Source organism: Nuphar pumila, chromosome 5 (assembly GCF_984573655.1).
Source record: "Nuphar pumila chromosome 5, dmNupPumi1.hap1.1, whole genome shotgun sequence".
Lineage (NCBI taxonomy): Eukaryota > Viridiplantae > Streptophyta > Magnoliopsida > Nymphaeales > Nymphaeaceae > Nuphar > Nuphar pumila.
In genome coordinates, this window is record NC_143253.1 from 12364608 (window position 1) to 12436696 (window position 72089).

At 37.7% G+C, this 72089-nt stretch overlaps 3 protein-coding genes and 1 pseudogene across 4 annotated transcripts in view; 3 read left to right on the forward strand and 1 right to left on the reverse strand.

Moving 5' to 3' along the window:
- The first annotated feature begins 3904 nt into the window (after positions 1 to 3904).
- Positions 3905 to 4731, forward strand: LOC149836810 (protein DMP4 pseudogene; annotated as a pseudogene). Its single transcript, XR_016432227.1, has one exon. The product of XR_016432227.1 is annotated as a protein DMP4 pseudogene (transcript).
- A 4133-nt stretch (positions 4732 to 8864) lies between these two features.
- Positions 8865 to 18240, forward strand: LOC149836811 (triose phosphate/phosphate translocator TPT, chloroplastic-like). Its single transcript, XM_090005591.1, has 12 exons — positions 8865 to 9350; positions 9459 to 9533; positions 14176 to 14241; positions 14334 to 14412; positions 14513 to 14633; positions 14731 to 14826; positions 15164 to 15276; positions 15435 to 15512; positions 15622 to 15738; positions 17504 to 17603; positions 17706 to 17806; positions 18029 to 18240. Exons 1-12 carry the CDS (start codon positions 9079 to 9081, stop codon positions 18044 to 18046), a joined length of 1236 nt encoding a protein of 411 aa, XP_089861717.1. The 5' UTR covers positions 8865 to 9078; the 3' UTR covers positions 18047 to 18240.
- A 3108-nt stretch (positions 18241 to 21348) lies between these two features.
- Positions 21349 to 43507, reverse strand: LOC149836812 (protein VTE6, chloroplastic-like). The gene is made up of 5 exons (XM_090005588.1): positions 42983 to 43507; positions 39837 to 40090; positions 39478 to 39601; positions 37872 to 37976; positions 21349 to 21578 (listed from the first exon to the last, which is right to left on the reverse strand). The coding sequence occupies exons 1-5, from the start codon at positions 43457 to 43459 to the stop codon at positions 21498 to 21500; spliced, it is 1041 nt and encodes a 346-aa protein (XP_089861714.1). The 5' UTR covers positions 43460 to 43507; the 3' UTR covers positions 21349 to 21497.
- Positions 43508 to 64703: 21196 nt separating this feature from the next.
- The window catches only part of LOC149836813 (protein PLASTID TRANSCRIPTIONALLY ACTIVE 7-like), a 13436-nt gene continuing 6050 nt past the window's right edge, over positions 64704 to 72089 (forward strand). Inside the window, exons 1-3 of the mRNA XM_090007130.1 lie at positions 64704 to 64932; positions 65042 to 65116; positions 65233 to 65307. Coding sequence (XP_089863256.1) covers positions 64879 to 64932; positions 65042 to 65116; positions 65233 to 65307 — 204 coding nt within the window. The 5' untranslated portion in view covers positions 64704 to 64878. The remainder of the gene's footprint in view (positions 64933 to 65041; positions 65117 to 65232; positions 65308 to 72089) is intronic.

The following is a 72089-nucleotide window of genomic DNA, read 5'->3' on the forward strand; positions in this document are numbered from 1 at the left end:
CAACCACACCTAAAAAAACTTATAATATATCTACTTCATTGACTAAAAGATTTTCTTTGAAAACTAGTAGCACTTCACTATATTTTTGTTAGTCTTCTTCGGTCTCAGCCACCACAATTATGTCAGGTGATTGGTCATTGACTTATTTGCTTGCACCATATTTAGAAATTGCAACCTACCTATAGTTTAAAAATAAAAAGATCATAGAATCACATTCAACCTTTACATGTAGATTTGTAAATTAAAGACTTCCATGTTCTAATGGCTAGAAGACTCCCATGTTCTTTAGAAATGATGCATCGGTTGAAAAAAAGATCACAGAACCATGCAACAATCAAACAGAAAGAAGAATCCATGAACATTATAAAGAAAAATAAAAAATAACTAAATAATAGATATTACATGCAAAAATCTCTAAAGATCGTAAACCCTAAATGGTAAATCCGGTGACAAATATTACATGTTTACATAGGGGTAACATCCATAACATCGAAATATACATAATAAGTCTACAAAAACAATCAAACAAAAAAAAAGAGAAAACTATATTGTAAAGAAAAAAACAACAACAATATATTGTATGGAACTCACCTTCTAACTAAAGAAGTTGAGGAGGAGGATACTGTAATCTTGCACGAGGTGGAGCGAACAACTTTCACGTAAATGGCCAAAAAAGTTAGGGTTTTAGAGGCAGAAGTATTGGGGTTACCACACTTTTCATATACAGACGAGAAAAAAAAACAAAACTCGTCATTTATATGGGTTGAAATTTCATAAGAAAAAAGTAATTTCCCAATACAGGTGCGATTCAAATAAGAGATTTCGGAATATGAGACTTTTGCAAATATTTTAAAATTTCACAATACTCCATGTGAAACTTGTCAACAATTTTGCAAGTATCAGACTTTCATAAATTTTATGTTTTTTTTAGGCCTTTGCATGAAACTCATGATGAGCTTCACAAATTTTTTGGATTTTTGCATTTTTTTAGAATTCCGCAACCTCGTATGAGATTTTGTTGACGAGTTCTATGGGTGTTATTTTAGCATCATGACGTGTGAAAATAAAAAATTCACACCTACGAGGGGTAAAAGCGATAAGAAAAAATTAAGAACTCGTTATATTGTCCATTCGACAGATTTGGTAAATTGTGGGACATTTTAGGAAATGCATCATTTTGGTTGTACAGTTCAATCATCTTCGGAAAGTTATTTATCTTATATTGGGAGGCATTTTTTAATGCAATCAGTCCTCTTCAGCATTTTTATGTGTCTGATCCTTACCTTCAAACTACTTAAATTCACCACTGCACCTTGGAAAAGTCCATCTATGACTATTTGGTAATAAACACAAAAAGACTGATCACTTGATATTTGTCAAGTGGGAAACTATTTGTATGTTTAAAATAGTAGAAAGAATGTGTTTAAGAAGATTAACTCTTGCCGTTAATTGTTTGAGTGAGATTTAAGGCAAACTACGCAAGATGCTCTTAATAATGATGGCAAGATGCATCCATCTTTCAATTAGGTTTGCCATAGATTGTATACATTCCGTTTTGGAGAAAAGCCTTATGTTGAGTTCCTTCTGCAAATATAGAGCCTTAAAGGGCTCTTGGTTCCATTTAGTGGTCGTTTGGAACAAGAACATATTTGGGTAAAGGCCAAAGTGGTTGGGAATTGGGATTCAGGGAGCACCTAAGTGCCAAGCTATGTGACACTAGCCAATCACATGACAGCATTGCATGGGGCACACAACAACACATTGCACCCATATGGAATGCTGTCATGTGATTGGCTATGTCAGGCGCTCCTTTGGATTCCCCTCTTGGGATGATCATGCTATCTATCTAATTATTTACATTTTACATGGTTTATAAAATACACATCTTCTTTCTTTATGGATAGGACAACATGAGATCTTCACGCACCTCAATTCATCATGAAAAAATAACCTTTCTTATGTTCTCTTTGTTTTTTTGAAAGAAAGTTTACTTTTATTCAGATCAAGCAGTCCTATGTTCTCGACCAATAAACAATGAAGGTAAGAAAGATCTCAAATCATTATTTCATCCTCTACCCTAAGGGAAAGATTCATTGGAAAGCCTATCAATGTGAATAATATAAAGGCTAATAAGTAATTCCAAATTTTTTATCCAACTCCTAAAGAAAAGGTTTCACTAGTGAATTCACAATGGAGAAGATGAACATGGATCTCTTGCTGAGATCATGGTGACAACATGAATGTTCAATATTCACTCCGATGATCTTTACTTGGGAGAAAGAGCTTAATTAGTTGTTTTATCAATGTAGGGAAGAACAACCAGCTGATACGAGAGGATAAAAAAAACACCTTAATAAATGGATGTCAAGGCAACTAAGGAAGGTGCCATCTGCTACCCAGATCTCTTCTGCATTTGATGTCAATTCCAATATCAAAGCGTGTTCCCCTCACCCATTGCCCACCTCTCGCTAAGTTTGCTTTATCGTCATACGCTGTTGGTAGCACTTACCAACTTATTGCCTTCAAAGTAACTGCTGCTCTGCTGAACTGCGACCTCTAAAAGTACAGTCGAACATTGATTTGCATTTGTTCAGCTTGGCTGGAAGGTTTGTCTTGATCAAACAAATTCACTGGGTCAGAAGAGGAAAATAAAACAAGCCCAAACATAGCAGAAAGGAAGGGCCATTATCCCAATCTCTTGTTTTATGTCAAGCTTAAGGGCAACTCTCTTAGATGATCCTCAACCTTTAGACCATTTCATGGGTGATGCTAATACTTCACCCATGTGCCAAACTTTCCCTACAGCTTCCTGGGTAGGCCAACTTAGGTGGGATTGGGTTCCACCTATTCATTGCTATAGATTTTGAAAACTGTAGACAATTTTATGCAGGCTTTGAGTAGAAGCCTGATTTTCGCCAATCGGCACCACCTATTAAGACTTATACAACATGAAGAGTACTAAACGTAGTGTTAAAGCTCTTTCCAAATACACCACTTTCTTGCAATTGATTCCAATTTCCAAACTCTACGTTAGCCTTTTTTTTTGGTTTATAACCCCAAGAAACCGCACCCGGCACACCAAGAATTAGTCGCGCTGGCTCAGCCTGTCATACCTACGGTCATCACTCACTCCTAAAACTTAAAACTTTGAGGCTAGGACTACATCTCGTTAGTCTAAAACCATGTTTTAGATGCAGGTTTTTCTCATTAAAAGTCTTTTATTAAATAGCATTGGACCATAACATTGGTCTTTGACTAAAACGTGCGTGCCTGACGTTTAGGTTTACTGCTCTCTCTCCTCAACTTTGTGATCCAGTGATCTCTTAACTGATACCTTACGTGTTCAGCCAATCACATGACAGCATCTCACGTGGGGCCTGTATTCTGTTACTGTAGGGCCTACGAGATGCTGTCATGTGATTGGCTGGAGCTACATAAGGTGGTCAGTTAAGAGAAAAGATCCCTAGATTTTCTCCTTTTTCTCCTCCAACCCTCTTGCCGATTTGGGCAGGAAGCAGCAAGGAATCCTCCTTTTGGCTAATCTAACGCATTGCATTGCCGTAGTTTTAGCCCCCCATGCCAAAATGTTCGTTGCTTGGCCGCTAACGCCTACCACCAAACATCTCTCTCTCTCTCTGAGGCACCGGAATAGAGAAACAGATACTTTAAGGGCTGGTGTAACCGTAAGCAAAGCAACGCCCCCCCCCCCCCCAATGCAAAGGAAGGTACATGAGAAAGCGTTAAGGCTTCCCTCCTAACTACCTTTCCTCTTAACAAAAAAACTCTCTATAAATCTCTAGCTGTAAACGTTATCACACACATCTGCGTCTGTGCAGGCAAAACCTCTCTCTCTCTCTCTCTCTCTCTCTCTCTCTCTCTCTCTCTCTCTCCTTTGATGGCGAAGATGATGAGCAGGAATGCAGACGAAGAGTCGCAGCAGCAGATGCTTCCGTTAGTGGGCAAGGACAAGGGCAACGAGCAGCTCGACAGTCCCGTACAGAAGGCCATCGGCCAGACGTTCAAGAGCACGGCCCACCTGGCGAACCTGCTGCCCACGGGGACCGTTCTGGCCTTCCAGCTCCTCTCCCCCGTCTTCAGCAACCAGGGCAACTGCGATCCCGCCAGCCGCTTCATGACCGCCTGTCTCGTCTTTCTCTCCAGCGTCTCCTGCTTCGTCCTCTGCTTCACCGACAGCTTCAAGGGTCCAGACGGCGTCGTCCGCCACGGGATCGCGACGTTCCGGGGGCTGTGGGTCTTGGACGGGGACAACATGAGCTGCCTGGAACCCGAGAGGGCCGCCGAGTACAGGATCAGGTTCATCGACTTCGTGCATGCACTCACTTCTATAATGGTGTTCGCCGCTGTGGCACTTCTTGATCGGAACGTCGTCAATTGCTTCTACCCGGTCCCGTCGGAACAGATGCGGCAGGTGCTGTCGTCTTTGCCTATTGGCATCGGGTTCTTGTCCAGCATGCTGTTCGTGGCGTTCCCGACCAAGCGCCACGGAATCGGATTCCCACTAACAGCTTAGTAAATGCATATCTATATTTTGATTCCCATCAATTAGAGCTCAATCCTGATGGGCTCTTCGACATTCTCTCTCTTAATTAGTTTTGAAGCAAATGTTGTACTTCTCTTGTACAAACTCAAATGAGATCAAATTATTGCAATGAGGCACGAGAAATGCCTTTCTCGATGGTAAGGTTTTTTGCTTGATTGCACTTTTGATTATAGTCAAAATGACTCCAATGTTACTCCATCCAAAGTGCTTTGGATGCGGCTCATCCTAACTTAAGCATCAAGCTTTCTCATTGGAACCCATTTACATTTTGTTTTTATCTTTTTCTTTCACATGCACCCTTCTCCATTAAGCAATGTTGTCAAAATCAGTCTGATTCGGCCTTTAAGGGATGGCAGTGGACCGGTGCGAGGGACAAGGTCTGGTCTCCACCCCAGCCCCGTCTCAAAATCCCCACCTCCATCACCGCATGGGTCTGGATTTTAACCTCCATCCCCATTTCAAGTCCTCCATCCCCGGTCTAAATGGGGTGCGGAATTTAAATGCGCATGTTGGAGCTCTTCTTCGACGATTGGGCATTCGATGATATATATATATATATATATATATGTGCGCGCACATGCGTGTGTAAAAATATTTGATACTAATGAAGGTAAGAAATTAATGAGTCAGAATCATATGAGCAAGTTATATCAACTCAATATAACCACATAGATGTGTTTTGCATAGAGTGTTTGATAAGGATGGAGACATGAATCTTGCATTTATGATGTAAAAACATGATCTTTTGAAATGTGAAATTTTGGCACATTGTGGGCTGCAGATTTTTAAACTCCTTTAAAATCCTAATTATGTATCGTAATCATATGATCCAAAACAAGTTTTCTACTAAACAAACCATGTAGAACACATATGTAACATTTCAACTAGAAAAAATTGAAATTTTTTAAATAAAAAGTAATTTATATTCATTAATTTCTTAAATTTTTTTTAAAGGCAATCTAAGGTTAGGCAGACTCTTACGAGTTATACAACTATACCACTGGGTTTTGAACCTGCAACGTCCCAATACAAAGTGACTTGCACTAGCTGCTCCTATCAGAGAAGCCTAGCCCCCATTGGTACTCTTCATTAGTTTCTCTCTCTCTCTCTCTCTCTCTCTCTATATATATATATATATATATATATATAGAGAGAGAGAGAGAGAGAGAAAAGTAGTTTCAGGTTTCATGAGGTTTTGCTAAGTTCTTTGGAGAAAGTTGTCCAAAAAGTTACTTTTCTCAAACCTAAAGCAGCTTTTGAAAAGTGCGGGCACAACTTTGTTAGTGTTGACCAATGCTATCAAAATTGATATGAATCGGCCAATTCAATCTGATTGGCCTCTTAGGCGGTGTTTGATGCACCGGACAAACGACGCTTGGGCAGAACAAGCGGCGTTTGTCTGGTACTCACCAGGGGGTGCGACTGGTGCTTTCCATGCCGACCAGTTGTAATTAGGGGTGTCAACGGGTCGGGTTTGGTTTGGACCTAGGTGAAACCTGACTTGGACTAGATTTTCAGGTATGGTATCGGGTACGAACTCAGGTTTAATCAGGTCTACTATGAGAAAAATCATACCGTGACCCAATAAGAACTACATGAACCAGACCCAAACCATACCTGATAAAATAATATTTTTTATCATTTTTACATTGAAAATTTGTGGGTCTTAATCAGAACTCGGGTCAGGCCCGGGTCTGGCAAAACACGAAATTACAACTATTTTTTAAAAAAATGGGTTGATTTTTTTTGTTTAACCACCCAAATGGGGCCGATTCTGCTCTGAATTGATACCTTTACATGTTACATATAATTAAATAAGGATAACTTTTGAAATGGCTTGATTAAAAAGTGATATGATCCGATTTTGGACCGGTTTTATCATCTTGAAAAAAAAAATATCACTTGTTAATGAACTGGCTTTAACAACATTGGTTTCGACTATTTTTCATGACAATCAATGGCTCCCTTAGCAGAGGCGAAGCTGGGGGGGGGGGGGGGTGGCAGGACTGGGCTGCCTCCCGGAACAGTTAATTTTTTTTTTTTTAAAGCCTAGTCCTAGCCCAGCCCTGATTCCATATGAAATAGATTTTTATCCATTTTTGTAGCCCAGTCCTAACCCAGCCCTGACTGCAGCAAATTTGTTTGATTTGTCCATATGAAATAGATTTTTATTAATAATTGTAGCCATTTTTATTTTATCTCAAAAAAAAAAATCTTTTTTTCCTACACACCTGTTTGCCCCCCCCCCCCCGGCTCACATGAATCCTAGCTACGCCACTGTCCCTTAGTGAAATTGTCCAATGCTTTTGGTGAAAATGATGATACAAAGATGTTGCTCTTTCGTAGATTACACCCTATTCCTTAGTGACAAAAGTTAAAAACGGCAAAATATAGTTTTTCAAAAAACTCACGAGAATTTGAAAAATTTTCATAAATCTTGCATTTTTGCAGCAAAATCTCGGCAATAAAAAAATAAATTTAAAAATATATAAAAATCATTTTTATAAAAAAATTATTAATAAATTTTATTTTTTTAAAAATACATGGGTTTTTCATGATAAATAGCCATTTAAAACTCAAATATTGTGTTTAAATCATGATATTTATGTTTTTCATAAATCTCACGATATTTTGAAAATCTCGCAAGAAATTGCCCTTTTAAACTTTCAGGCAATGTCTCGTGATATTATCATGAGATTTTTCATAAATCTCATGATATTTGTCACTATGCCTTATTCAACACACTAAACACAAATTGCACGAAGTGAAATATAATGAATGAACATTTTGTTTTTTTGGAAGGCAAGCTGGGGTTAGGCAGACCCCTAACAGTTATATGACTATACCATTGGATTTTGAACATGCAACATCCCAACACAAGGTGACGTACACTATTTGCTCCTACCAGACAAGCGGAGCCCGGTTGGTTAGACTGAAGAAACATGCTTAATGGGGTTTTCTAGCTTTTTCTGTTTTTTTTATCATACAGATGACCCAAGCGCCTAGCTTGTGGTGGCACATGTAGAACTAAGCTCTAAATCTAGCACATGTGCTTGATACAATATATATATATATATATATATATATATATAGGCGGATCTGGGAGGGGGACCCGAAACAGTCAAAAAAAATTTTTTTTTTTTAAAGCTGAGTCCTAGCCCAGCCCTGATTCCATATGAAATAGATTTTTATCCATTTTTGTAGCCCAGCCCTGACTGCAGCAAATTGTTTGATTTGTCCATATGAAATAGATTTTTATTAATAATTGTAGCCATTTTTTATTATATCTCAAAAAAAAATTTTCCGGGGCGCTGCCCCACAAGCCCCGACTATCAAACCAGTTTTTTTTTCAACATCCCTGTTTGCCCCAAACCCCCCCCCCCCCCTCAACTGTGTGTATATATATATATATATAATGTCGTGCTAAATGAAACGTACTAAATGAGTTTTTTAGGTTTTTTTGTTTTATTTTTAAATTCTAACAGTACAGATGTGATTTATGTATTTGATTTTATAGTGAGCAGCTCTTGAAGTGTTCTATTCCTATACTTTGAAAATTCAATCGTCTAACATCTTTGTAAATTTTTAAGTTTCAAATATTATTTTTTTATCTAAAATACATGATTCAGGTATAGATTCTTCGTAAATCGATCATGTGGGATTAGAGCCATATATATATATATATATATATATATATATATGTGTGTGTGTGTGTGTTTGCGCGCTCTGTCAGTGGTGAGATTTTTGGGCTTTGAGTAGATGTATAAAGCATGGGAAACCTACCATCCACTCCCGCCACCGTTTATTTGCAGGTTTAACGCTACGTGTATTTTAGCAGGGCGACTCCGCCCTCTTGACGTTTATGGGTGGCCTACGTCGGTCCTGAGATGACAGCAGCACTGAATCTTGGAGCAGCTCGATCACCCCAACTCGATGTGCCCAGCTTGACTGTGAAGACAATCAATATTGTCAGTATCGATACTGAATCGTTGGACCACCGATTCAGTTGTATCGGCGTACACGGATACTCAACTGAATAGTTTTGTACGGTCCAAAAATAATAAAAAATTATTATGTGTGTTAAAATCATTAAAATATTTTTTTTAAAAAGTTTTTTTTTGGTATTTTTTATATTTATTAAAAATTAACCGATTCAGGACGATACTGATAACATTGCCATGGAGTCCACCTTACACGCCCAACTTAGCCCACCAATCTGATCGAACCTTCTTTCCCTGTTAGTAGCGGGCATACTGTTCGGAGCCCAACCCAATTATTCAGGAAAAGCGAGTGAGATGACGATATGATTTGGACGAGTGGACAACACGGTGCCACATCGCCCATTCATCCATTGGGTTATGGATAAGGGTCTGTCCATCCCTCCACCAATAATGCTTTAGTGCCCACCCACCTAAAGAGAGGGAGAGAGCGACTCTCCACTTCATGTCCCTCTGACAAGGGAAACTGCACCAACAGATTACTAACAACCCAAAACCAATTTGCCAAACTGCTCACCAATGGCGAGCACCACAGCATCTGCAGCAGGGAGCATTGCCAATCTTTGCCAGAGCAAGAAGGTTGGTAGGGATGGTGATTGTGGAAGAGAGAGCGGATGGGTGAGGTGCAGCAGCAAGCCCGTAGGTGGAGGTGGGAACCTCGTCTCCGGTCGCCAGCTGAGGCCAGCATTGCTTCTGGATGGGACAGCCTGGCCATCACTAAGGAAGAGGCAGCACCACCTTCGCCTTCAGCCCGTCCGCGCCGCGGCAGCTGAAGGTGGAGAAACCTCCGGGTGAGGTCTGTTTTCCTTTTATTTTTTTCCTTTCGGAATCGCGTCGCCGCAGGATCGGAGCGAAGCGCTTAATTCGCATTCTCCGGTGGGTGTGCTTGTGTCTTGCAGGGAAGGGGAGATCTCTCCCGTTGGGTTTGCTCAGAAATATCCTGCTTTGGTCACTGGATTCTTCTTCTTCATGTGGTAACGTCTCCTCATTCTTCAATTATTATATCATATCACTCGTGTTGAATTCTCTTCCTATTTACTTGTTGGTAAGTTTACTCTCATCACAGTCTCCAAATAAGTAACTAATGGCCCTCCTGCAACAGAAGTAAATAAGTTTCAAAATTAGAGTTTTTTTTAGTTTTGAATTTTTTATCAAATATCTAAATTACTAATACCGGGTCTTGTATGGACCGGGTCCGGATCTAGATGAGTTGTGGTCCAGATCTGACCCGAGTCCTGTTTGAACCGGGTTTGGGTCTGTGTCGGGTTTCTGGATCCGACCTGGGTCCTGTATGGCCCGGGTCCGGATCGAGATCGAGTTGAGGTCTGGATCCGACCCGGGTCCTGTTTGGATTGAGTTCGAATTTAGATGGGTTAATTTGAGTATCCGAATTCGACCCGAACTCATTTATGGTTCTGTATCTGATCTGGACAGACCAGACCCAAGATCCGGATCTGACTCAGATTATTTACTGGATCTGGATCCGGATTGAATCGGATCAAATCCGAAATAGGGTTCATGCATTATTTATAGGGGTGGCAATCGGGTCGGCGGGTTGGTAGGTCGGGTTAACGGGTTGGCGGGTCAGAATACCTCAACACGAACACAACCCGTTTATTAAATGGGTCGGATGTGGCAAACACGAACACGACCCATTTATTAAATGGGTAACCCAACACGACACGGTTAACCCATTTAATAAATGGGTCGGGTCGACACAACACGATTACACAACACGGCAACCCGTTTATTAAACGGGTCAACCCGATAATATAGACACGATAACCGACCCGAAAAACCTATCCAATCCGAGTAACACAATTAGAAACACACGAAAAAAATACATATTATACTTTTTTTCTGCAAATCTCAATATGGAATTATACTACCAACATCAACATAAAACTTCAATATATATATATATATATATATATATATATATATATATATATATATATATATATATATATATATATATATATATATATATATATATAAACGGGTTGCGGGTTGACGGGTTCGTGTAAACGGGTTGACCCGCCCACCTAACCCGTTTATTAAACGGGTCAAACGGGTTGACGGGTTGGCATACCCCTAACATGACCCGTTTAATAAACGGGTTAGGCGGGTCGACCCGTTTATGACACGAACCCATTTAAGCCAAACCCTAACCCGGCTAAGAAGCGGGTTGGCGGGTCGGGTCAGATTTTGCCACCCCTAATTATTTACACCTGAACCGGTTTTATGACTAATATGGGGTGTTCCAGTAACGATTCATAACATTTTTTAACCAGTTCTTATCAGTTTTTCACTAGTTCTTATCAATTTTTCACTAGTTCTTGAATATAGAGACCTTGTTTTCATGAATCAGTGAAGGAACAGGGACTTTTTCATTTGGTTTTAAGGGTTTATAGACTTTTGTACATGTTTTGGACGGGTTCAACAGTTCTAGGACCGGTTCAAACCCTTAGTTGACCAGTTCGGGGCCATTTCAGACCGGTTCAGAGCATCTTTAGACCAGTTTCAGCATGAGGACCCTGGGTTTTACCCAAAAGAGCATGTTTTTGTTATTTTTCATGCTTTATAAGTATTTATTATCATGAAAGTATGGCATTTTCTATGCATTTGATGATTATTTAAAATTATGCATAATATTTAAGCATGAATTATGACTAAATTTATTAAATTTGTGATGTGTTTTTATCAAAATTTATTTATGCATATAAGGTAAAGCATGAACTTGTATTTTTTATGATATAATACATATTTCATTATTAATATACATGCATTATCATGTGTGTAAGGGCATGCTCCATAATACGAATATGTTTGCGGTAAAAGATCTCGATTAACTGACTCATGCAATTACCAAAGTAATCTGAGTTATGTTGATTGAAGATTCTTTGGACCGTGTTAAGATTCGGTATTATGATTGTGTGTGACTTTATGAAACAATGATTCTACTCAAAGATAGGTCATTGTGTTCCAAATTTACATAGAGTATAATAGTAGATGTATATATCAACCCATAAAGCATGTTCGTACCCAAAAGTACAGTGTTGCATTGCCTCTAGTTACATGATTTGCTAGTTTCACCAATTGAAGTCAATTCTTTGTGAATTGACAAGATGAGGCAACTATAAGTATTATCGTTTCCATCAAAGTGGAACGATAATGGTCCAATTATGCTTGTCTAAAAAAAGGTAAATAATAAAGAGTCCTGCATTTACATTTTCAATACGAAACTCGTATAGAGCGATTAATCTCTCACTCATATGGAGAATAGAACAACTTCTCTGAAGGTTGTCTATGAGAAGTGGGAGCGCTTAAAAGGATGTCTATGAGAAGTGGGAGTGCTTGAATAATCTTATCATGTTGCTTTTGCAATCGCAAGTGACTAAGAATATTTAAGGTATCATCTCTCACTGCAGGACAATGAAGCAATTTCTTAAAGCCATTGGGGCAGAAATTATTTATTTTATACGAGATTTTATCTCAGGCCATATGGATTAGAAACTTCATTATGGATCTTGGCATAATGGATTCTATTAGAAGAACACTAAAAATCTTATGTAATAATGAAGTTGTCGTGTCTTTATTAAATAACAATAAGAGTTCAACCTTACATCGATACATAGAGTTAAAGTACTTTATTCTTAAAAAAATAACTAAAAATCATCTAGTATGTATTAATACAATCAGTATGAAGGAAATGACTGTGGTTTCCCTTACTAAAAGGCTAGCACCAGGATTATATTCTCAACATGTAAAGGAGATGGGTCTGTTTGATTCCTTCTGATATATGACAATATATTATGGTTATATGTGATCATATTTATGAAGCTAAATTGATGGTCTATAGTTTTGTGTATTGTTAATTCTAGATAAAGATCTCTCATTTTGGTAGAGAAAATAGTAGAATAACAATGTTAAAAGACCAATAGAATGGGTTAGAGACCAATTTGTTCATAAAATTAATTTTAATATGCTAAAATACTGAAAATGAATTATATTGTAGTGCATGAAAATATGACATTTCATAAAGAGGTGTTCTTCTTTATGATTCATTTTTATGATATAGGATAGCATGTGAACCCACATTGAAAATTCAATCAAGATAACAGTAAAACCTTGATGAAGTATTTTTTCATGTCAATGGGTCAAGTGGGAGAATGTTGGAATATGGATCCGATCCAACCTGATGTGATCCAGTTTGACATGAGTACATCATGGAATGGCATAACTCATGGGAGTTACAAGGTAGTTATTGCAACTGCCCATGCAGGGTAACCACTGATTGTGGTAACCACCCACTCTCCTCCCACTATAAATTGAGGCATGGTTGCTTGATGAGTGCAACCAAGGGGTGTCATCTTTCTCTCATTTGGGTTTAGGGTCCTGCTCACCATCGACTTGATGGTCTGGGCTCATCGTGGGCATCGATAAGTTGAGGAGAACGCCGAGCATCCGTGTACGCTAGTTTCATCCATGGGGTCTACCAGTATGTATTTCTGCTTTTACATTCCAGTTCTGTTTTGATGAATGCCAACATAGGACTCTAAAATCACAACCAGGTTGTTGGGATATCACATGTGAGGTTTAAAAATTGATGGTGGTGGTGGTGGTGGTGAATTATTGAATGCTGATTTATTCTCATGGTGATTCATAACAAAGATGAGATCATGACTAGGTAGTTATCATTTAATAAAGTCCAAGGTACAACTTGTAGTTAGTTGTGTAAGAATTCATTCTATAATTTGAGTTTATACATTGTTGTGTTTGATAACTTGCCTCGATTTAATGTAGGGCCTACAGAACTTACTGCCACCACATCATTCATGAGCATGAATCTTTTGTAATCTAATCTTGTTGGATGGATTGAATGGGATAATTAAACCTATCATAACCAAGGTATCTCGAATTGAATCTCACTGGGGGAAATCTTCCAGCTTATAATGGGCGGATTCATTATATGCTTAAATTAAGATAGAGTGGTGCCTCTATTTTTTACAAGGAATGCTGGGCGATTATGGCCCCCTCAATGCTACATCATGAGCATAATACAGTATTACAAGTGATCCTCCAATCCAAGGCTTTATCTTTCCATGGAACACGATCACCTACCCTTCTCACTATATTAAAAAGTCTGCATCAATTTGGCTAGGCATCCGTGAAAAGAATCTTGCATGATTGGATGCTGTTGACTAGTTTTGATATGCGCTGAACAAGAGTTCTCTTCCCATCTTGTGCATACGCCTATAGTCGTTTGAGGGGACCATAAGTTAACATCACCACTTGAGTCGAAACCTGAGAGACAGGTTTATTAACATCATCTTTTCTGTTGGCATCTCCATCTGCAGCACTATCTTCATCTTCATCATCATCCTTAAGGGCATGGTCTCCTTTGGATTTGTTAGTACCCCACCCTCCATTACCATTAAGATAGAGTGGTGCCTCTTTACTTTATGAAAATGATGTTTGCTAAAATAATGAAGCACTTTAATTTTGACTTTTGTATGTAGTTGAGGATAGTGTAGAAAATGGAGAAAATATGTTTGTTGCTAGGACTTGATGAACGGTGGAAAGAGTTTGTCTGAAGAACAATTTCATTTGCAGGTACTTTCTCAATGTTATATTCAACATTCTGAACAAAAAGATATACAATTATTTCCCGTATCCCTAGTAAGTGCTGGCTATCTTTGTTGTCTCTTGGTTTGTGAAACCTTGATAATATCGGTTCTCGAATTACTAAAATTGTTTGGCGAGCATTCCAGTTTTGTCTCAGTGGTGCATTTGCTGGTTGGTGTGCTGTACTGTCTAGTAAGCTGGGTTGTTGGCCTCCCCAAACGTGCTGTGAGTTGTCTTAAGTTTGCTTTCTTCATATGCCATGAGGCTTACTGTCTAGTGCATGCTAACTGGGTCATGTGTTCTGAGCTCGTGCAATTCTGTGCAGCCTCTAGACTCCAACCTCTTCAAACTACTGGTTCCTGTTGCTGTCTGCCATGCCATTGGTCATGTTACTAGTAATGTATCCTTTGCAACAGTAGCAGTTTCTTTCACCCATACCATCAAAGGTATATCTTGGTCATCTCTAAGTGAATGGCTTGAAACTGAACATTTATGTATATAGATTATTTAAAATGTATGACTAAAAGAATGACAGCTGAGCAGCTCTGGAGCCCTTCTTCAATGCTGCTGCTTCCCAATTCATTCTTGGGCAACAGATCCCACTGACTTTATGGCTATCTCTTGCACCAGTCGTTATTGGTAAGCATCTTCCTGCATCCCTTAACGTTATCTCAATCTAAATACTAAATTATGGTATTTCTGTTAAATGTTGTCTATATCAAAACAGGCAGTGGCCAGTGTGCTGCCAGGTTATATCTGCATTACATAAAACCATTCATATAGCAGATCACATCATCGAACTCATAGTTGGCTGCTGCTTTCTTTGCATTTCCCACAGAGGACTTTATCATGAAATCATTGCCTTCACTGTTTTTTGACACATATTGATGCCCTTTCTCAACTAATCACTATCAGTTGCCTCCTTGCATCTCCCTATGACAGCTGAATTGGACTTATCCAACTTTGAATGTTTCAGGTGTGTCCATTGCATCATTAACTGAGCTATCATTCAACTGGACTGGATTTATCAGTGCAATGATTTCTAACATCTCATTTACATATAGAAGTATCTATTCAAAGAAAGCCATGGTCTCTCTCTCTCTCTCTCTCTCTCTCTCTCTCTCTCTCTCTCTCTCTCTCTGTGTGTGTGTGTGTGTGTGTGTGTGTGTGTGTGTGTGTGTGTGTGTGTGTGTGTGTGTGTGCCCCCATAGGCACATATTTACTGTTTCATCCTGTGGGCATTGCAGACAGGCATGGACAGTACCAATGTCTACGCATATATTTCAATCATTGCGCTGTTCGTCTGCATTCCTCCAGCTATCATCGTAAGTATTGCTTCCAGTTCGTGTGTACGATAACAGAGAATGATGTGGCACATCACCTTTTTCTTTTTAGTATTCGCTTTTGGAATTGGAATGTCATGCCTTTTTGCAGGTTGAGGGTCCTCAGCTGCTACAGTTTGGTTTTAAAGATGCCATTGCCAAAGTTGGTATGACCAAGTTTTTTTCTGATCTCTTTTGGGTCGGCATGTTTTACCATCTTTACAATCAGGTACACCATCCACTCCAAACTGTTTTAAATGCAACACTCGTTTTATGCAGTTCATGAAAAATTGCTCTTTAGATGCTTGCACCTATGCCTTAACCAAAGATTTTCAGTATCCACTGTAAATCTAAACATTTCTAAAAAATAAAAAAAAGAAACAAAAACAGGAATACACACATACAAACAAGTAAACTTTAATATCTCAACTATAAGCACAAATGCATATGCACACTCACAATGGAAACCCTTCGCTACACCAAAGGATGATTGGACAGTGATTGATTTCAGTGAACCTTTCTTGATTCTACATGTAATATTTTTTATATAAAATGCACTACCACGTGTTAAGATTATATGATAATAGATTAAGGGGAACTTGCAAATTAAACTTTGGATTTGGGGTTTACTTAATAAATAACGTAGCAAAATCATAACATCATTATGCTTCCTTGTTGTTCACCCTTTCTCCTATCAATCCTACAACTCTTGTTCAAGATGCACTCCAAAAATAAAAAGCAAATTGAGTTCATCGTGACTTTCGATAATAAGTGTCGTATTCCAGAATGTTGCCAGCCTTGCTACATGTTAAGGTATACTGTTGAGTTTATTCTTCAAACGTTTAATTGTTGATTGGAACAGGAAAAGTGGGAAAACAGAATTTGTATTTGCAATTTTTTTCCAATAGCACTTTTTCTCGCCATAAGGTTTTTTCTATGACTTGAGATTTGACGTGTTAGATTCATAAGAAATGGCTTTAGTGTCCTTTTGGACTTCTTTAATATTTTTAGCTCAGGTTGTTAAGGGACTAGCTTATTCATATGCACTTGGTATTCAGGCAGAGGATACCTGATAGTGACTGATTTGGTGCTTGTTAAGTTCACTTGTTGCATGTTGCTGTAACTTGGCACTTGTTAGTTGTTGTTTGTTGACTGGCAGTTGACGCTTGTAGTCAATTAGTGGGTATAGACGAGAACTACTTCTAATACTCTAATTCATCCAATTCCTTTTTATAGTAATTTTCTGTTATTTTTGGACTTTGTGCTATTTATGTTGAGGCCTATGCCTCACCTCATTGGGAGCTAATGGTTATTTCCATGAGGGTGCTCCAGATGCTGTTCATATTTAGAAGAGAATGAACAGCATCCAAGACCCTGAAATTGAAATGCCCAAAACTTTCCTCAAGACTACTGTAAGTTTCAATGCCATTGCATTGCTTGAGTGTTCAACAGCTCACCTGACATGAGCTTTGGATGCCATTCATCATTCAGACAAATGGGATCCAAGGTCAGGGAGTGTGCCTCTGACCGTATCCACTCTCCACCTCATTTAGCTGGATGGGCCACTGTCTGCTTAAAGCCTTCTAAAAAACCATGAGAATATACAGGTGAAAAGATGCAGTAAACAGATCTTAACCAAGAATTTACTGAACGTGCACTATCTTTTATCAGCATTGGTGCAGATATGAACATCTGAAGATTGTATTCATATAATTGCACTGGTAGAACAGAGAATATGCTGATTGTTGAATGCACAATATGTGATGAATCACATGATACTGCAGACTCGTGCTCATTAAACACGCAATCTCTTGAATTTGCACACACCTTTTTATAAGGGCAGGTTGTCTCCTTTTCCCAAAGCAAGAAATAAAAAGTTAGTGTATACCCAACTGTCATAAGAGAAGTTAAACACCAGAAAGTTTAAAACCCATCCCCAACTGGAAAAATAATTCAACTGAATTTGATCATTGCCTCGATTGACTTTTTCTCAGCTGGCAACAAATACGCTAGAACGGGTAGCTCCCCTTACACATGCAGTTGGGAACGTGTTGAAGCGTGTATTCGTCATTGGATTCTCAATCATAGTTTTCGGTACTTACTGACATACCTCTTGTTTATCAACTGTATTTTGCTTCTCCTTTCCCACCTTGCCAACAAGGCTGGATTATGAACATCATCATTATGTAACTGCAGGAAACAAGATCTCTACCCAAACAGGAATTGGAACAGTTATTGCTATTGCTGGAGTAGCACTCTATTCGCTCATCAAAGCCAAAATGGAAGAAGAGAAAAGGGTAAGATCTAAGAACTCAAATTTCATAGACCTGAAAATAAGCACCCAACAATGCCTTGACGAACAAGTGGCCAACCGATAAAATATTAAGTTTCAGTTGTGGCAACTTTGGCTACTCAGGTTAACTAGATTGTGCATTTTTCATCTTCTCTGCGCTAAGCTGCGCTTAAGTTGCAATCATTTTTGTTAAAACATTGCCTAAGTTTTGAATATGTGAATGCAGAAGCAGAAACTTGCGTAAGATGGGAGACTGGTCTCATAAGAAACTTTGGAGAGAAACTTGTGGGTGGCTTGGTTCTCTCTCAATTTATGTTCTCTTGTTTGGAGCACATGATTTCCAAGAACCATTGTGTTGGTGTGTGTAATCGTATTTCTTCTTTCTTTACAGCATGCCGCAAAATAAATAAACAGGCCGAAGTAGCATTTTCTTTCTCACTTATTTACTGTCTTAACTGTACATTCTGTGATTGATAGCTCCATTCATTTCCAGTTGAGCCAAACTCAATCAGGCTACCCTCAGAGATGGCCCTGGCCTGGCCCTGATCCTAACAGGGTTATAGCTATTAAGCTCGCCCCTAAACTTAAAGAGAATGATGGTGTGTCGAGAGAATTCCTATAATGTCAAAGGAAATGATGGTTATGGTGTTCCCATCATGATGATAATGGTGTGAAACCTGATATCAGTGTTGATCATCATGGATAATGATCTTGATACAGGTTCTTATACATGAAACATAGTCATGTATGGTGATACTGATATTGGTGATTAAGTGGGGAACATCTGCCACAGTTACTGAAAGGATAGAGAGTCTCTTCATGCCTACCATGTCTCAGCATGACACCAAGCCTAGTTGGTTGTTGAACCGGACTGGTCTGATCTAGGCCCTACTAGGTCTTACCTTTGAATCTGCCACCATTAGCGCTCCAAATGGGTGAAGGCCATTAGATGATACTTTGCATAAGTGGGCTGGTAAGAACAGCAATCTTTATTGCTTCTTTGGGCCTTATTTGGTAGCAAAGTGAGGAACACGGATTTAGACGCAATATTTCACTCATGAATTCTGGTCCCGGATTTATCACTAGGACTAGAGAACAGCCCGTTCTTACGAACAGGTCACATACATGCACATAACACACACTCACATGCAGTCATACACACATCCTATAACTTGAAAATTATCTCTAATTATCTGATTTTTTAATAATTAGTATATTGGTTCTCTCTCTCTCTCTCTCTCTCTCTCTCTCTCTCTCTCTCTCTCTCTCTCTCTCGTGTGTGTGACGGGGACATTTTTTCCCACTATGAAATTCTAAAACAAAATTGTAAATAACATATATACGAGAACGCATCCCATGTCATAAAAAAAAAAGGTATAACTGTCTCAATATTTTCCACAATGCTGCCCATGGCCCGTCTTTAAGTAGTAAGAATAAGATAAGCACATGTTGCCCATATGGATGGCCATAAATTTTTTAGCATAAAATCATTTATCATCATCATCATAATGATAAAAACACAATACCATGGTCCCATCTACCATCATGTTAATGGGTCCAGCAATCGCTAGGTTGCACGTGCAAAGGATTTGCTGGCACAACCTTGACCATTACTCTGAGTTGATTGTAGCTGAAAAAGGCTAAGCTTGTCAAGTAGCTTTGGTTACTAAAAGTGTTACATCCTTTCAAACCTGGGAATTTTACCAAGACCAGCACATTTTTTAATGGCTTTAAATATCCTAAAGCATATTTAACGGAACCACATTGGAAGTCATGTTTTGACAGTGTTGCTCTTTATTTCGTAAGAACAATACATAAGCCCCCCTCACCCCCCAACCCAAAAAAAAAAAAATTGGGCATTTGGTAGCTTCTCGCATAGTTGATATTTGAATCAACTGAATAATCACACCGACACCTTTCAAGTTACGGTGAGTACCCCGGTTCTCAGAACAGGTGTATATTTTGATATCAAGGATCAGATCCTTTATCTCTGGCCTAACACCATAATCATCAAATCCCACTTCAATTATGACTGTCACGGCCTAGTTTGCCCCAAGATGGCATTCATCAAATAGAGGTATGAGCCCCCTCCAACTCTGGATTACTGTCATCTTATTTCTTGGCATTGGATTATTTTTCTTTCCACATAGTCTCCCGTTGAATGAAGCGAGGTGAGGTGCATGGATATTCTCTTATCATCCTTTGTTTTCCTTTATCCATGAATCTGATGCCTTCACCTTGAGTACCCTTGGCAGCTTTCAGGAAAAGTGGATTTCCGTCATTGTATTTTCCCAGACCTTCAAATGATTGGTAGCCTAACTTCAATAGCATTGACCACCCGAGATCCCCTGTTTGCTGAGAGGTCAGATCTGGGTTCAGGCAACATGCCAGATCCAACACCTTGAACGTGTTGCTGGAGGTTTTCAAACACTCCCATTTTAGTGCTATTCACAATGGAGACCCCAGATTTTATCAATAATTCCTATCCCCACATGAAAAGTCTTATAATTCAGCCCTACTTTGCTGTGCACGCATGTGTGTTTCTAAACCTTTGATTGGATCAGTGCCTTGGAAGGTGTCATTCAGAAGCAGACACGGTGCAATCCAGACAGGGCCTAGCCAAATATAGAGAATGGCCTGGCTAAAGCCCAATGGCTCTCTAACAATCCCAGAGACACTTCTGTCCAAGCATGGGAGTCTACTTGGAGGTAAATAAACTACTGGCCCATTCACCTGAAATTTCTACAGAACTCAAAGCTGAGGGAACCTAACAAATTTAAAAAACTGATGGAAGATGTGTGTTCGAAAATAAGGTTTCACCATAACATTGTTTTTGCAATACAGATCCATCACACCCAAGCATTGTCAAAAGAAGTTTGCAGGTCCCCGTGCCATAAATGAGGCATGCACAGATCAAGAGCTCTTTCTAAGAAGACAGGAACTTATATGAGAAATTTCTCAACTAATTTAGTTAAATGTTTTCTAATAAAAAATTTAATTCTACTGTCTTTTAACATAAATTCCCAACCATAGGATACAGCCCCTTCAAAATTTCCTGATACTCTGCATTTAGGGATGGCAGTGGGGCGGGGCGGGGAACAAGGTTTCCACCCCCGCCCCGCCTCAAAATTTTATCCTCCACCCCCGCCCCGCCTCCGCGGCGGGGATGGATTTTATCCTCCAGCCCCGCCTCCATCCCCGTTTCATACCCTTCATCCCCGGTCCAAACGGGGATGAGGCGGGGCGGGGATATTGCGGGGAAAAGTGGTCAGGGCGGGGATTAGGCGGGGATCGTGGCGGGGACGGGGCGGGGCGGGGAAAAGTGCACATCCACCCCCGCCCCGCCTCCGCGGCGGGGATGGATTTTATCCTCCACCCCCGCCTCCATCCCCGTTTCATACCCTTCATCCCCGGTCCAAACGGGGCGAGGCGGGGCGGGGCCCCGCTTTCCCCCGGTCCACTGCCATCCCTATCTGCATTCAAAACTGATTAATCACTTGTGTGAAAAATCTAACATTCATCAAAACAAAATCACCCACAGCCATCTTTCAAAGAAACTACAAAATTGGCATTAATTAATAATGTCAACCACTTCAGTCAGGCGTATGTACAGGATAAATAGGAATGTAGAGAATGAAAATAACATGCATACAAGGATGAATTACAGAAGATGGGCCACATTACTCAAAGACTCACTAGAGCAAGATTTGCTTCATCAGAATGGCAAGAGCACTGCCTATTGAAATGTTTATGATGTTAACAACATCATTGTTAAGCTGCAAAACATAAAAAAGAAAGATATTTTGAGCATAGTTGTTGACAGTAAAAGAAGCTTGAGAACAACTCTAGCATTAAGTCCCATTCTCCAAATAGGTTTGAGATGTCAACCACAGTGCCAAGTTGCATCCAAGATAGGATTGACATCAACCCAGCAGAAAGTACGATCTGAGATGGGTAGATGATTTAAACTTTTAAATAACATGGAACATACAAGTAAAATTATTTGTGATCACTACTATATTTTCTTTGATCGATGATATACAAGTAAATCTGAAAAAGCAAGTTAATAATGAACAGTAGTGATCAACCTGTGTAACATCATGTATTTTCATACTTAGTTGAATTCATAACTGTTGAAATTTTGGCAAAGTGTTGTAGAAATATCGGTAGAACACTCGATGTTAGGTTATGATATTTGAGTCTAGGCTTGGCCTAGGTGTCATTGACAAGACCTAAATGAGCCAAACAAGACATGATAAAAACTTTTATTTTTAATCTTTAAATTCAAGTAAAAATCAAGCAAAAATCGGGTTAAATTCAGGTCAATTTCGGAGGCGCAATTCAAATTATATATCGTTAGATGCGCCTCAAAATTTTGAGTTCAATGGTATTTGATTTGTCTGAATTCGGGTTACGATTGGCCCGAAAATCGCATTTTTTCAAAAAAGGCCCGCTTCAATGGGACCAAGTCTGAATTGGATCAGACCGGATCATATCCATATGATCCAAGTTAATATAGATCTGGACTTAGTCCAAGACCCATATTAATTAAGATCTGATCCAGCTTAGGATCCATATGGATTTTGGATATGAATTTAAATCTTAAATCCAAATCCAAATTCAACGAAATTAAAATTTTTAAAATCAGAATAAAGGTTTAATTTGAAGATATTTAATGTTAAAAAGACTCCCAGAGGGATAAGGCACCCTCTGAAAAATTTTGGGTAATTATTAAATAATAAATAATTAATTGTTAATTATTTAATATTAAAATTTAAATAAATTTCAAGATTTTTAGTTAATAGAGATTAGGGTTTCTAGAGGGGCGTCACCCTCTAGAAGAACCCAATAGATAATTAGAAAGAAATAAATTAAACAAAGAAGATAATAAAGAAAAAAAAAGAAGGAAGCTGAAAATGTCAACAAAAATATAGAGAGATATGGAAAGGGAGTTGGAAATAAACTCCCATATGAGAAGCTCTATCTCCAGCCCACAATGAGACTCCTTAGGGGGGGGGGGGGGGGGGGGGTCACTCTCTAGAGGCCTCTCACCATTATAAAAACTTCAAAAAAAAAGAGAGAAAAGGAGAGATAGAGAAAGAGAGAACTCGTGGGAGAGAGAAAGAGAGGAGAAGAAGAGGAAGGAGAGAATCCATCACCTTCTCCAGTCATCCGACATTTTCTCCAATCTTTTTGAACTCCAAAGGTACAGGTTTTTCTTTTGATTCGGATGGGGAAAAATAGCCTAAATCAGATTTAGGTGATATTTTTTAAGGAACCCATGAAATCTGATTTGGTTTCCCATGTTTAACTTACGAAAAATCGATTCAGGCATGGCTGTTTATCTGTAATTTCAGATTTAGAATAGATTTAATAATACAAGCATGTTTTATTCATGATCAATATATATATATATATATATATATATATATATATATATATATATAAAAGATGTTGTGATCATACACAGCATGCAAGCATATGCTGGATTTTATTTCAAATCTCTGTTTTTTTTCTTATGTAAACATAATCTATTATGCAAGTTTATGTTGATCTGTTTAGCCCAGCCGACCCACAATTGGTTGGGCAGTTGTATACACTGATAAGCCCAGATGACATGCAGTCGGCTGGGTAGGCTCACAATCTGTTAAAGCCTAGCCGAGTGCAGATCGGCTGGGCGGATTCACTTGTTATTCAGGCCCAGTCGAACGCTGGTCGGCTGGGCAGATTTAAAACAAAAAAGAAAAAACTGTGAGCCCAGCCGACTGCATCGGCTGGGCAGTTGTATAAACTGTCAAAGCCCAGCCGACTGCATTGGCGGGGCAGAATCAAAATAATATATATATATATAGTGAAGTTCTGAGCAGATTTTTAAATCAGTTAAGCCCCAGCCGACTGTGTCGGCTGGGCAAGGTTATAATCAGATAAGCCCCAACCGACTGCGTTAGCTGGGCAATGGTATATGTTGTTAAGGCCCCAGCCGACCTGCAATTCGGCTGGGCAGTTTCAAAAAAAGAATATAAATAATAATAAATGTGCATGTTGATGTGTATGCGAGTTATGTCTAGATTTACCTGTTTATATATATGTACAGATCTACATGTATGTTCAGATTTACATGTGTGTTTAGATTTACATATTCATGTGTATGTCCAGAATTACATGTTCATAAGTATGTTCAGAGTTAATGCCCATATTAATGTTCAGATTTATATATGACAAATCCTCATGTTTATGTCCAGATTTACATATGTTAAAAGTTTAGATTTTTTACATGTTAAATGTTTAGACTTATACATGTGTAATATTCAGATTTGTGTGTCTAGATTATGCATTCTTATGACTGGACAGTTATGCATGTTTGCATATGAGCATTGAGAATATTTTTCATGTGAGTACCAGTGTTGTCCCGCGGGCAGCATAGCTTGGACTCGTTGGGTATGTGTTGTAACTCGAGTTTGCCCGAAGTGGCAGAAAGAGTTGTTGATTTCACATGCTTATGAAGTTCAATAAGTTGTTTACATATATATGCATGTAATGAGAACGTAAATCCTGAAATTTACATTGTTGTTCACTAGCATGATCGCATGCATGCTTGCATATTGTACATGAGATGAATCATGAAAATAAAGATGTATTTTGCAAGCATGTGTTCATGTTCATGTGAAATTGTTATGCATATACATTCTTATTATGTGTAAATGAATGTGCATTTATGAACATGTTTGGATAATTGTGTAATCACATGTTCATTGTGGTTTTTGCATAAGGTGCATCAGTGGTTAAATGTAAACCAATGTACGCCATGTGGGCCACGAGCAGGTGTTACTCTAAGTTGTTGTTAAATGCATTGCAAAATCCATAAAAATGTATTGGTTTTCTAAACTAATTACACTATTAAATATTGTAACGGACTGAGGTCCCGTGTTGTGTTTTGCATGTTCATTTGCAAAACCAATTTTGTTATGGTGTTTTGCATATTAATTTGCAAAACGAATATTGTTGTTGGGTTTTGCATGTTGATTTGCAAAACGAATATTGTACCATGAATCCTTCTTTTGATAAAAAGATAAAATAAACCAAAACACTGTAATTAATGTTTCTTCCTAGATGTCTCTTCAACAGTGTGAGAATCTTAGATGACAGTTTTGGGGAACCATGAGGATATTAAAACTCTGTGTACGATTGTGTCATTAAACCCAACTAGGTGGTTCACCTCCCGGTCACAGTTTTAGGGAGAATCCGCCATTTTTTCTTGGAGTGGTGTGTAGACACGTTATTGATAAAACAAGAAAGTGACATTATTAGATGCTAATTTCTCTAGTTTCCCGACATTAGATGCTGAATTCTAATGTTTTGATGGATGGTGTTTATTCTTGATATCGGTCGAGGGTCAATTGTGAAACCTAGCAATAAAATAGAAGTGTGTGTTAAGCTACAAATGGGAACCTAACTTGAACTTCGGGAATTTGTTGTGCCCGTTTTGAGTATCTGCAGGTTTTAATGAAAAGTGAAATTAAAATTGTGTGTATTTAATAGGGACATGAATACAAAAAGAAAACTCTTATAAAAGATAATAAGTTAGTCATGCATGTGCATTGACATCATGCATATTCTTGTTCTACATTAGATCATGCATATTTACATGTTCTTTTAATTGTGATATATTGGTGTTGCATGATGATTGTTCGTTAATGCATGAATGGTTATTTGAATACTGAAATTTGTTATAGTTGTATTCCTTTAAAAATGTTGCATGAATTTTATTTATGCTCTTCTATGTCACATGGGTGCGGGTGCGGGTGCGGGGATTCGGCACTTCCAAAAAACCCGGGTGCGGGGGTGCGGCAGGGGCAAAAATGTAAAAAAAAACTTATATATATATATATATATATAATTTTGAAGTTTTAACAGTTTAACATTTAACAGTAAACATTGTCATAAACTCATAATATGATTCATCATGCATGCAGTATATCAACCTAAATATCAAATTATCAATCAAATAAGTAAAGCAATTACATAAATCGACCTAAATATCAATCAAATAAGTATTGCATAAAAGAACTAAATTACATACCAAAGTATATCCTGATGAAGTAATGGATGCTAATAATTTTCTTCTTCATCACCAAATGCATCATTAGAAGGAATACTGGGCTCAGCTAAATCCATGTTTGTTACGTTGAATTCATGTTCTCCCTCGAAGTCACACTCTTCTAGGTTTACATTCCAAAATTTGGATGTTCCTTGTCTGCATTATAAACCCAATTTGAAAATGATAAATACAATACAAGTATATTTAAATGAAAACTAAGAAATAATCAAATAACTAAGAGAGCAAATTAGTACATGTATTCATCATTGCTTCGCGAAAGTAATCGGAGATTTGAATAAACATATATTAAATCCTCTGCACGCTTGTTGGTGAGTTTGTTTCTCTTCATGTTGTGGATTTGAGAATATGTGCTCCAATTTCTTTCACAACAAGATGAACTAGCAGGCTGCGATAGCAATCTTAATGCAAGACGTTGCAGAAGAGGTGTTTCTGATCCAAATGTTGACCACCATGTGATAGGATCTATATTATCTTCTTCTCTCGCGAATAATGTCGGTGCATATAATCTCGAAGATGAAAATTTTCCAAACTCTTGTGTGACTTGATGTAAAAGATATGCTTCTGGAAAAAGTCTTGTCATACACATATTTCTATGTCTTGATAGCTCTGGGTCTAAATTTGGAGGGACACGACCAATACAACCAGCCCGCCACTTATTTGCATAATATTTTGGATTAAGAGAATGTGTCATGCAATGCAAAGGAGTGTTGCTCTTATCCCATCTTCTGACTAAAATTGAATGAATATGATTAAAAAAATCTGAATCATCCAATGCAGGATTTTTTTCTTCATGCATGAAAACTATAGCTTGTATTTTTTCAATCATATTATCCCACATTTCATAAACTCTGTGAAGCATGGGCTCATCCTTATCAACTTCTCTTAACATTTCCCAAATAGGTTGCGTAAATTGAAGGAAGTATACCACTTTGTCCCAAAACTCATCATCAAGAACGAATTTCTTAATTTCTTGAGCCTTTATATCATCATCAACACGATAGATAGTCTAATTTTCATCAGTCACCATGTTAATCAAAGCATTCTCCACTCTTTTGATCTTCTTCATCATCACAATGATGGACGCAAAACGTGTTTCAGCGACCTTCAACAATTTCAAATCAGAATGCCTATTAAATATAGCATTAGCACGATGGTGGTTAACAACAAAATTCCTAATGCTTTTGACATTTCTTTCTAAATCTTCAATCCATGAACATAAAGCATATGCTTGTGAATTTTCTTCTTCTTTGGGGTTGCATATGCTCTTTAGGGCTAGATTTAAGCTGTGTGCTACACAGGGAGTCCAAAAAATATGAGGGTACTCACTCTCCAAACTCAACGCTGCACTTTTACAAACCGGAGCGTTGTCTGTAATGATTTGTACCACTTTCTGATCACCCACTTCTTTTATCACTTCTATAAACAATCCCTTCAAATACTCTGCATTTTTATATTCCCCAGATGCATCAAATGCTTTCAAGAATATTGGGCCACTAAGCGAACAAGCAATGAAATTGATTAATGGACGCCTTTGAATATCTGTCCATCCATCAGACACAATGGAAACTTCATTTTGCTCCCATGAATATTTTTTAATTTCTAGCAACCTCTCCACGTTTGCCCTCTCTTCTGCAAGAAGTGTGGTTCGTATTTTTTCTGAACTTGGAGGCACATAACCCCTCAAATTACAATTTGCCAAGGATGTTACTAAATCCTTCCAATAAGGATTTCTAGCCGCATTAAATGGGAGTGAACCAGAATAAAAATACCTCCCAACTTTTCTATCAAATTCTTCTCTTCCATATTTATTGAATGCTGCTTGTATCGTTCCTCTACCTCCTAGATTGACTTTTCTTTTTTTTTTCAGCATCTTCTTGGTGGCTTGCAAATGGCACACTGACTGCAGAAGAATCGGCCATTGCCTTTCTCTTCTCATATTCTTCTTGTATTTTCTTGTATTTCCTTCGCATTGCCTCATCAACTTTTCTGCAAGCTGAAATGTCATGTCCTGGTATCTTCAACAAATGAGCCTTCACTCTTGTGTAAGACCCAACAAAATCTCTTTCGCAGAGCTTGCATCGAAATCTTTTGTTTCCACCACCTCCTTCTCCAGTTTTTGCAAGTTTATCTACATGTATCCATAGTGGCCCCACATCATCAATCCCACTGCAACTATCAGCAAAACTAGCAGCAGAACTCACATGTTGGGATGGGGATGACGCAAGTCCTTTCCCTTTATCCGTCATTTTTATCCTGAAAACACAAAAAAAATACATTACAATTTTCAAATCAATTCGAAAACACAAGGAGAAGGGGGAGCTCAGCCCCTCCCCTGCCAACCCAACAAGAGAGCGAGAGCAAGGGGGGCTCGGCCCCTCCCCTGTCGACCCAAAAAAAAAAAAACAGATGGGGGAGGGGCTCCTGTCGACCCAAAGAAAAAAACAGATGGGGCTCGGCCCCTCCCCTGTCGACCCAAAAAAAAACAAATGGGGGAGGGGCTCGGCCCCTCCCCTGTCGACCCAAAGAAAAAAAACAGATGGGGGAGGGGCTCGTCCCCTCCCCTGTCGACCCAAAAAAAAAAAACAGATGTGGGAGGGGCTCGGCCCCTCCCCTGTCGACCCAAAAACGAAAAACATAAAGGGGAGGGGCTCGGCCCCTCCTGTGCCGAAAAACGAGGGAGCAGGGGGGGCTCAGCCCCTCCCCTGCCGACCCAACAAGAGACCGAGAGAGGGGGGGGTGGGTGGGTGCTCGGCCCCTCCCCAGCCGACCCAAGAAGAGAGTGAGAGACATACCTGCGAAAGGAGAGGAGGAGCCTGGTAGGCAAAGCTGGGGCGGCGGAGCTGGGGCGGCGGCGCTGGGGGCGGCGGAGCTGGGGGCGGCGGAGCTGGGGCAGCGGCACTGGGGGCGGCGGCGATGGGAGAGCTCAAGCTCAGGGGGAGAGAGAGGAGAGATTAGGGCAAAAAAATTTTTTTGCCCTAATCCTCCTTTTCATCGAGGGAATTTTTTTTTTTTACGCCCAAATTATGGACAAAAATGACCCTGGGTGTGTTGACCGCACCCAGGGTCGTGTTAACCGCACCCGGTGCTGCACCCGCGTCGCGTCGATGCGGGTACGGCATCTGTTTTGCCGAGTCCCTGTGACATAGATGCTCTTCTTGCTTATTTGAATTATTACAGGAATTCATACGCAGAATCTATGATTCTGACACCGTATTCATTATGTTTTTCAGAACCTCTGAAGCCCAATGATGAGACTAGATGCTATAGGGAGTCACGAGGACATTTTACTTTGAGGCAGAGTGACTCTATTTAGCTTATTTGATATTCATTTGCTTATTGTTCTCAGACTTTAATTACTAATGAATAAAAACATTTAGTTGGGTTGACGGTTAGTATAAGATCCCTTGTAGCTTTGGAATGTATTGTATTTGTAAGGCCCCGGGTCTCTCAATTTGTTTCTGCAATTGTTTGAAAAAAAAAATCACTTTTCAATGGGGATAGCTTATACATGGAACATCATAACAAGCCACATTGTAGGCAAAAAAGAACATATACAAATGTGTATGTGTGTGTAACATTCAGATTTATCCTTCAACCCAAGGTATCACTTGTATCCATGCACTTTATCTTAGCCTGGACTATGGAGTTCACTCCAACAATAGAGCCATCCTTTAATGTTACCATATTATAAGAGGAATTTCCAGACTGTTTGAAATGACTCTCTCTCTCTCTAGCTTTTCTGGCAGGGATTGTACATGCCTATTAAGGTTCTCCTAGATTGGGTGACCTTTTCCAATAGGTGGAGATGTTAAGTTTTATATATATATATATATATATTATTTATAATGATGTAATAAGTAAATATTATCTAGGGGTATTTTCATCTTTTCCTCTTGTAATAGGTTATATCCTCTTGGGACAGATTTTCCTTTTTTCTTTTTTCTTTATTTTTATTTTTGTTGTCTTTATCACAAAGACCAAGGGTATTAAGGTCTTTGCCCTTAGAGTTTTTAGAAGCATCTCAATGGCCATATTTATAGCCGTTGGGAGCTCTCAACGACTCTATGGAACCCTCTTTTTGGCTCTTCCTTTTTGTATATAAGGAACCTCTTGTCCTCATTTTATGTAATATTTTTCTTAAGCATTCATGCTCAATAATATTAATCTTTTTTATATTTTGTGTTCTTCTCTTTAGTCCTTTAATGTCTTGAATGCCTTAGTGCTTGTGTTGTGCCTTTGTGCTCTTGTATTGTCCCTAAGTTGGACTCATGTATGTGCATGCGCACTTTGTGTTTATGATTTTGTAAGCCCTTGCAGGCCCTCATTTTATATATCTTCATATTTCATTACATGGTATCAGAGCCAAGAAATCATTCTTAGTATTTTGCCTCTTTTGGGTATTGGGATTCTTTGGTTTGAATTCGTGCTTCGTGAAGAATTTGTGATCGTTGTGTGGCTTTGATTCAAGGGAAATCTTGACCCGGTATATATCTTATATCTTTAAGTGTTTCTTGTATTATCTATCTCATGCATTATGTATGATAATGCATTCATTTTCCTTATCTTTGAAAAATTATTTGTTATTTTTGTTAAAAACTAAAAGTTTTGAATGTTTCTTTTTAAATTATCATTGGATTTATTTTTATAATATTTTTAATATTTGTTTGAACTTGTGAAATTATATATGTATGCTTTTATGAGATCTAGTTTGAGTCTTAGTTTTTCATAATTTGTTTTATTTGATATGTACATATATGATCTAGTATTCTTGAGCATATAGTATTCTTGAGCATGTATTGTTGAAACTTAGATGTTTTATTTAAACAATTCATGGTTATAAATATCAAATCATGTTTGTATTTATTATTGAACTTTGTTTTGTTTTTGTTTTTGTTTTTGTTTTTGTTTTTGTTTTTTAGATTATCATATATTTCAAAATAATTTGAAATAGTGTTGTGTATCTTTTCCAAGTATGATATTATGAAATTGTATTTAACTTGGGTTTAATTTTTTCCTCTTTACTCTTGGCATATTCATATATGAAACTTAAAGTCGCTTTTGAAGTAATAAAAATTATGATCTAGCTTATGGATAAATAATTTTTGTATTGATATTTGATTCTTGTGCACTTGTAATTGCCTTACATAATTAATGAGATATTTGATTCAGAAGTGGTACCATCTGCTGGAGCATCACGCGGCCAGCATCTCTGCGCAGGCCTGCCTCAGTGCCATCCGGTTGCACTGCAAGTTGGCGGGGGTTCGGGTGGACTTGTTCGAGCTCCATCGCAGCCGCGGGGCCTGCAGTCTCGCCGCCCAATCCAACACTCGTTTTTAGCATGGTCGTTGCATGCATCTCCACCGACAACTCAAGAACGATGATCCGTCCTTCGATCCCATACAAACGCTTTGACATGCCGGCTACGTCCTTGCTTACGCGTAGCAGATTTTCTTGGATCTTTGTCATCATGTCGATCATCCGCATCATCGGATCTTCGTTACCGGTACCCGATTCCTCACGCTCCTCGTTCGTAGGATCATCCCTCGCTTCTTGCGCCATGTCGTCGACCAAGGAGGAGGGGTTGTGCTCTGATACCACTTTGATGCAGCGCGGGGATCAGCTTCCAAACGCCAAACACAGTAAAGAATAGAACTTGAATTTATTTCATAGGCATAATCAAAGAACATGTAAAAGTTATATGGCTGAAGGAAAATTAATAGAAAGGAAAAAAAAAGGAATAACAGAATAAAATGGAAACCGCAGGCAAAGAATCTCAGAAAAGGGCTTGGCTGAAAATTCAATCACGTCTATCTTCACGCAACCCTAGAATAGGGTATTTAAAGGTTGCAAGTGGATCTGGGTCTCGGGTCGGGTCCCTGGACCCGAGACTACTTCAATCTGCTAATGAAATTGGGACGGTCCCGACCTTCGCTCGCCTGGAGTAGGTGCGCAGGGTCGCGTCCCTGGAGATACCTTGCTCGTGATCAGATCCAACTCCTGAGTCCGATCGCCCATCCCCTTTGGGTCGGGTTTCCTGGTCGTGCCTGGGTCACGTTGTACAGGCCCGGCCCGGTCCGGTCCTGCTCTGCATCAAACATCCAAGATTTTTCTAAGGGCTTCCTAAGAAAAAACACTTCTTAAAAAAACTGCAGAGGAAAACTCCAACAAGAAATTCCCCATGAATTTTGGTGATACACACACATAGTCATCTCAAATGTAACGAAAAGAGGCGGAAGCACCAATAGAGCAAAAGGCACTCTTAAAGAGTGACCACAAAGAGTCAAGAACACAAGCACAAAAAGTGCACACACAAAACTCTCAAAAGTGAAAATGACTTAAAGTCATAAGTTGGATATTATTGAAGAAAGAAAGAGAAGGGTGAAAAACCCATACATTTACAAGGGGGAGCCTCCTCTTTATATAGAGGAGGAGAGCATAAAGGAGGACCATAAAGGGGGCTCCCTTCTAGTCGTTGGGAGCCCCAACGGTCATAAATATGACTGTTGGGGCCCCAACGACTAGATAGGTGGGGCCCCTTATGGTCCTAAAAGACAAAAACTGAAAAAGGAAAAAGTAAAAAGAAAAAGGGGGAAAAAAAAGAAAAAAGAAAAAAGGTAAAAAAGAAAATGTACAGGTGGAATTACCAAAACACCCCTATCGGGTTTTGGTTTATACAAAACAGAAAAAACTATATTATGTATATATATACGTATATATACTTATATATATACGAATGTATATATATAAGTATATGTATATATATTTATATATACATAATTTAACATGCCCCCTTAAACTTTACGGGGAGAAACCAAAAGTTTGCTAAGAAGAAACATGAATCGTGGAGTTGGGAGCGCCTTGGTGAAGAAGTCAACCAGTTGATAATCTGAAGTGACATATGGCAATGTGATGGTTCTTTTGAGATATTCGTCTCGAACATAATGGCAATCCATTTCGATATGCTTGGTCCGCTCATGAAAGGTGTGATTGCTGGCAATGTATATCGCACTTTTGTTATCACAACAGAGCTTGGTGGGAGTGGAAATGAGAACGCGCATGTCACCAAGGAGACTTCTGAGCCACACAATTTCCATGGTTGTCATCGCCATAGCCCGATATTCAGCTTCAGTAGATGATAATGAGACCTTTTGTTGCTTCTTGCATCTCCACGAGATGAGAGATTCACCTAAAAAATGCAAAGACCCGTAATTGAGATACGATCATTGGGATTTCCTCCCCAGTCAGCATCAGTAAAAGCAATCAATTCAAGAGATGAGGAAGAGGATAAGAAGAGTCCCTTGGAGATGGTATGTTTGATATATCGCACAATTCTCATTACGGCTGCCATATGAACCGAAGTAGGTGCATGCTGAAACTGGCTCGCTGCATGAACCGCATGAGCTATGTCTCGACGTGTGATGGATAGATAGGTGAGGGATCCAATTAATTGACGGTAGGGGGTTGGATCTTCAAGGAGAACACCAACTTCAAGTCTTAGTTTCGAATTGATAACTTCGAGAGTCTCAACTTTCTTTTCATCAGATATTCCTGATTTGGTACAAATTTCTGCAGCTAATTTCATTTGAGATAAGATGTATCCACGCGCGGAATAAGTCACTTCAATTCCTAAAAAATATCTCAAAAAACCAAGATCAGACATATCAAAAGTATCTTTTAACACAGACTTAACATCATTTACTCTCTTTTTGTCATTCCCAGTAATGATCATATCATCAACATACAGCAGAAGCATAATAATGGAGTCACCTGTCCTTTTAACAAAAAGAGCAGTGTCAGTATAGCAAGAAGAAAAACCTAAATTGATTAGTACATTACTAAACCTGTCATACCAAGCTTTAGGAGCTTGCTTAAGTCCATATAAGGCCTTTTTTAATTTCAAAATTTTTGCATCTAAATTCATACCTGGAGGCGGTTCCATATAAACTTCTTCATTTAAATTACCCTTCAAAAAGGCATTTTTGACATCAAGTTGAAAGATTGGCCATTTTTTAACAGAGGCTATAGCAATAAGGGCTCAAACACTAGTCATTCAAGCAACTGGAGCAAAAGTTTCATCATAATCTACCCCATACTCTTGGGCATATCTCTTGGCTACCAACCTAGCCTTATATCTTTCTAATGAACCATCACTCTTAGTTTTTACCTTAAAAACCCATCTACATCCAATGGGTTCATTGCCATTGGGAGGATCAATGATTTTCCAAGTTTGCGTCTTTTTAAGGGCATTAAGTTCAAGTTCCATAGCTTCATTCCAATGAGCATATTGTTTAGCATCATTGTAATGAGATGGTTAATGATAGGAGTGAAGAGCAAGTAGGCATGCTCGAAAATTAGGAGAAAAAGAGTCATAAGAAACAAATCTATTTGGTATTTTGGGAATACGATTTGATCTTCTTTGAGAGGTCTCTTCGATCAACTCACTTTGAGAGAATTTTTCAAGGGCACAAGGGGGATTTCTTTCATTCCTTCTAGAGTAGACTTGTATTTGTCTTGAAACATTTTCTTCTAAGTTTTGATCATTATTTGGATGTTCAAAAAGATCTTCATTAAGAGGTTCACTAGGATCAACATGATCATCTATGATGTTTTCTTGAGGTAACAAGTCAAATAAGAAGGAATAGTCAATATTTTCATTTGGTTGGTGCGAAAAAACATTTTCTTCTTTGAGGAATGTGACATCTTTTGAGATATAAAGTTTGTTCTTAAGCATATCAAAACATCGATATCCTTTTTGTTTTTCGCCATATCCTAAGAAAATACATTCAACAGCCCTAGGAGAAAGTTTATCATTTTTGCGAGTTAGAACAAAGCATTTACATCCAAAAATTCTTAATCTTTTATAATCGGGAGACATATTGTAAAGTTTTTCAAATGGAGAAAGATTTTTCAAAGAGGATGAAGGGGTTCTATTGATGAGATATGTTGAGGTTAGAACCGCTTCGGCCCAAAAGGATTTTGGGATATTTTTTTAAATCAATAACGTTCTTGTAGTTTCTATTATGTGCCTATGTTTTCTTTCCTCAAGACCATTTTGTTGCGGAGTGTTAGGACAAGAACGTTTATGACAAATTACATTTTCTTTTAAATAGCTTTGAAAATCATTAGACATATATTCACCTCCCGAATCGGATCTAAGAATAGATAAATTTCCCAAAAATTGATTTTTAACCATTGCATGAAATTCTTTAAAGAAGGAGAAGACTTCGAATTTGCGACTTAGGAAGTATATCCACGTAAATCGAGTGAAGTCATCAATAAAGACAACATAATACGAAAAACCTCCTTTAGACAAAATAGGGGAGGGTCCCCACACATCGAAATGAACAAGCTCAAATGGCCGAGTGGTAAAGTAACTTCTTTGAGGAAATGGAGTAGCTTTAGATTTCCCAAAAATGCAATCTTTACAAGTCATGTGATTGTCTTTACAAGTATTGTTCAAAAACGGAAAAAGAGACATTTTTACAAAATTTGGATGACCAAGTCTCTCATGCCAAATTTCAATACTTTTGTCTTTTACAAGATTGCAAGATGACTTAGATGGAAGCGTCAAAAAGTCCATAAAATAGAGATCACCCCTTCTATGGCCTTGCCCAATCAGCTTCCCTGACTGGAGATCCTGCACGGTGCAATCTTTAGGTGAGAAAGAGACTTTGCATCCATGATCGGTGATTTGGGAAACGAAAAAAAGATTTAAATTAATTTTTAGAACGATTCTTACTTTAGGAACAAAAAAGTTTTGAGAATTTTTGAAGTCAAGTGTTCCAATACTTTCAATTTTCAATGATGTTCCATCGGCCGTTGAAACATAGGAGGACATGGGTTCGGAAAAAACATTTGAAAGAGAGTTTTTATGAGATGTCATATAAAAAGAAGCACCGGAGTCTAGTATCCACATACCTGGAGGTGATGAAGAGTAGGTGATGGCGGCTCCGGATGTTGAAGGAGAAGTCTTGAGAAGATGTTGGAGAACTTCGGAGATATGATTTAGAGTTTCTTTGATATCTCCCTCTTTAGTACCTTCTTCCTTCTTTGGAGAATTTTTTCCAACCGCGGCTACCTTTCCTTTAAGTTTTGGACAAACTGGTCTAATGTGTCCCAGTTCATTACAATAATGGCATATTCTTTCCTTTCTAGGCCCATTACTATTTTTGTTAAAATGGGGAGGTCTATATGCTTTCACATTCGATCCGGGCCTAGTAACGGCGAAAACTTCATCACTCTTAATGCTCAAGCCAAGTCGAGTTTCTTCTTGACATATCTCGGCAAGGGCATCTTCAATAGGTAGGGCTTTGCTTCTATGAAGAAGAGATGCCCTAACTTGTTCAAATTCCGGGCGAAGACCATGAAGAAATTGAAAAAAATGCTCATTTTCAATTTGTTCCCTTCTTAACTCAAAATCTTGTGGATCTACCCATTTAGGCTCAAGAAGAGCAAGTTCATCCCAAAGAGGGGTTAGAGAGCTAAAATAGTCCCGGACACTCATATCCATTTGTTTGGCGGAACGGATTTTTTCTTGACAAAAAAATTGTCGAGCAAGATCCTTTTGAGTATACATACCCTTAAGGAAAAACCAAGCCTCATTGGCCCTTCTAAATTTGGCAATATTAGCACAATTTTTAAGATCAACATTGTTCATAAACCATGCCAAAATTTTGGCATGGTTACTTTCTCAATCTTCAACTTTGGATTGATGGTCATTGATAGCTTTGATGCGCTCATCGCCATCTAAAGCTTTTTCAATCTCATTTTCGATTTTAGTGAGAACAAGAGAGGGTTCGGGAGTAGTTCTCATAACAAAACCCCAAGGTTTCTTACCTCTTAGATGATTTTCCATAGCGGAGGCCCACATGAGATAGTTGGACCCATTTAGCTTAAAAGAAAGCTCCACTTTAGAGTCACGTTCCATCGGCACCAAATATGCTTTCTTTCTTCAAAACTTTGAGAGGCACGCGTTCCAAGATAGCAAAAGAGAAGCCCAATCACCAACCGAGCTCTGATACCATGTAATGAAAAGAGGCGGAAGCACCAATAGAGCAAAAGGCACTCTTAAAGAGTGACCACAAGAGTCAAGAACACAAGCACAAAAAGTGCACACACAAAACTCTCAAAAGTGAAAATGACTTAAAGTCATAAGTTGGATATTATTGAAGAAAGAAAGAGAAGGGTGAAAAACCCATACATTTACAAGGGGGAGCCTCCTCTTTATATAGAGGAGGAGAGCATAAAGGAGGACCATAAAGGGGGCTCCCTTCTAATCGTTGGGAGCCCCAACGGTCATAAATATGACTGTTGGGGCCCCAACGACTAGATAGGTGGGGCCCCTTATGGTCCTAAAAGACAAAAACTGAAAAAGGAAAAAGTAAAAAGAAAAAGGGGAAAAAGAAAGAAAAAAGAAAAAAGGTAAAAAAGAAAATGTACAGGTGGAATTACCAAAACACCCCTATCGGGTTTTTGGTTTATACAAAACAGAAAAAACTATATTATGTATATATATATACGTATATATACTTATATATATACGAATGTATATACATAAGTATATGTATATATATATTTATATATACATAATTTAACAGCAAATTCTTAAGAAACAATTCTAAATGATTGTAACAACAAATCCAAGTTGAAAATTGAAATGTAATGTAATCAATGACAAATTTTAAAAGAAAATGCACACATAAACATAAATATATAAAGGCATGGCAGTGACAATGTCTGACACTTATTTGACTGTCTGGCATCGTGTCATGTTGACATGGGACATGCATGGTAACTGGTAAGTGTAATGAGAGGGATATCTTCTATCAAATAGTCACAACAATGTCTTTAGTTTCTGCATTAAGATCTCAAATTTCATGCTTGAATGCATGAATGACTGCTGTGAAAAAAAAAAGGAGAAGACAAAGTGATAAATAGCATGACTTCTTACCCATCTGAACCCATCCTTCTCTTGGAATGAAGCACCAATGAGACTCTCTCCAAAATTTGCAACCTGAGATGCAATCACGCATAGAACAGCTTCACTTGAATCAATCTGCTTCAAAGAAAAACCTGTCACTATCTTGAACATGAAAAAGTAAATTGAACTAGATATCCATATTACAGTAAGCAACTAATGACTGGACTACTTTATATTAGCACGATTATTCCCAAGACACAAAATGCTAGTCTGGCTAATTAATACACCAAAAGAAGCTCAATCATGAAACAAATAAAAAAAAAGGAATTTTTATTTTATTCTTTTCGAGTTTCAAAACCAAAAGTCATAGTCTAACCCCCAACCCTGGCAGGCCCATTTGGATGTTTTCATAAATAGCTCTTGCTATTTATATTTATTTAAAGTAGCAAGTTTTCATGTTTGGTTGTTTTGTTTTGTTTTGTTTTGTTTTTAAGTAGTCATAAATATAGAGAGAAAGGACCTCTTTTCTTAAAAACAAGGGGAAGCTTCTTTTTTTTACTATTTTTTTCTCCATTCCACTACCTTCATGACCATCACCACTTTTTTATCACCATCGCTATCACCACCACTTCTTCACAACCATTATCACCACCACCACCATCACTACCATCACCACCCATTATTCACCACTACAGTTGTGATACAAACATTCACTTAATGGTCAACAAATAGAAGACGCTTCTTTACAAAATGTGTTTTCATTTATGTTTGTAAACAGTAAATTAAAAACACATCCAAACAGGGTTGTAACATTTAAACTGGGAATCCTTTATATATATATGAAAATTATATACATGGCCAAAACCACATTTTTTAAGCACCATACTAGTTGATCCGACAATTCAAATGGAGGATCTTAGATCCTCATTTTAGGCCACACCAACCCCACCTCCACCACGCCCTTCCCAGGAAAAAATAAACACAAAAAAAATCCATGGATTTAAAGTTGGATGGCAGGGGTTTCAGACAAGATCTGAGGATCTCTGGTCAAGATCCCTCGGATCTCAGGATTTAACACACCCTAATAGGGCCCTTGAAGACCTTGCAATCACCAATTAAAGAATACAAACCTAGAGAAGGATATCTATTTTAGATGCTCATAAACTAATCCATTTGAAGGAATGGAAATTTCAACATCGACCAATGTGAAGATACACCAGGTGACACATTACCAAGACATTTGAAAACAAAAAGGTAATAGATACATAAAAAAATGTTATAGGAAGAACCTCAAACTTATCAGCAAAAAGACATCACCTATCAAGCAATGCAGCTTGGTGTTCTACACTATAATATTTTGAGGAAAATCTACATCCACAGCACCCAACTCATACTTGATAAAACAGCACAAAGAAGCTTTATTGGATTGGTAATGCACATTGGATAAAAGAAAAGTGCTACTCAGCAATTTCCTTAAGCTACAATAACTTATTCCATCTTCAAAGTACAAACATAAAAATCATAAGAATTTTGAATTCTGTGGTAATAGAAAGTCACTATAAAAGAACAATTTCTTTCCTAAGCTTTATCACTTCCTAAAATCCCATCTTAATAATAAAATATAGATGTGACGTACCAAACCCATGTAACTGCTGATACCAGCAAGGAAGATTGAAGCTAAAAGCCCAGCAACGGTCCCCTCAACACTCACAGCTCCTTCAGTTCCCCTAGGGACTACTTTAAATGTAGTTACAAGATACCTATCATTAAAGCATGTTCTGAAGAAGTCAAGATCTGCCATCGTATATAAAATGCAGCATTTTCAATGTGTGCATGTGCATGTGCAAATAAACATGCATGGAGATCTCAGTGACAACTAAGTAAATGACCTGTTCAAATGTAACAAACAACAATGAAAATGGTTAGCTTTACAAAGGCAGTAGTAGGGTGAAGCAAAACTCAAAAGGCAGTTCTAAGGCTCTTGAAAGGACTTACGTGGTCTTCCCATACGCCTTGCCAATCTCACTGGAAACTGTATCACTCAATTTTGTACAGAAGCTTGCGACAAATCCAAGTTGCCACAGTCTAGAAAATGCTTTTCCGCCAATCCCAAAGATCGATAAGAATGAGCAAACACATCCAGCAGCACTGGACCCAATAACACTTCCTGGGCCTCTTCTTCCTCTGCGTTTTTCAGCAACACCTTGAGCTTCCTTTTGGGCAATCTTCAACTTTGTTGCAGCGGTGCCCTGTTTACCTCCCACATCAGTAACATTTTCAAAGACTGGAAAATGCCACATTCATAAGAAAACCTTGACATGTACAAGGTCATGCCACTCACTGCAACCAACCAAAAAATCCCATGCCACTTTCTTTTGGAGAAAAATAAACTTCTTAAAGCATAAAGACTACAAATATTCGAGAATGAAACAATGTCATAACCTAGGATCAGTAATTGATCCTCGTGATCACCGTAATTTCACAAGGTCAGTCAATATTTCATAAAAGGTTGTGTTATTACTTTGTTCTTCTTTTAATTATTGCAATCATGTAAGGATCTCGCGTAGATCCTGTCACTGTTATGGAAAGGACTAAAGGTGTTACAATTGTGTGATCCCGTTTGCAGTGCATGATCCAAATGTATTCTCCTGCGTTTAAGTTGCTGTGAAGTCTTTGATCATTTTCTTCTTCCTCACAAGACGTTAATTGGGTCCCTTTTGATGATAAGTTATCAGGTTTTCAGATGCAATTGCAGATGATGAAAACAAGTATTTGTCTGGAACTAAAGATGTGTGAGCACAATGTGATCCAATCTTTCCAAATACTCAACAATAATCGATAACAAGTAGAAGGAAGCAAATCACAAGCAGGCAATCAATGGGGAAGCTCCAAGAACGGAATCAAGAATACCCAAATTAGACACCGCAGAGACAAAGTGTTAAGGATAATCTGGATCGTGGTCAGACCCACTCAGGAGGAACCGATCCAGATCCAAATCACCATATAGAAAATGAATTATCCAAGAGTTCTACAGCAGTTAAAAGTGCACACGTTGATGAGTCCAATGAGAAGCAAAGTCAAGAGAGGCAATTTTTATCTATAACTAACAAGTAACAAGTGTCCTGCTGATAACAACTTGTTATTAAAGAGTGATCTAGATAGATCTAATGTGGAAAAATGTGTAAAGAGAGAGAGAGAGACCGATCAAATTGGAAATATCAATTGTAATATGTGTTAAACCATTTAAGGAACCTCTCATCTCTATGCAGGTGGTTGAGAGATAGAGAAAAAACTTTATTGGCTGTGGACGTAGAACCTTCTAAGGATTGAACCACGTTATTTTCGTGTTCATGTGTGAGTGTGAATGGTTTGATAGTTTCAATATGCTATCAGAGCTAATATGATCTCTTGATCATATTGAGTGCTCCCTTCATCAAGATTGTGTTCTTCATCAACTGTGACATCCTCCTGATTAGTTTTGTGTGAGAAATTAGTACAACATCCTCTCTCCTTTTGCATCAACCATCATGGCTGAAAACAGCAACATCACAACAGGTTTGAACAATCCCTTTCCTTTTGTGCCTGCTCCCACGAGTCTTTAACATTTCTTATCTATAAAATTGTCTACAGACAATTTTCTTCTGTGGGAATCTCAATTCATCATACTGTTGAAAAGTTACAATCTCATGGGCAGGGAATGTTGATGACAGAAAATCTATCAGGGCTTTACGGTCTTTTTGGGATGCTCTCTGATATCTTGGTCTGCCCGCAAACAGAACACGGTAGCCCGCTCTAGCATAGAAGCCGAATATCGATCTTTGTCCAATACGGCTACTGGGGTCCTCTGGCTCACATATCTCATACAGGACTTGCAAATATCCAACAATTGTTCCCCTCTCTAGTGCGACAACATTGGTGCCTCATATTTGTCTGCCAATCCTGTGTTTCACAATCGCACAAAACACATTGACATCGATGTTCATTTCATCCACGATCATGTGGCAAAAGGTCATCTTCTTGTGAAGTATATCTGGTTCGCTGATCAACTTGCAGACCTCATGACTAAACCACTTTTCACAACCAGATTTGCTCTGCTTCGTGACAAGCTGAATACCCTTCCCAGGCCATTCAGCTTGCGAGGGGATGTTAAGGATAATTTGGATCGTGGTCAGACCCACTCAGGTGGAATCGATCCAGATCCAAATCATCGTATAGAAGTTGAATATCCAAGAGTTCTAAAAGAGTTAAAAGTGCACTGGTTGATGAGTCCAATGAGATGCAAAGTCAAGAGAGGCAATCTTTATCTATAACTAACAAGAAGTGTCAACTTGTTATCAAAGAGTGATCTAAATAAATCTAATGTGGAAAAACGTGTAGAGAGAGAGACCGATCAAATTGGAAATATCCAATCTATTGGATCATGTGATAAACCATTTAAGGAAGCTCTCATCTTTACGCAGGTGGTTGAGAGATAGAGAGAAACTTTATTGGCTGTGGACGTAGATCCTTCTAAGGATCGAACAAAGTGTTCGTGTGTGAGTGTATGAATTGTTTGATAGTTTCAATACGAAGGAATAATAAAGGTGGTATCATCACAATCCGATCCAATCTCTCTAAATTCCTAACAATAATGGATAATAAATAGGAGGGAGCAAATAACAGCAAGGCAATTAATAGCGAAGCTGAAAGAACGGAATCAGGAAGACCCAAATTATACATAGCAAAGACGAAAAAATTATAATCGATACAAAACAATGCGATCAGATCTTTCCAATGCCGGACAATAATCGATAATAAGCAGAAGGAAGCAAATCGTAAGAAAGCAATAAATATGGAAGCTCGAAGAACGGAATCAAGAACAGCCAAATTAGATACCGTCGATACGAAGGAGTTATAATGGTGGGATCATCACTTACCCCAAATACAGAGCAATGTGATCCAATCTTTTTAAATTCCCAACAATAATCGATAACAAACAGAAGCAAGCAAAATCAGAAGCAGGCAATCCATAGGGAAGCTCCAAGAACGACACAAAAAAGACACAAATTAGACATGGAGGATACTGAAGAACTATAACGTTGGTATCATCAATTCCCATTACAGAAACCCCAGATTCTTTGGCCCCAGAGAGAGAGGCTCACGATGACGAAGTACGTGGCGACTAGGAGGAATCCCGGAGGACCGAACGAGTGCCACGTCAAGACGCCCAAGAGGAAAGCCGCCGCGATGCCGGTAAGGGAGAGGCCGCTGATTAAGAGGGGAGCGCCCACGGCAAAGATGACCACATTGCTCAGAAGGGAAGACGCCCAAGTGGGAGGAGTCGACGACAGTACGTTCGCCACCGTCCCCACGAGCCCCCGTCCGTCGCCCAGCGCCAGCATCGTCCTAAACCTCCCACCGCTGCGTCCTCGCCTCAGTCCGCGCGCGAGTTTCTGCCCGCCTGTATTCTCAGGGTTGCACTTCCATCCCAAGGGAGGAGGAGGAAGAAGAAGAAGAAGGGTAGAGCAATTGTTGAGAGCGCGAAAGGACGGATAGGTTAGCGAAGCAGGAGGCGGCTTGTTGTTGCAGGCAACAACGGTGGGTGGGTTGACGGATTGCCAAAGCGACGCGGTAGCCATTTTCTTCCTCTCTCTTATTTATACTTTTCTTTTTTCTTTTTGACTTTGCCTTTTTATGTTAGCGTAGGCGAGAAGGTGATGACTGACAGAGGAAATTGAGGTTCCCCTTGCGGACTTTCTTTTTGCTTGCTCAGAGCTCGCATCACGCGGATTTAGCCGCAGCCTGACGAAGGTTCATCCAGTCCAATGCTTCATTTTTTGATACGGATTCTTAAAAAATAATATCTGGAAGTTCATTGGGTTTGGATATGTTTTTATTTATTGCTTACAAAAATAAATTAAAATACATTTTATAAATAAGATACCTGTCCTGCCCTTCTTTTTAATCAAGTGAATGTTTGGATCAGCAACTGTTTAAATTTTAATGAACAAGAAAACAAGATTAGTTAGTAATGGATGTGGTGATGGTGGTGGCAATGGTGTTGGCGGATGATAGTGATGGTGGCAGTGGTGAGGCTGGTGGTGGTGGTTGAGATGATGATAGTGACAGTGGTGGTGGTGGTGGTGGTGATGGTAGTGGCAATGGTGATGGTGGTTGTAGTAATGGTAATGATAGTTGTGACAATGGTGATGATGTCGGCAGTGATAGTAATGGTGGTGGAGTTGCAGCAGTGGTAATGGTTTAGGAAGAAATAGGTATAGTGATATATTACTGTAAGTTTTGAACAAAACCCACCATGTTTTCCTTTCTTTTGTTCTTTTCCAGATTTTATCTGGTTTAGGAAGAAACCAAATTTTAAGGTATTTATTTGAGTGAGTTCATGACTCCTCAATTTATCCAACATGGGTTTATATATACACATTCTTTGTTTACATTTTTTTTAAGATTAGCTGATGGTTGTAGCTAATGAAAGTAATTTAGTGCCTCAAATTTACAGATTTTTATGCATATTTTAATAGTGTCTAAGTTGATAAATTAACTAGTGGTGCTCACAAAGGCTCCACTCTTCTGGTAGGGCTGACTTGTGAATGTCATTAAGTTGATGGGATGTCACAAGTTTCAAACCCATGAGTGGCGTCCCTTACTGCAAGGTCTAAGCTGGGTGAAACCCCTAACGGACAAAAAGGGGACCTCAAGGGCTTTACCAACAGAAGGCTAGCCATTGGGAGGTCAGTGATTTGGGGGTTTCCCTTATATTATCTGAAAAATATATCAACTAGTGGTTATTTACAGTTGATGTGACAGAGTGATTTACACATGTACCATAGCAAGTTTGTTGTGTCTTATATATTCAATTTCAAATATATGATATGCAATACAATCTGTTTTTTATGACACTTATTAGAAACGTTAAAAAACTTTTTTTTTAGTGATTATCCTTGGTACCATGTTAAAGATAACTTTTATTTTATCTGAAATGACGCATTGTAGAAACATTGAAATATGCATGGCAACAGTGTTTTGGGTTTTTGACTGTGGGTTCTGTACATTGAAAAACCCAGGCGCAGTTTTTTTTTTTTTTTATATACATGGTTTTGTAGATTTTGGACATTCATCAAGTCGAAACAGTGGAGTGTAATAACATTAATGGTAACCCTGCATGGGGGTTTTACCCTTGTATTTTTTTACAAGGAACACTGCCTGAGAACCAAGTCACTTAATGGGCCCGCTAAGTAGGGTCACCTACATCTAGGGGTGTCAGCCGGTCTGGTTTACCCGGACCAAACTCTATAGGGTCCGGGTAGGGTGACAAATAAGAAGACCTGATTAAGACCCAGGTCCAGATTCGAAGGTCCGATTAATACATGGACCCGGGTATATTTTGTGAAATTTTTACAAGGAACCTTGCTCGAGAACCAAGTCACTTAATGGGTCCGCTAAGTAGGGTCACCTACACCTAGGGGTGTCAACTGGTCTGGTTTACCCGGACCAAACTCTATAGGGTCCGGGTAAGGTGACAAATAAGAAAACCCGATTAAGACTCAAGTCCAGATTCGAAGGTTGGATTAATACATGGACTCGGGTATAGTTTGTGAAATTTTATAACAAATCTGGACCCGACCTGAGTTCCAATTAAGACCCACAAATTTTCAATGTAAAATGATAAAAAAAAATTATTTTATCAGGTATGGTCTTTGGTTCATGTAGTTCTGATCGAATCCGGGTATGATTTCTCTTATAGTAGGCCCAATTATACCCAGGTCTGAACCCGATACCATACCTAAAAATCTGATCCAAGTCTAGTTTCACCTGGGTCTAAACCAAACCAGATCCTTTGACACCCCTACCTACACCTAGGGGTGGCAATCGGGTCGGGTTGGTGGGTCGGGTTGGCCGGTTGGTGGGTCAGAATACCTCAACACTAACACGACCCGTTTATTAAATGGGTCGGATGTGGCAAACACGAACACGACTCATTTATTAAACGGGTAACCCAACATGACATGGTTAACCCGTTTAATAAACGGGTCGGTCGACACGACACGGTGACCCATTTATTAAACGGCTCGACCCGATAACATGGACACGATAAGGCGCACACCACCACTGGAGAGGAGAGGTCTCGGGCTCTCGGCTGCGGCTAGGTAGGAAGGAGTTAGGTGGATGACTAAAGTGTAAAGTTAGGAGTTAGGGTTAGATAAGTTAATATATATATATAAACAGGTTGTAGGTTGACGGGTTCGTGTAAACGGGTTGACCTGCCCGCCTAACCCGTTTATTAAACGGATCAAACGGGTTGGCGGGTTGCCATACCCCTAACACGAACACGACCCGTTTAATAAACGGGTTAGGCGGGTCGACCCGTTTACGACACAAACCTATTTAAACCAAACCCTAACCCGACTAAGAAGCGGGTCGGGTCAGATTTTGCCACCCCTACCTACACCCAAGCCCTTGTGGAACTCACCAGTTAAAAGACACCTAAACACCCAGTGGGAGTCAAACCTGGGACAAAAGGGTATGTACTTTTTCCTCAGGCACGCTGCCACTCAGTAGACCTGGAATCTTATATCTTGAAGGTTTGCAATATTTTGGTCTATGTTAAAAACACAGGGATTTTCAACGTTTTGATGTACAAATTTCCAAATTGTGTGTGTATTTAAATTGGGTGTTCAGGTGTATTGGTGTGGTTTTTCTCGAGTAATTATTCCGGCTATTTGTTAGGTATGAAACTTAGGGGCCGTTTGATTCCCTGTCCAGCTTAGGACAGAACAAAAGGCACAGGGAGAACATAACAGTATTTCTGTCCAGAACATACTGTCCAGTTTGTCCTGGATAGGTTTTTTCATTGTTTTTTTGTTTTTTAAAAAATACTGTTCCAGGGGGTCGGTACAAAAAACAGCAGTCATGTGTCCTGCAGATGCGCGGAACACTGCATCAGTGCATCCGCTGTTTGATAGAGGGTGCATGACCAGTGTTTGCAGCATCCAGGAATGGAAACAAAAAAATCGCATGAAAATAAAATGTTACATATGAGAATATCTCATATGAAAACATTTTACATGTCAAAAATTTTCTTCTAATCGTGTGCCATGTGTGTGTACACGTGTGTGTGTGTGTGTGTGTGTGAGAGAGAGAGAGAGAGAGAGAGCTCATCATATGTAAAATTTCTCTCTCCATAGATGGAAAAAGGTTTCACATGAAAAACTCAACTTTTTGGAAAAAGATTCATGAGATTTTTTTTTGTTTAGAATAATTGGAAAAACGTACAATTTTCCTTTTCACTCATTTTGTATCATTTTTCTAATTTTAAACATGCCTTTAAATTTGGCCCATAAGGGCTCCTCTCACCTGGTAGAGCAACTTATAAACATCACAAAGTTGATGGAATGTCGCAAGCTCAAAACTTATGGGGGGCTCTACTTGCCCCATGAATCTAGTTGTGGCCACAGGGTCTCACAAGTGGAACTTTAACACCCTATGAAATGGTCTGCATTTATTTGGCTTAAGAAGGTTATAACTTCAATTTTAATATTCATGTTAATGATATTCAGTGGCTGCATTAAGTGATTATGAAAGAGGTTACAAAGTTAATGCAACATTATCTCTAAATTAATGAAAGTGTTAATCTAATCTTTTATGGTTGTCTATATAATAAGACCAGTCATGGCAGGCTAATATAGAGAAATAATTAAGCTGTAACGGAGGATTGTGAAAAGCTCGTAAAATAGCTTAATTTGGTAGAGCATGTGAATTCACAAAGTTGGAGGATCCATCTCGGGATGACTTTTGCCCTATCTTCTGGGTCCACTGGGACTCTTGGAATAATTTTTATATTGCTCGAATAGGCTCTTAGGAAAGATACAGTTTTTGCTTGGATTTTTTTTTCTAGCTTATTTCTCCTTCTGAGTCTGAACTTTCTCCTATTTCATTTGATCCATATGACTGCTGGATTTGGATGTTGACTGGCTAGGTTGTCTGGATTTTGATGGGTGAGGATGGTGGTGTATTGAAAAGGTATGCTGGTAGAGATGGTGATCTACAATATTCCTCAGTTAGTATGTTTTCAATGGAAAAGCTTTCTTCTTCTTCAAAGGAATTAGGCGGGATTTCATGTAATGGGTTGATTGACAGTCTGATTTGAAATTTCTATGATTTCGAAGAAAATGTGATTGGTTCAAGGGATTCTTCAAGGGGCACGTTTGGAAATGAGAAAGATGTAAGAAAAGTGATACAAAGAGAGAGACTTTCGCTGAAAGAGTTTTTTTAAAAAGTACACTTTTTTATAGGAAACATTTCTTCACCTCTTCACCTTACAAGAGAAAATGATGATTTACACTTCCCACCACCCATCTCACCACATCTAACCACCACCTACCATCTCACCATCACCACCACCACTACCACCCATCGTTGATTCCGCAAAATTTTTGTCATGCTACCCAAATAAGAGAAAACTTTTCATTTAGAAAACTTATCATATCAAAAAACTTTTTTTCCTATGATAGTTTTTCTCGCTTCCAAAAATGCCTAATGAGAGGACAAAAACCAAAATCGCTTCCCGGGGGGGTCTTCAAGTAGGGGCCAATCTTTGATTCTTTTAAATGTCCTAATGTCTACTTCTTGGACTTGGTGTTTTGGAACAAATTTTGGTAGATTCTTAAGTCCTAGTTAGAAGTAGATGGTTTATTTTTCTCAGTTAAGACTAGTTCCCCTTTTTTCGATAATTATCAAACTAAATAAAGGATAAAATTCTTTAAAATAAATACGATAAAATGATATAGAGTCGATCCAAATGGATCTTGAATCCAAACTGGATTAAATGGATCCAGTATCTGGGTTCGGGTACGATGAACGGATTCAGATCCTGGATGGATCTGAAACCCAATTAAAAAAAATCTAATTGGATCTTAATGAATCCAAATAGGGACGAATCTCAATCAAGATATGGAAATGTAGTCAGAAAGGTCAGAAGATCTAAAATATAATCTAACTCGTATTTGAGATTCGTCAAGAACCAAATTCGTATATATATAAATTAATAAAGACCTATCATGCAACAAAAGGTGATGTGGTGTAATGGCAAGAGGTCTTGCCCAGTTATGGGGCAACCCTGGTTCGAATCCCCTGTGCGCCAAATGGTTTTGCAAAAAAAACGTCATTTTGGCCAAACATGTCAAAATCGTTAATAGAGGTTAAGTAAAATTTTGTTGCAAAGATATGCAATGAAATTGAGTATAGTACACTGGTAGGGCTCGTTACCCCGTAGGGAGGAGAACCCCAGTTCAAATCCCTCGGTATGTTAGGGACACTTTTTGCGGAAATATTTTATAACCAACGATTTTTTTTTAGTAACTCCTCATTAAGGTGACTTTAATAGGAAAACACATTTTCAAGGTAAGAGGGGCTGGACGAATTCCCAAATGGGAAACTCAATAATGGCTAATGGAAGGTGAAGGGGCCTCTTGAATTTTGAATATGGAGGAGGCAGTTACAAAAACGTGAATGGTGGACAGTTTCTAAAATTTTTAGAAATTAAAAATCATGCTTAAATGAAGGAGATTAATTAGGGAAGGTGGGCCTTGAGAAAAGGAAAAAAAAACGTGAACTCATTTTTGGGCTCCATCGTTTTCATCTCTCTCTCTCTCTCTCTCTCTCTCTCTCTCTCTCTCTCTCTCTCTCTCTCTCTCTCTCTCTCTCTCTCACCTCCCCTCTCTACCAGCCGTGTGACTCTCATTTTTTTGTAACCCTTCCACCATTGCTTCCGGTGAGGTATTAGTGCAGAAGGATTGGACGTCCACCAGGGAGAAGATCTTACCGTCGGGTTCATGCTCTCACGAGGTAGGGGTACACTATCTCTATGCGTGTGCGTAGTGCCATGGGGCACCTGTATGTGTTAGATTAACCGGATGTATCTACCATAATCTGGACATATAAATCACTTTTAACCTGTAATACATAGGTAAAGTGAGGTATAGAGTTTTTCAAAACAAAACAAAAAAGAAAAAGAGATGATATATTTCTTTAGATCTAAGTAGGCTCAGATTGCTTATTGCATGGGCATACAATTTTTTAAAATCAGATCTGTATATGCTGGACGTTTGATCTAGTAGTCATATAATACATATGTTAATTTCCATCTTGGATATGCTTACAATCATTGAAATACATTGGTGTGTCTTAAGACGGAAGCATAAACCTATGTGCTCTCTAAGTGTTTGATATAAGCATGGTCCATGAATATGTAATATATGAAATTTGCAATTTTAGATTTGTTATTTCTATGTGGATGATCATTAGATTTCTGTAATTTCATGTAGTTAGAAAAAAAAAATGCACCACTATCCAGTCTAGATCTGTACACTTCCCTTTGCATGACTCAAAAAAAAAAAAATGGTAACCGTGGTTGTGTTGGTATGCTCTTATGAAATTGAGTATATAGGCCTGCATAGAGAAAATTTGTTTAGGCTCACGCGAAGAGTATTTGATCGATCATGTATATATGACTAGGAGTGACTCAGCTCCAGTCATTGATCCAGCTGCGAGATGGGTGATCAAACCCAGTCATTTACCTGGTTGTGATTGGACGATCAGACCTGCCCATTTTGGTTGGTCAGGTTCAGCCTAATATCGGCTGACCTGAATTCAATAATGACATGCATGGCAGGGGGGGACGTGGTACCCTGTAGCTGTCATTATTGCTGTCAGCATGGGAGCACAGAGGACTGGGGTCTGTTCCAACTCCAGCCTGCTGTCACAAAATTTTTCTTGATCGACCGGGCCTACAGATCCCAACCGTGGTACCTGATATTCAGGTGAACCATGAATCTGCTGTTTTGACCAACAGGTATCTACAACCATGCGGTAGTAGTATTTCATATTAAGGTAAGAAGATACAAGCCATGTGCATAAAGTATTGCCCTAACAGGGTCTAAAATAGTGTATATAAAAAAAAAGATGATTGGTATTTTATATATTGTGATATACTTTAGTTTGTGATTTTTCTCAGGTATATGAACTTTAACACTGTTAGTTTAACATACTCTATGCCTAATGATTTGTGTATGTAATCATCCATATATATATATATATATATATATATATATATATATATATTGGGTTGGGACTACGTGGGTAGTAGGCTACAAGCCCCACAACATAGTAGCACGTGCTGGACAAGACCAGCCATGACTGGCCAGCCCGACCAGAATGACCTGAGGGTCTGTCGACCCTACACGGGTTGTGCACTGCAAGTTTTTTTTTTGGCTCATAGCCAGTGCAAAGTATTATGTTGGATGGGGCGCTACAGACCAGAGCAACACCATGTGTTGTCTCAATGGGATTTAATGCGATACCAACATGCCTTTCAATATATATTAATATTTGGGGGGGGTTAGAGACCTTCCTGTGCCTAGTTGTAGCTACAACAGAATTGTTACATGTCAATGGTTCGTTGCTAACCCGACCACAGTCGCAGGAGTATAGGTATTAAATCCTTTTTAGAGAAAGACCAAGTTTTGATGCAACCTTTTAAATGGTAAATGCTCGAATTCGTAAAACCTCAATTTTATACAGATCCTCAATTTATTTGACTACCTAAATTAATATGGAAATTCAAATGGTTGTTGCTATCACCGTGGACACATACACTGGGACATGGTTGTACGGATTGAGAAAGTATGTATTGAGGATTGAACGAGATAATAATGATGTAGTCATATTGCCTATGGTTTTGTATGTGGCTTATTGGTAAACACATATGTTGTTATAATTGCAAAATTGAGAAATACTACGAAGGCACGATAAAACAAATTGAAACTGAGCAGGACAAACCTTTGTGGTGCCAAATGGGCACATATGATGCTAAGTGAATTGCATATAATTGAATCATGATTTCATGTAAATGTTATGACATGTCCTGTATTGATTGACATATGATTGTTCTCAAATATTTGCCTAATAAAGAGCATCCGTCATGTCATGATCATGTGAAAGCTCAAAATAGAGCTTGCGGTCTTGCATGATCATCATAGTGCCATACAAGCACCTATGAAAAGTTGTACTTGTGACATGCCTTATGAGTGCATGGTCAGTGGGGTATGAAACATACACCCGAGCTCAGAAATAAAACTTTAAAATGCTTAAGCATAAGTACTCGGCTCATAGTTGAGAAAAAAAAATTCTGGGAAAAACATGGTTGGTGCCTATGGGGCATTCGATGGGTAATGTGCATACACGGATATCACCCCGAGTGTGGGTTAGGATTTTGGAAATCCTCTGTGGTGCAATGACTTGCACATAAAAAAATAAATAAAATGGAAAATTTGCACACATCAAATAAGTGTGGGATTCTGGGTATACCTGAAAGACGGTATATATTACTGGTTTCCCGGGATACTGGGTATACCTGAAAAACGGTATATGTTACTGGTTTCCTAGGGCTCTGGGTACACCTGAAAGACGGTGTATGTTACTGGACCCATGGTCTACCTTGGAGAGGGTAGATGGTACAAGCTCCGTGGGACAATTTTTGTTTTGGTGAGAGTGAGGCGTCTCACTCGGTCCCCAGTCCTCGGAGTTAGGGGGTCAGGACTACCAATTCGTCCTAGGCGGTAGATCCAAGTCTTCTGCAGAAGTACAGGGTGCATCCTAATTCTAGTTCTAGCCATTGGGGAGTACTCTCTCGGTTGTGAACCGTCCCCTTTGGATATCCGTACAGCTAGTCATACGGGTTATAAAATAATAAACCCCCGTGTGGTCTCGGTCCGCTACGATGTCGAATGCCTGTGCGTACCCACAGGGTAATTAACAAGATAAAACATAAAGTTAGTGCATTAAGAAAGATCTTTAAGTAGTTGCATACTGCTCGATGTTGAAATTGTTGGAGTAAGTTGTGACTCCTGTAGAGCATGATTCAAATCGGTTTTTCCTTTACATGAAAAGTGTGATAACTTATGAACAATGTGTTGAATAGTGATATTTGTGCTTTATGCACACTTTACATGAAATGCTTTAGTTAAGTCTGGTGTACATACATTAGTTCCAAAGTTGTTATTACTTATATGAATATGGTTTATGCATATGATAGATCGTGCTTTGTTATTAATGGAATATATCATGAGATACTTGACTTTAGTGACCTGTACATTTATCAATTGTTAAATGGTTATTAATTTTATCTAAACATGTTGCACATATACTTGTACACATGACACTGTGCACATTCATATGGATATTATGCTTCTTACTCAGACGTGGTAGTCTGACTCCTTCTGGATTAATATTTTCAGAAAAACTGTATGACGAGCAATTGCGGTCGTCGCTGTAGACAGTGCTATGTGACCATATCTTCTTCAGATGTCCTGAGGAATATGACATGTAATAAATCATTAAGTTGTAAATAATAACTTGTAGTATTTCAATGCAAGAATTTATTTTACTTAAATGCCTTGAGTCTGTGCTATTACTTGTAACCCGCCCAAATAATTTGACGAAGGATTTAATAAAGCTTTTCCGCTGTTGTTTAGAAAAAAAAATTATTCCAAAATTTTCAAGTTAAATATTTGGGGCGTTACAGTCTACTTCTTGGACTTGGTGTTTTGGAACAAATTTTGGTAGATTCTTAAGTCCTAGTTAGAAGTAGATGGTTTATTTTTCTCAGTTAAGACTAGTTCCCCTTTGTCTAAATTGTCTTGTACTACATTTTTCATAGTCATATGTTCCTTTGTGTCATGTTCAGCTAGACCATGATACTTGCAAAACTTGGTTGGGTTTAGGGGTGGCAATTTCTGACACGACCCGCCAACCCGCCTCTTAGGCGGGTTCGGGTTGGGCTTAAGCCAACCCGTTTAATAAACGGGTCGACCCGCGTAACCCGTTTATTAAACAGGTCGGGTTCGGGTTGGGGGTATGCCAACCCGCCAACCCGGCTGACCCGTTTAATAAACGGGTTAGGCGGGTGGGTCAACCCGCCAACCGACCCGCCAACCCGACCCGTCAACCCGACCCGCCAACCTGCCTACCTGCCAACCCGATCCGTCAACCCGCCAACCCGACCCGCCAACCTGAAAACTCGTTTACCCGACCCAACCCATTTATTAAATGGGTTGGCGGGTCGTGTCGGGTTACCCGTTTATTAAACGGGTCGGGTTCGTGTTTGCCACAGCCGACCCGTTTAATAAACGGGTCAGGTTCGGGTTGAGGTATGCTGACACGCCAACCCGCCAACCCGACCCGATTGTCACCCCTAGTTGGGTTTTTACCTTTCATGACTGGTGGTTCTGGAATTGGTTAAAGCTTCAACACACCTACGTGAATTAAGATATTTATAACTTCTTTGTAGTTGTAGATATGTTGGATATCATACTAAAAAGGTTTTTAAAAATCAAACTTTTGAAAAATGTGGGTGCTCGGCCTACAAATTGATAGCCTTTCCTCCTTAAGTAATGAGTGATCAACTCCAACTGGACCTCTACTTTGTTGCTTGGTTCTTTGGGTATCTAGTGTTATTTACCTCTTTTCAAGAAATGAAACCTTGGTGGTGCCTAGCATCACTGAAGCTCGAGAAAAACATGAAAATATAAACAAAATAGAATATGTAAGATAAAACCAAACTTAAAACAATAAACAAGATAAATAAGAAAAATAAATAAAATAAAGAAAGAAGGAGCTAGACACGAGCTTAGGTAGGCTTCTAAGATGACTTGGCAAGTATCGGGTGAACCACGTAGAGCTTTCAGAGGGTTGAGGCTCTATAGACCCGGGTCAAATAAAGTGGACCCAGTAGACTAAGTAGGTTGACGTAGAACTAGTTGGATTTAGCTAGATGGTTCAACAGAGTAGGCTTGACCTAAGCTAATATGGGCTCACAATGCAACATGGGTTCCTTGCTCTAGTTCTAGATGGCTGAAATGAAAGGGAGAGGCTTTATTTATAGGATTTAGCTTTTATGCAACAAGTTGCTTTTGATTTGATGAAAAGGTGAGGTGATGGGCCATGATTGGTTGGGACTGCATGGCTTGTCTTAAAGAGTGTGCTTAGGGAAGAAGGAAAATAGTTTAGGAAGGACTACTATGATTATCCTAAGGTTTTAGAATGCCTAAACTCAAAATTCCATGATTTAGGTAAGTTTGTTTGGGCCAAAACACATTTCCCTAAACAACTTTTACCATTTTCATCATATCTCCAAAAACATAATTGATATTAACGTGATTTTTATTTTATTTGTCATATAACACATTTATCTATCATTTTTGTTTTTATCTCAAACCTAGAAACACAATTTGATAGGCCAAAAATGCATTCTAAGTGGAGCCCAATTGAAAATCAAGGTTTGCCTTGGACAAACTTTATTGTTTTAGCCATAAATCCCTCATGGAGCATCCATTTCGACTCAAATTTATTTTATTTGAAAGGTAAGACATTCTAGAATATATATTTTTTTTAAATGTCATCTTATGGATCAAAATCACATTTCAAATAAATTTTATTTTATTTAGAACCTAAAATAACCCATTTGAGAAATCCAATCCAAGACTCAATTTACACAAGATCCAAATGGGTCAAAATTTGGGGTGTCTACAATAGCTCCAACAGATTTTTGTGAACTTCATGTTCTTGTCCCATGGATTCTTGTATTGTCTTTGTCCTAATTTTCTATTTTGTTCTGAGGATTTCTAGCTAGTATGCTTTAACTAGAACTGGTTTCGTCCTTGATCCCTTCTTTTCATTTTTCGCTTACAGTCTTTGTTGTCATTCTTATGATATTTGTCACTTTTATTATATTTCACAACATTGATTTGATTTTTTTGATAATTCTCTTTTTTGTAATTTCCATCTTTGTCTGGCCCTATCTTTATGATGATCCCCTCATAAAAAACTCTTTTTATTCTTGTCTCAATTCACTCAACTTGCTTGATTAATTCTTCGAAGTTGTTGGCTTGAACTATACTTATCAAACTCTTCAATGGTTGTGCAAGGTTGTCCAAGATAATGATGAGAGCATTTCTTTATGAAATTGGCTCAATCATTCTATTATAAATTGTTCTCCATCTATTAATAAACTCATATGCATATTCATCTTTCTTTTGTTTAGTTTCATACATGCCAATGCATCTCCATCAAGTTTCTTGGAAACCATCTTATCATAAGTCTATCATTATTATTATACTTTTCACATTCATTGACAAACATTGTCATGTGAGAAAATGGGTTTCCAATTCCATTAGATTTCATGATTTTTTTTGGAGTCTCGACTGGATGCTCTTCGCCTTGGAGTAAAAAGTCTTTTGGATCATACTTCTTTTTCTCACCTTGATTCTTCATTTGAAAGGTCAACTGCTTCACTGTATTATGAAGTTCTTGGAACTGCAAGTTTTACACTAAAATGGTTGACTCTTCTTTCTCAAGAATTTTTACTTCAGAGAGCTTCTCCCCTTTCTTTGTTGGTAAAATTTTCTTCAATTTCTAGGGAATTCTTTCTTGTTTCCTTTCTTCCTTTATTTGTGTTGACTCTTCCCTTTTCCTAGGTTTAGGAACTCTTCTCACCTTAGTAACGTACTATGTCTCTGATTCTTAAGAAGTTTTCTCATATTTGAGTCTTCTTTTCACCACCTTTTTTTCCTTCTTTGCTTGGTTTTTTCACCTTTTTAAGATACTTGACTTTTCTGAAAAGCTCTTCTTCATCTAAGGAGTAGTCTCAATACTTTCTTGGTACCCTTCTTTCACATCTTTTTTTATATTTTTTCTAGGGATGTATTCTTCATCAGATGAGTTTTCATATTTCTTAGTCATCCTTTTCTTGGGATGTATTCTTCATGAGTCGAGTCTTTATATTTCTTAGTTATTCTTTTTCTTTTTTGCTGGTATTTTTTCTGATAATGCTTGGGATGGATCTTCTTGAAATAATATTCTTCTTCTTCATATTCAGCATAACATTTCCTAGGTTCCTTTCCCTTGGGTCTTTCCTCTTTATATTTTTGAGTCCTCATTTTCTTGGAATAATATCCTCATTCTTCATTTGAAACTTCATAGACTTTCTTGTTCTTGATCTCTCTGTACTTTACTTTTCTGAGGTATTCTTCTTGTTCATTTATGCTTTCATAGCTTTTCATGCTTCAAATGTTCTTAAGTTAATCTTCATCATCATTTGAACTTTCGTAGCTTCTTTAACTCTTTACCTCCACGGATTTTATTTTCTTGGGGTAATCCTCATCTTTGTTGTATCTCTTTTCTTTGACATCCTTGGATTTTTTTTTTGGAGATTCTTTCTTCTTAGGGTAGCAAGCTTTATCTTCATTGATGGTTTATAGGACCTTTCTTATAATTTAACTCATGAGGCCTTCTTGGTTGATTGAGTGGGATTTTTCGTTATTGAAGGTTTTTTTCTCATCTTCATTGTTTTCTTGTTCATATCCTATGATTTCTTTCTCTCTTGGGCCATCTTTTTCATTTTCTTGGATCTCATCTCTCCTGTGTACTTCCTCTTATACCTCAACCTCACTTTCATCATCTTCTTCACGATTGGTTAGACATTTCTTATCTTTTAGAGGTACTTTTGGAATCTCATGTCTCATTATCTTGGCTTTTTGAGCCCTGGTAAGTACATACCTTAGATATGATCAAGGTTTGTACTCTCTTTTTCAAGTCAAACTCCTCATCCACATTAGTTATACCCTTCGTAGACCTACCCATGGCTTAGGACAACAACTAAAGATGCAATCAATAACAACTTTCACACAACTTTAAAAATCTTGAGTGTTCTAATTAAGGTTTATCCAATTAAGTCACTTTGAGGCTCTTAGGGTTAATATTCTTGTCTAGGACATTTGATGATATACTCAAGCTAAAGGCTTCTGGTATGTGCGATAAGGGACACCAGCAATCTGTGAGCACCTACCTATATACCTCAGTTAAGGGCTCCTGATATGTGGTAGGGAGATCTTATGATCCAAGAATGAGATAATGGAGTTTGAAAATCTTTGCACATGAAAAAAAGGGCTCTAAATCCTATAGAGAAAGATAGGGTAAAGAAAGAGAGAGAGAGAGTATACACAAAACAAACATTTTTTACACATAATTTGTGATATTGCTAGGGGTTAAAGATTCAAATCCTAAGAAACACATGTCAAGTAGATCCCTAGCAATGTGGGTGTATGAGAAAGGTACTTGGAAATCAAGAATTCTCAAGAAAACAAGTTCTCAACAAGATAGGAGAACGAGTCCCATTGTAATCATCAAAAAAATTTGTTGATGGAAAAATTCACACAAGCGTTTTTAAAGATTTCTAAAAAGATTTTTAGTTTTTTTTGTAAAACTCACCTTTGTTTTTAAATGGTAATGGGATTCGCTCGCTCGATACAAGATCAAGTATTTTCTTCCCAAATAGCAAGAGATGACCTGATCAAGGTTGAGGTCTTGAGTCTTTCTCTTGATTTTCTGATGTAAATCTATGAGGTAAACTTGGATGGTGGACCCACCCAAACAACACCCAAAACAAGAAATGTATGTGCATGATTAAAAAAAGTAGGATTTTTAAGATTCCAAAAAAATATCTAAGAAATGAACAAGAGAAAGGGTGTAGAGAACTTACTCGGGTTTTCGGTGAAACCCTAACTCATTCTTGATTCCAGCAATGCTTCTGTGTTCCGTTGACAATTAGGATGTAATTTTGGCAGAGTTTTTAGGCTCGTACTAGGTGATTTTTTATGAAAAAAGGGGCCACAAGAATGAAGATTTATTGGAATAAAGATTCCAAAAAATGGGATTGTGGTCAAAAAGATAAAAATGCAAAGAAAAATATGTAGAAACTAAAAGTTTAATTGAAAAGAATATAGAATTTTTCTTGTGCCCTTCTCCAGAAGATGAAGGTTGCGTAGGTTGGCTTGGGGTTACTCCTTAAAGCAAGAAAGAGAGAAAAAGAGTGAGAGATGTTGTAACGTCCCAAAAAATTTAACCATAATTATAGTTCAAATATTGAAATTTTGAGACCAATTTTTTTTTATAAGTATAAGTAAATCAGATCTTATAATGCGGAAACGATTTTTTAAAAACGGTTAAGTCTTTGGGCGCGGTTACACTAAAAATAACAATCAAATCAAAATGTACGGGATATACACATTTTAAACCATGTACAATATAAGACTGAAATATGAAGAGTTTTAATTTCATTTCAAATCAGAGTATGAAAAAAATACTTCAGTCTCTACGTGATCAAATATTTAAAATGAAAAGATCATGACTACAAAGATCGCAAGGTAAGAGTGGACCCTCGAGGATGCAACTCGACCATCCCTTCGCTCCAACTACTCATCATACTTTACCTGCATTACCTGTTCCCTATAAAACAGGGTCAGACTCGCTAAAATCTGGTAAAGCAACTCAAACTCAAATTTAAAGAAAACATATCAAGCATTTAAAGGTAAAGATATATTATTCATCCATCGTCAAAAGATAGACAAGGGAACAATGTCCTATGAGTCATTCATTTTAAGCATTCGAACATAAACCATTTAAAGATATTTCATCACTTAATATTCTATTCAACCTTAACTCACATAATAAAGTAATATCTATATGCATTCAAGTCATACAAGTCATCGTATAAATAAATAAATAAATATATATATATATGTGTGCATCTAAGACATTCAAATCATTGCATCATTTTCATATGCATTTATAATTCTTATAAACAATAAGTCAAATCACATTTGACCATTCCAACATGAAATATACGCACATACCTTATAAGTAATTTAGTTAGATATTCATGATATATAGGTGTGATATATTTACTCAAACAATCATAATGCAATCATTTGCATTGAAACTATGTAGGCGTGATGTATCATTCACCTAATAAGTCAAAACTAATTATTTATAGGCATGATGTGTCATTCACATATACATTAATATAAGTGTCACAATCATAACCTCACATCAAGATCTAAAATCAATAAGGATCTGCTTATCATATTTGAGTTCAATATATAATCATGCTATAATAGAAAAGCCAAATCTATAGATTAATAACTGACTATCTCAATCAACTCAGAAGATCATCATAATTCATCATAACATTTCATTTATTCATAATAAAGATTTACAAAATCCATACCGGATCACTTGGTCTGGAAAATGTACAACCTCACAAGGAATTACTGCCCTAGACGGATGGTCTGCCTGGTCTTGGACAATGCACTTCCTCACAGGAATATACCGTCTTCACGGGCTACTTGCTCTTGGACAATACACTTCCTCACAAAGACTTAAAGCTTTAGCCGGATTACCTGATCTGGACATGCACATCCTCACAGAGAATCCTTTAGGAACAGTTCCTCAACGGGTACCATATCCAGTGAAAACTATTGTGATACATGTATCAATACAATTGACCACTCTCAGGGTCGATAGCCATCAATACGAGCATAAGCATGTATACAATCAAAGCATCACATCATACATCACTTCATATGACATTAAAATTATAAAATCACACATTTAACCAATAAGGCTTCATGAACCAAAATTCATTATTGAACTTAAACATTTATCGCATGCATTCATAATTTCATTTCACGTGGCATTTAAATCATATCATGCAAAAGCATATTATGCTATGCATCATATCATCACCACAAAGAATATTGCACTTCATAAATTAAACCTCGAAGCATGAGTAAACAAACCATGAGTTCTATGCATGCATACATGAACATGCACATTTCATAATATGAAGCAACAAAACCTCAACATACATAACTCCTACGTAGTTCAAGATTTGCACACACGATAAAGGTCATGCATTTTTCACCATATGAATCGATATATCACCTTGGATATAATTGTGTAAGGGTTGGTCAAAATCTCATTGACCATCCTACCGTACATCATATGCATATATTTCTCAAGTAAACAAGACATACAAGTTCAAAACAATTTATAACATTCGCATGCATTCTTCTATACAAGAATAAATGAGTCTATCACATGACAAGATAATATATATAACATTCATATTATGCATCAAACACAACTTATACATATCCATAGTAGTTATATGTGCACCATATATCAAATCCATATAAACACACAAAGCAACATAGTATGTGCAAACCAAAGTATGATGACACACATTGTGTATGTATCATACATTCATAAGTGCACAAGCATTTAACCCCACACATAGGTGTACCTATAGCAAACACACTTTATATTCTGCTAACTACAATTATGACAAGCATAATCTCTGAATTACAATCACAAGAGTCCTAGATATCCATAGCTAAGTGAAGTGTGTGAGCATAACTTATATTTGTAATTCATTTAAATATTCAGTGCAACGACATCATGCTTACACAATTAGTGCCTAAACATGCTCTCTACAAGTTCAGTTAAGGTATCTTACCTTAATAATGTGAAAAACAATGAATTGAAACTCAAAAGACTGAGAAATTTTGAAGTTCGCAAAGACTGCTACCCAAGCAATACAACAGACCCTTCGTGTGCGATCACAAATGCCAAAAACTCAAAAAATGTCAATTATAATAAGATTAGCCAAAATAGCAAATTATCCGATAAATCATTATCAAGAGCCAAATAACACACAAATACACTCAAATAATTTACAAACTCCATCAAAAATATATTTAAATATAATATATATATATATATATATATAAATAATAATTTATAGCTCAAAATAGTTCTATAAATGCAAATTATAACTTGATTGGCTTGAATAAACAAATGAATGTGTAATAAATAAATAAATAAAATTCTAAAGCTATAAACACATTTCTAATTTGGAGACAAAAAAAACGAGTTCTTTATTTATTAATAATCCTTAAAAATTACAGGTTTTACAGATGCTCCTCAAAAACCTAAAAGCCCAAAAGGGAAGGTTCCGTGAACCTCTATTGATTTACTGAAGGGACAAAGGGACAACCAAGGGGCATTTGGGAGCTATCAAGAGGATTTGAGATGATAGAAGATAGTTTTGGAAGGGAGTAGAGACTTCTATTTATATGCTGGAGGACAACCCCTATATTCCCCGCGCTTAAAATGTCTTAAAAGTGTGTCTGTCAACATAGGCTCTGTCGACACGCCACAAGCTTTGACCCTGTCGACGTGTTGACAGGTATACAACAAGTTGACACTGCCTGTGTTGACTCGACCCAAGTATGATATTTTAGTTGTTTCTCTATGCTTAGGTATTAAAACGATGAGTGGGCTAACATCCTCTTCTATGAAGTTTCTTTTGGTCAAAAATATAATTTAGCCACTTGATTGGTCAAAAATGCATTGAAAGTGAGACATACTTTTCAAAACCATTTTCTAAAACTTAAAACTTTAATTCGCTTATAACTTTTCACTTCGATATCATATCAAAGTGGCTTTTCTCTGGTAGTAAAGCTTGAAATCTTTGGTTTTTTGATGAAAATATTTGAAGGGTGTCATTTTGAGAACAAAATACGTTGTAAACCGAGTTTTGTTAAAAAATACTTTGAAATATGCTTGAATGCTCTTGTGGGGTTTTATGAAAAATAATTCTCTTTTTTCTCTCTCATGACTCGAAGATATCATGTCTGAAGTGTTAACCAACCCTACACAAATGATTCATTTGTAAAAGTATCTCGCTTCCTGTATGTGAGGATACTTCGAATTCACATCCAGAACTTTGGCATGTGAACAAACCATCCTACTTTCAACGAGTCTAATGCGATGACTCTAAGGTGTCAGAGCCAACATTCTTGTTGGTTAGGTACCCATAAAATTTTGGGTTTTAACAATCGCCTATATTGAATATCTCATGATAATATCATGATTTTTAAACAAAGTGTGAGAATGCAGTGCTTGTGTAAAATGATGATCCATGGTAAGTACATTAGTGTTTTTTCAAAATTTTGACTGTAAGATGTGATTTCTATGTTTGTTTTTATACGAATCACTTCTTGGAGCATTTGACCGATGTATGGATAGGTCTTTATAAGGTTTAAAAAATCAATAGCTTATAACTTTCATAAAAAATTGAGGCTCTAAATACCCGTTTTTTTATCCAAATTGCATAGTCCAAGAGTTGATTTCTAGTAATTCAATCATACTGAGCACATCTATGGGGGCTAAAATTTAAAAAATAACAAATATCTAATAGCATTTTTATTTAAAATCGTTATCTATTGTTTTTTTCAAAAATTTGACCATACAAATGTGATCTATAACAAATCACTTTTTGAAGCATTTAATTCTAATATATATATTGTGAGTCATGAAATTTTGATACATGGTGAGCCATTGATTTTTAAAGGTCTTAAAAAACCTACTTGTATGCTATAATCACATGATCTAAAACTTATTTTCTACTAAATAATGCTTATAGATCACATATATAAGGGTCTTATCAACAAAAAAAGTTCATGGAAATTGAAAATCTAAAGTGTTCAATTATGTATTTTTTTGCTTTTATTTATATTTTTTAGGTCTTTAACGATGGGCAGAACCTTGGGCAAAAAACACCCTTTAGCGCTGAAGGGATTTTCCACCCATGGTATTTAGCAGCAGTTCTACTTGGCCCTAAAGACATTTTTTGATAAAAAAAACTGTGTTTTTCCGCTGCTGATCATGCGGCAGATAGTCATCCGACTGTCATCAAACACTTAAATATATATAGAGAGAGAAATGAGTAGGCGCTTAACGAAATATGCTTAATGATACGTGCTTAACGGATTTTTCTGCTTTTTTGGTATTTTTTCACAATTCTGATCCCATAAGTGTGTTGGGCATGGTCGATTTACGAGTAATCTATACCTGGATCATGTGTTTTCAATGAAAAAATGATTTTTGGAGCCTAAGAATTTACAAAGATTTTGGACCATTTATTTTTTTTAACCTTATAAAAACCGGAACACTTTAAGAGCTAATCCCTATAAAATAAAGTACATAGATCACATATGTACTGTCATAATTTAAAAGTAAAACGAAAAAAACTTTGAAAACCCCATTAAACATGTATCATTAAGCACCTACCCATTATGAGAGAGAGATAGTAATGAGTCTTGGTGCTAAACCGTGTGCTAAATAGTTTTTTCGAGTTTTTTTATTCTAACGTTACTGATGTGATCTATGTACTTGATTTTATAGGGATCAACTCTTGAAGCATTTTATTCGAACACATGGGTGGGTTTTATAAAGTTCAAAAAATCAATGGTACAAAATTTTTGTAAATTTTTTAGGCTCCACACATCATTTTTTCCATCAAAAACACATGATACATGTGTGGATTCTTAGTAAATCGACCATAACCAACACATTTATGGGCCAGAACCACATAAAAAGCACGGAAGAAGCAATAAAAACCCGTTTAACACAAGGTTTAGCACCAAATTGGTTTAGCACAAACCCATTACTCTCTCTCTCTATATATATATAAAGAGTAATGGGTCGGTGCTAAACCCATTTGGTGCTAAATAGGTCTTTTGGGCTTCTTTTAGTTTATTTTTAAATTCTGATGTGATCTACATACTTGATTTTAGAGGGATTTACTCTTGAAGCATTTGGTTCCAACACATTGATGGGTTTTATAAAGTTCAAAAGTCAACGATCTAAAATCTTTATAAATTTTGAAAACCAAGACACATGATCCAGATTCTTACTAAATCGACCATGCTTAACGCATTTATGGAGCCGAAACCGCGTAAAAAGCACTGGAGAAGCCGAAAAACCCATTTAGCACGCGGTTTGGCACCAAATTGGTTTAGCACGAACCCATTTCTTTTAGAGAAAAACTCGTATTCTTTGCCGAGAACGAGATTTGTGAAAGCTCGCCTTATCTTTTGTCTTTTGGGAGAAGGGCGTCTTCTCTCCCCCAACACCTTATCGAAAGAAGGCGAAGATCGTTTGCTCACTGCTGATAAAATTTCTCAAGAGAGAGAGAGAGAGAGAGAGAGAGAGCTCAACAACATACGCTGCCCCTGAACTGAAAGGTGAAGGTGGTATTCGCTAATGTAAAAGTTTTCTAATTAATTAGAATAATAATGTAATGGCTGCTCTCCCATCTTTCATCAAGGTCTTTCATCCTTCCACCACCTTGCCGGTGAGTCTTTCTCTTTTGTTTCTCTTTCCTTTCTTTACATTTTCGCTGTCGAAGGAGGTTTTCATCGACACCATTCATCTCATTCCCTTCCGTTTCTCCTGCTCACAAGGTCTCCATTGGAGGAAGCGTTGGTGGTGGGATTAGGAGCGGCGCTTTCTTCTCTGCTTCCCGTGTCTCTGCTAAGGTACGCATGTGACGCTCATTTCTTCTTCTCCTAATTTATTTTTTCCTTTTGTCATGATTGGAGTTCCGATAGATTCATGTTGAAATAACAAGGAACGCAATCGTTTGTTTTCATAGGGAAGTGATGACCAATCATCATTTGGACCTCACCATAAACGTAGCTCTAGAAGAATCTGGAGGAGGAGGAAATTGGTAATTCCGTACCCATTCCCCTCCAATTTTTTGTTTCCGTTTCAATTGTTGTAGGCACTCGTTGCATAATTTTTTTCTTGATTCTTTTTTCTTCTCTTTTTCTTTTTTAGGCCTTGCGTGATTTTGACATTAAATTTAATGAGGTATATGTTACCCGAAAGAAACGATAGAAATGAAAATTTGGAATCACACGATTATCTACTATAGTGGTGGTTTTTTTATTCCTTTTTGTGGCAAGGGAGCAGTTCATTTTCCCATGAGCAGCAGGACAATGATACAGTTTTAGTGTATGTGTATTTTCAAACATTTAGTTCTCTGTTAAATGCCGGATAAAACTAGTCTTTCGAGAACCACCGAATGTAGTTTGTTTGTTTGTGTACTATGTTTAATTGCAGCTGTAAATCTCTCTTAAGTTCAAATTATAGTCCAACAACGACACAAGTTCTTTTCCGAGTTAAAAAAAAGGAAGCTTTAACGCCCCCAAAATTTTAACCATTATTATTGTTCAAATATTAAAATTTTGAGACCAAATTTTTTTATAAGTAAATCAGTTCTTATAATGCTAAAACAATTTTAAAAAATGATTAAGACTTTGGGCGGGGTTACACTAAAGACAATAATCAAATCAAAATGTACGGGACATCCACATTTCAAATCACGTACAATATAAGATTGAAATATGAAGAGTTTTAATTTCATTTCAAATCAAAGTATAAAAACAATAGTCAGTCTTTACATAATCAAGTACTTAAAACAAAAAAAGATCACGTCTACCAAGATTGTAAGGTAAGAATGGACCCCTGAGGATGCAACTCGATCAGTCATTCACTTCAACTATTCATCATACTTTACCTGTCTCCTATAAAACGGGGTTAGACTCACTAAAGTCTGGTAGAGCAATTTAAACTCAAACTTAAAGAAAACATATCAAACATTTAAAAATAAAGACATGATATATTATTCATCAATCATCTAGCGACAGACAAGGAGACATCTCATAAGTCATTCATTCAAGCATTTAAACATAAGGCATTTAAAAACATTTCATCACTTAATATTTCATTCAATATGAAGTCACATCGTAAAGCATAATTCATATGCATTCAAGATATAAGTCATCGCTTGAATACATACATACATCTAAGACATTCAAGTCATTGCATCATTTTCATATACATTCATAATTCTTATAAACAATAGGTTAAATCAAATTTGACTATGCCAGCGTGCAACACACTAATATACTTTCTAAGTAAATCAATTAGATATTCATGATACCTAGGTGTGATATATTCAAATCAGATAATCATAATTTAATCATTTGCAACAAAACTATATAAGCGTGATCTGTCATTCACCTAATAAGTCAACTTAATCATGCTCAAGATTCAAAAGAAAGAAATTGCAGAGGCTTTGAACTAACTGAAATAAAAAAGGGCAGTTAGCCTAGATGGTATACCTATCGAGGCTTGGAAGTGCTTGGGAGAGAAAGGTTTAGAATGGTTGACAAATCTTTTTAACAAGATTTGGCGGACAAATAAGATGCCTAATGAGTGCAGGAAGAGTACTTTGGTACCTTTATATAAGAATAAGGGTGATATACAAGATTGCACAAACTATTGTGGTATAAAACTCATGAGTCATACTATAAACTTTGGGAGAGAGTGATTGAGTCTAGGTTGAGGAATATCGGAGAATCAATTTGGTTTTATGCCTGAAAGATCAACTATGGAAGCTATACATCTTCTTAGACAACTTATTGAGAGAAATAGTAAGAGGAACAAAGATTTGCATATGGTTTTTATTGATTTGGAGAAGGCATACGATAGCGTACCTAGGGACGTTCTCTGGTGGACAATGATGAAGAAATGTGTTTCTCTCAAGTACATTAGTATAATTGAAGATATGTATGAAGGAGTAGTAACCAATGTCCACACTTGTGGAGGGGTGACAACCAATTTTCCTATAACGGTTGCTGCTTTAAGCCTTTTCCTATTTGCTATAGTGATGGATGAGCTTACGAGATCAATTCAAGAAAATGTGCCGTGGTGTATGTTCTTTGCTGATGATATTGTTTTGATTGATGAGTCTAGAGCTGAGGTTAATGCTAAGTTAGAATTATGGAGACAGACATTGGAAGCAAAAGGTTTTAAGTTGAGTAAGAGTAAGACAAAATATATGGAATGTCAGTTTAGTAAGCAATAAAGTAGTGATGGGAGTGTAGTGAAGCTTGGTGAGCAAGAAATACCGGTGGATGATTGTTTCAAATATTTGGGATCTATCATTCAAAAGTATGGAGAAATTGACGGAGATGTAAATCATAGGATAAAGGTTGGGTGAATGAAATAAAAAAGTGCAACTGGAGTGTTGTGCAATCGTAGCATGCCATTGTGGTTGAAGGAAAAGTTTTATAGGATGACTATTAGGCCCACTTTACTATATGGTACGGAATGTTGGGCTGCCAAGAGGCATTATATTTAAAAAATGAGTGTAGCTGAGATGCGTATGCTTAGATGGATGTGTGGAAATACATTAAAAGATAAGATTCAGAACGAGGAGATACGTAAGAAGGTAGGCGTTGCACCCATTGAAAATAAGATGAGAGAGAATCGTTTACGGTGGTTTGGACATATTCGATGAAGGTCTAATGATGCTCCAGTTAGAAGGATGGAAAAATGAAAAAATATATTAGTTAAAAGAGGTCAGGGTAGGCCTAGGAAAACATGGATGGAGATGATAGGAAAGGATATGAATGCTTTGAACCTCACCGAGGACATGGCATTGGATAAAAATGATTGGAGGAGAAGGATTCATGTGGAAGGCCCAAAATGATTTTTTTTTTGTTCATATCGCCGACCCCAATTGTTTTGGGATGAAGGCGTAGTTGTTGTTGTTGTAATCATTTGTAGGCGTGATGTGTCATTCACCTAATAAGTCAACTTAGTCATTTGTTGGCGTGATGTGTCATTCACTTATACACTAACATAAGCATCACAATCATAACCTCATATCAAGATCTAAAATCAATAAAGATCTAATTCTACATCTGAGTTCAACATATACTCATACTACAACATAAAAGCCAAATCTATAGATTTATAACTGATTATCTCAATGAACTTATAAGATCATCACAATTCATCATAACATTTCATTTATTCATAATAAAGATTTATAAGATCCACGCCAGATCACCTTGTCTGGAAAATGTACAACCTCACAAGGACTTGCCGCCCTAAACGGATGGTCTGCCTAGACTTGGACAATGCACTTCCTCACATGAATATACCGTTTTCGCGGGCCACCTGCTCTTGGATAATGCATTTCCTCACAGAGACTTACCATTCTAGCCGGATTACCTGATCTAGTCATGCACACCCTCACATAGAATCCTTTGGGAACAGTTCCTGAACGGTTACCATATCCAGTTAAAACTACTGTCATTACATGCATCAATACAATTGACCACTCTCAAGATCAATAGCCACCAACACGGGTACAAGTATGTATACAATTAATATGCATCACATCATACATCACTTCATATGACATTTAAATCATAAAATCACACATTTAACCAATAAGGTTCCATGAACCATAGTTCACTATTGAACTTAAGCATTTATCACAGGCATTAATAATTTTACATTACGTGACATTTAAATCATATTATACAGAAACATATTATCTTACGCATCATATCATCGCCACATGGAACATTATATTTCGTACATTGAACATCGAAGCATGCGTAAACAAACGTGAGTTTTCATACATACGTGAACATGCATATTTTATAATATGAAGCAACTAAACCTCAACATATGTAGCTCCTACGTAGTTCGAGTTATGCACGCAGGATTCAAGTCATATATACATTTATCACCACATGAATCAATATATCACCTTAGATATAAATTGCATAAGAAAGATACGTCAGATGTTTCTCAAGCAGACAAGACATACAAGTCCAAAACAATTTATAACATTCGCATGCATTCTTTCATAAGAATAAATGAGTCAATCATATGACAAGATAATATATATAACATTCACAGTGTGTATCGAACACGACTTACACACATCCATAGAAGTTGTATGTGCACCATGTGTCAGATTCATGCAAACACACAAAACAACATAGCATGCGCAAACCAAAGTATAATGACACACATTGCGTACATATTATACATTCATAAGTGCACGGGCATTTAAACCCCCACACAGGTGTACCTGCAGCAAATACACTCCATATTCCGTTAATTACAATCATGACAAGCATAATCTTTGAATTAAAATCACAAGAGTCCTAGATATCCACAACTAAGCGAAGTGTGTGAGTATAACTTGTATTTTGCAATTCAGTGAAATATTTAGCACAACAGCATCATGCTTATACAATTAGTGCCTAAACATGCTCTCTATAAGTTCAGTTAAGGTATTTTACCTTAATAATGTGAAGAACAATAAATCGAAACTCAAAAGACCGAGGAGTTTCGAAGTCTGCAAAGACCATACCTAAGCAATACAATGAACCATTTGTGTGCGATCGCAAATGCCAAAAACTTCAAAAATACTAATTATACCAAGATTAGCCAAAAATGACAAATTACCCTATAAACCATTATTAAGAGTCACATAAGACACAAATACACTTCGATAATTTACAAACTCCATCAAAAATATATTTAAATATAATTTATATATAAATAGTGATTTATAGCCTAAAATAGTTCTATAAATGCAAATTATGCCTTGATTGGCTAGAAATGAACAAATGAACACGTAATATATCAATAAATGAAATTCAAAAGCTAGAAACACATTTCTAATTTGGAGAAAAAAAATGAGTTCTTTATTTATTAATAATCCTTAAAAATTATGAGTTCTTTATTAATAATCCTTAAAAATTATGCAGGTAAACTTATGGAGAAACTATTGATTGGATATAGAGGAACCGTAATTAGTATTTGTTGACCAAACCAACAGAAGGAGATGGCCAGTAAAGGGTTGGAATGTTGTGAATGAGGCATGACAATAGAAGCTTATATGATGGCACATTAAATGGGATATTTGTGTTTTAGTCATCTCTTCTGTTGTTTAAATGGAAAATTTGTGTTGTAATAATTTCTTTTGTTGTTATAGCTGCCATTGTTGTTGCTTCTGCTGCTGTTACTCGATGTTGTTTTAGAAATAGGATCTTCTTTTGCATTATTGAAGATGTTTCATATGTGGTTTCTCCCATTGATTGATGCGAGCAAGGATGATCTTTGTGGAGAGAGGTTGGACACGACAATTACATGGACAAAAGTAATTCAGAATCTTTGATCCAAATTGTTTTCATCTTCTCACTAACACCATTGTCTTGTGGTTGTTGGAGGAAGATAATGACATGAGAATGCCTTCATACTAAGGCTGTACAGTATTGTACAGTGTGTTTAGTAAGTGACATTGAATTACTTCACTAGAACGATCCTATGCTAAAATCTGTAAAGTAAATACAATTTACATATGATCTGGATGCTTGATCCTTGTAGTTGAGCTGCTTGAAAAGCCAAACCAAGTGTATGATTTTTCTCCCTCACAATTCTATTCATCTTTCTATAATGTTCTTATTGCAAGGTACATATAGGATCCCGAGTTTGACAATGGCATGGCCATGACTGAACAGTTGCACACACCCTTAATTTTGTAGATTGAGTGAACTGACTGGAACCTTTATAGTATCTATTAACACATAGACCAGATGGATTAGCTTGCCTTAAAAGATTATTTTTAGGCTATATAAACAGGCATAGTATGCTTTCTATGTCATGGCTAAACCACTCATAGAAGCACACAGAAATATGAACCCATTGGTTCAAAACACTTTGTGCAGGAATGGGGGAAACTACACAAGTAATTTCTTTATGTTTTTTTTTCTTATTTTTCATCATCATTATTCATGGGTTTATTTAAATATTCCTGAAGTTATGTATCATTAACCAAATAAGCTAGAAATACATTTCTAAAACAATTGATAGTGTAATGGTGGTCGCGGTTGGTTGAAGTATGTCAGAGCGACATGATTTGACCACAAAAAATAATTTGGAAGATGAAATGTTGAGCCATTTGAAGAACATAAATAAATGGATAGAGACAATGTGTGGTTGTGTGATGACATTTCATATGCAGCTACATGCAAAACTGATTCTGGAGTGGAAGCGAGACACTACCGGGTCCATTTGAATCCGTATATATATATATATATACTGCCTGTGTAGTTATACACTGCCGGTCCCAAGCCCGGATAAAGGAGGAGGGTTGCGGTAGGCCTGTGACAGCCAGCATAAAAACTGTCATATCCTATGAAAATGAACCAATATGAGAATTTCGTTGGGGCGTTCCCTATTGAGCGACGCGCTGTACTCTCTAGGCCCGGAGGCAGTGATAAATGTGCAAGGGTTGCTAGGTCGTCGCCCAGAAGCGACGCGTCACACCGGCGCCCGGGTGTGGTGTCAAATAGGCAAGGGTTCCCTCGCTTTGTTGGACGGGTGGGGGTAAAGAAGTTAGTCCAAGACCATAAAATTAGGTTAGCCACTTGGAACATAGGGTCTTTAACTGGTAAGTTGGTAGAGTTAGTAGATGTTATGTGTAGGAGAAAAATTGATATTTTATGTCTTCAAGAGACCAAATGGGTAGGTGAGAAAGCTAAAGTGATAGAACCTTGGGGATATAAGATTTGGTATACAGGAATAAATAGGAATAGGAATGGAGTAGGGATTGTTATGAGTCGTCAGTTT

Excerpts from the sequence above, each read along its gene's own strand:
- LOC149836811 (XM_090005591.1), top strand. The coding sequence starts at position 9,079 with ATGGCGAGCACCACAGCATCTGCAGCAGGGAGCATTGCCAATCTTTGC. Across the intron at positions 14,242-14,333 it reads AATTATTTCCCGTATCCCTA|TTTTGTCTCAGTGGTGCATT; the intron begins GTAAGTGCTGGC and ends CGAGCATTCCAG. Across the intron at positions 15,513-15,621 it reads GCATTCCTCCAGCTATCATC|GTTGAGGGTCCTCAGCTGCT; the intron begins GTAAGTATTGCT and ends GCCTTTTTGCAG.
- LOC149836812 (XM_090005588.1), bottom strand. The coding sequence starts at position 43,459 with ATGGCTACCGCGTCGCTTTGGCAATCCGTCAACCCACCCACCGTTGTT. Across the intron at positions 37,977-39,477 it reads TCAGCAGTTACATGGGTTTG|ATTGATTCAAGTGAAGCTGT; the intron begins GTACGTCACATC and ends TCTTTGAAGCAG. Across the intron at positions 21,579-37,871 it reads AGAAGGATGGGTTCAGATGG|CTTAACAATGATGTTGTTAA; the intron begins GTAAGAAGTCAT and ends TATGTTTTGCAG.